At 65.6% G+C, this 60,948-nt stretch overlaps 4 protein-coding genes across 4 annotated transcripts in view; 2 read left to right on the plus strand and 2 right to left on the minus strand.

Moving 5' to 3' along the window:
- FAM110A (family with sequence similarity 110 member A) overlaps nucleotides 1-263 on the plus strand; it is a 1,020-nt gene extending 757 nt beyond the window's left edge. Inside the window, exon 1 of the mRNA XM_075721081.1 lies at nucleotides 1-263. This exon is cut by the window's left edge and continues 757 nt beyond it. Coding sequence (XP_075577196.1) covers nucleotides 1-263 — 263 coding nt within the window.
- Nucleotides 264-5,380: 5,117 nt separating this feature from the next.
- ANGPT4 (angiopoietin 4) lies at nucleotides 5,381-13,974 on the minus strand. The gene is made up of 9 exons (XM_075721080.1): nucleotides 13,663-13,974; nucleotides 8,840-8,995; nucleotides 8,473-8,594; nucleotides 7,926-8,158; nucleotides 7,430-7,545; nucleotides 6,874-6,975; nucleotides 6,629-6,795; nucleotides 5,629-5,759; nucleotides 5,381-5,541 (listed from the first exon to the last, which is right to left on the minus strand). Exons 1-9 carry the CDS (start codon nucleotides 13,972-13,974, stop codon nucleotides 5,381-5,383), a joined length of 1,500 nt encoding a protein of 499 aa, XP_075577195.1.
- A 3,024-nt stretch (nucleotides 13,975-16,998) lies between these two features.
- RSPO4 (R-spondin 4) lies at nucleotides 16,999-24,818 on the minus strand. The gene is made up of 5 exons (XM_075721295.1): nucleotides 24,740-24,818; nucleotides 21,089-21,277; nucleotides 20,615-20,758; nucleotides 20,335-20,520; nucleotides 16,999-17,072 (listed from the first exon to the last, which is right to left on the minus strand). The coding sequence occupies exons 1-5, from the start codon at nucleotides 24,816-24,818 to the stop codon at nucleotides 16,999-17,001; spliced, it is 672 nt and encodes a 223-aa protein (XP_075577410.1).
- A 20,239-nt stretch (nucleotides 24,819-45,057) lies between these two features.
- PSMF1 (proteasome inhibitor subunit 1) lies at nucleotides 45,058-53,100 on the plus strand. Its single transcript, XM_075721156.1, has 7 exons — nucleotides 45,058-45,186; nucleotides 46,223-46,375; nucleotides 46,963-47,045; nucleotides 47,761-47,946; nucleotides 49,953-50,006; nucleotides 51,987-52,145; nucleotides 52,276-53,100. The coding sequence occupies exons 1-7, from the start codon at nucleotides 45,058-45,060 to the stop codon at nucleotides 52,325-52,327; spliced, it is 816 nt and encodes a 271-aa protein (XP_075577271.1). The 3' UTR covers nucleotides 52,328-53,100.
- The last annotated feature ends 7,848 nt before the right edge of the window (nucleotides 53,101-60,948 follow it).

Genomic DNA, 60,948 nt, shown 5'->3' on the forward strand with positions numbered 1-60,948 from the left:
GCCTCGACCCCGAGGAGGTGCAGGACATGGGTGCCGAGCGCTTCGCCCGCGCCAGCTCCGACATCGTGTCCCTCAAGTTTCACAGCGTGAGCACGGCCAGCTCGGAGGCCGGCCGCTCGCCGCCCAGCGCCGCCACGCCGGAGGGGCGGCCGGCCGAACGCGTCCCCTACGGCATCTCCGTCATCGAGCGCAACGCCCGCGTCATCAAGTGGCTGTACGGGCTGCGCCAGGCCAGGGAGCCCCAGCAGGTCTCCGACGTGTAGCGGCGCCGCGGTGGCGGTGGACGCCGGGGCCGGGTTGCTGGCGATGCCGGGTGGGGAGGGAGCGCAGGCTGTGTCCCGGGAGGAGCCGGGACCCCTCGGCGGTGACAGGACCCTCAAGCTCAGTCCCCCGCCTTGCTTCCCTGCCCCCTGTGCCACGGCGGCGCTGGCAGAGCCCCGGGGTGCTGGCGGGGCACCCTTCCCGCTGGCTCTGGCTCTGGCGGACCCCTGCGCTGGCACTGGAGAGCCAGGTCCGTGGGGGGGCAGAGGACACGGGTGTGCGTGGCCGGACCCCAGCACCCTCTCCTCGCCCGCTCCCGTGGGAGCCTGCGTGCGGTCAGCCTGCCTGCGCTGCCAGAAGCTCCTGCCTGCCCTGCTGCTCACCAGCACCCATGGGTGGGGGGTAAGACGCTGGGCCCTCCCTGCAGGGAGCAGGGACACAGCCCTGGCGAAGGAGCTGCCCCCCCCTGCAGCCTCCACCCACAGGACCCCGCTGCCCGGGGTGGGGGGCCGTATCCTGGCAGCACCCCACTTAATGCTGGACGTCTGGGAGAAGCGGGGTGCTTCGCGGGGGTGGCAAACCCGGCCCCCCCGCTTCGAGCAGCCCCGGGCTGCGTGTGTGTGTGTGCATGCGAGCGCTCGTGTCCCCTCCCGGGTGCCAGCGGGTGCACAGCTCCGGGCACGCCGGGCCCTCTTATTTATGAAGACGACGGTTATGGTGGTCTCTTCCTCATTGCTACTGTTTTTTCCTGATGTTTGTTCTGTACAAAAATGAATAATTATAATAATAACGCAGCTGGTTTTATTAAATCTCTGTGCTTTGGAGGCCGCGTGCGTTGCTGTTCCTCGAGGCGGTGCAGGTCGGGACGGGGCAGGGACCCTCGGGGTGCCCATGGCTCAGCAGGGGCTGCGGTGCCAAGCGGCTGGGTGCCGGCGGGAGCGATGGGTGCCGTGCCACGGCCTGCCAGCGCGGGGCCCGGCAGGCACAGCGGGGGCGGTGGTCGGGTCCGGCAGGTCCCGGCAAAGCCCTGGCCGGCGGGATTCCCCTCTGTGCCGCAGCCAGCACCGTGCCAACCATGCAGCCCTCCCCTGCCTCCTCGCCCCGCTCCGGCAAAGCACCGCTGAGCTGGGCTGAGTCCCGGCTCCTCCGGGACTGTGAGATGGGGGCAGCGATAGCGGAGACCTCCCAGGTGGGCTGGGGAAGCGCAAGGATGAAAGCTGGCGCAGGGAGAGCTTTGAAGATGAAAAACACCCGTGTGTTATCCCTAGGCAGCCTCATGCAGCACCGCGGCCCGCGGCACCGTGGGTGCTGCCTGCGCCAGTGAGGTCCCCCTGCTCCTTGCGAAACTGGTGCTGCTGGGGAAGGTGGTACAAAAGCCACCGGTGCCTGCACCCAGGGAAACCCACCCGGACACCGGCCCTGCCGCTGCCTCCCGCCAGCTCCAGCCGCGGTGGTGGGGCCGTGGCTGCAAACGGCTCCGCACGTGCGGGGAGCCAGCCTGCCCGGCGCGGGCGCTGCTTGGCAAATGCCATGTGTGCGGTGGTGGTGACGGGTTGGGGACAAGGTCCGCCTGCCCGCCCCAGGGCTGCAGGTTTCATTTTTGAAGGGGCCAGAGATGCTGTCGCCCTGTCCCACCCCAGCCAATGCTTCTCCCCAGCACAGCTGGGGCTCAGCAGCAGCTGGCTGGGGCAACACCGGGGCTCCCCTCAACCGGGGCTTTCATTCGGCACTTGGGGTCCCCAAAAAAGCCCTCGTGGAGGTGAAGGATTTCCCACCCCAGCCTGGCTCCTGCACCATGCGTGGCCACCCAGAGCCACCGCCCAGGGTGCATCCAGCTCGCACAGGGGGACAGGCAGGTCCGGCTGCCTAGGGCGCAGCGCAGCGGGCAGGATGCAGGGATGGAATCTGGCCCGTGAGTCAGGCTGAAAAACTGGGCTGGGGAGGAAGCGCACACCCAGGGGATCCTTAATGACAGCACATGGGGTGCTGAGTGCCGCCCTGGGGAGCCGGAAACCAGGAGGTGATGGGGACCCCAGGCACCCCCTCAGGGCTGGGCTTTGCCCTCGGGGAAAGCTCTGCGGGAACTGGATCCCCGCCGGCGGCTGGGACCAGCTGTGCTGCCGGATTCCTCAGCCCGGTGTGTCCAGGGCTTGGTCTAAATTTGCTGCTATTGCCAAGGAGGGGGGGGCCCCGCCGGGGCGGGGGGAGCAGCCGGCGTGCCCCTCCAGGCGCTGCCGGCCCACGGCTCGCTTCTGGCATCCCGTGACCTGCGTGGCTGCGACCTGCCGCGGCTGCGTGGCCATCCAAACCCCTGTGTGCTCGTGTGTGACGGTGTGCATGCGTGTCCAAGGGTGCATGCACGTTGGTGTGCATGCGTGCTTGTCTGCACCCGTGTTTGTGTGCACATGTGCTTGTGTGCATGCACGTCGGTGTGCATGCGTGCTTGCCTGCACCCGTGTTTGTGTGCACATGTGCTTGTGTGCATGCACGTCGGTGTGCATGCGTGCTTGCCTGCACCCGTGTTTGTGTGCACATGTGCTTGTGTGCATGCACGTCGGTGTGCATGCGTGCTTGCCTGCACCCGTGTTTGTGTGCACATGTGTTTGTGTGCATGCACGTCGGTGTGCATGCGTGCTTGCCTGCACCCGTGTTTGTGTGCACATGTGCTTGTGTGCATGCACGTCGGTGTGCATGCATGCTTGTCTGTACCTATGTTTATGTGCACATGTGCTTGTGTGCACGCACGTACATGTGCGCACGCAGATGCACGGACAGGAGGAGCCGTGTTCCCGAGGCAGGAGCCTTCATCTGACCCTGCACCCATGGGACTGCACGGAACCCTGGCACAGCCGGGGCGAGGCGACACGTGCCCGCCCCCGCCAATGTCCCCCCGTTGTGTGTCCCTGCTGGGGACAGCCACGGGGCCCCAGCGCTCCCTCTCACTTTCCCTGGCAGCTGCTTCTCAGCGGCTCCGGTTTCGGTGGGGAACCGCAGCTGAGCCCGTCTGTTATTTCTAGGGAGGAGGGACGGCCGGGGAGGGTGTCCATCGCCCTTACTCCTACATGCCGGGGTCTCCCATGGGTGCCCCATGTGCAGGCAGGAGCTGCAGGCAGGCAGCTGGGAGAGAGCGAAAACCGGCAGCACCCCAGTCCGGGGAGCCAGGCCCAGCACCCTGGGGCGGGGGCCACCCCCCCAGCCTGGCACGCAGCCCCCGGCCCAGGTGCAGCCGTGCCGGGGATGGGTGCTGCCTGCAGTGCCGCTCGCTGGGAGCAGGGCGAGGCTCCCGGGTGGCCCCCGCCCCATATTTTCCATTTTTTAATTATTCCGCGCAGCCCCACGGATGAGCATCTTCTGGAAGTGCCAACTACGTCACGTGCTTTAATCAACCGTTAATTAGCGAATGCCTCGGGACGGCGCTGAGGGCAAGGCGACGGGAACCTCCTCGCTGCCGCGCGTGCAGCCGGTGCCGGCGCCAGCACCCTGCCAGCGGGTCCCCATGGGGAGGACAGGGTGTCCCCGCATCCCTCGCCCCACGCCGGGGCACTGGCCCTGTCCCCCGGGAGCCGTGGCAAGGGCTGGGGTTAGGTGGCAGCGAACCCCTTCCCGGGCCCGTTTTGGGGAGGGGGACACTGGCGTGCCTGGGTGTCACGGAGGCAGCAGGACGCTGGCAGCTGCCACCGCTGCTGGCGGTCCCCAGGGCTTCCCGGCACCCGGTGGGACAGGCGACCTGGGGACCCAATGGGGCACCCCTGTGCCCCAGGGGTGAGGGTGCTGCCGGGAGCAGTCACCGGGCTGCGGCGAACCTCTGGTGACAACGGGGCCGAGGGGAAGGGGGACAGGGACTGCAGGGGGACAAGGACGCCTGCAGAAGGGTGGCAGGCACAGGCTGTGACCGGGTGTCACCGAGGGGCTCATCCATGAAGCGAGCTGCTCGGGGCTCAGGGTATCCTGGGGGTGCCCGGGGTCCGTCTGTCCTGCCCTGTCCCGCAGCCCTTCTGCCCACCCTTTGGTCCCGGTTGCTGAAGCAGGGGGGGGACTGGCGCCTGCCGCAGGGTGCAGGGACCCTCCCCCCCGCCCGCTCCCGCCCTGCCGACTCTTGGAAAATAAATATCTCTTAGTACAAAAATAAAAGCGCCTCCAGCCCAAGCTGGGGCAGCTCGGAGGGGTGGGCACGGGGCCCTGGTGCTGCCGGCCGGAGCTCCGTGCCCCGCTCTTCCCAGGCTGCTCCCAAAAGTGCCCTCGGCGTGGGTTTGCCATCTCAATGCCACCGCGGACGGAGGGGCTGGGGGTGCAGAGGGGTCTTGGCCCCTTGCCCCACTCCTCCCCATGTGTCCCACCCCCCCCACGCACCCCCATTTCCCTCCCTCCTTCCCCTGCCCCAGCTCAGACCCCCACCAAAAGCCGCCCCCCCGGACCCTTCCCACCTCCTCCCATCCTCCCCAGCCCCACCTCAAACCACAGCCCCCTCCCCACCCGCGACCCCTCAGCCCCGTCCTGCCCATCCTGGGGCTCTGCCAGCCCCCTGCCAGTGCTGTCCCCCCTCCAGCATGGGGCCACTGGCCATCCCAGCCCGGGGATAGTCCCCTGGGGTCCCCAAAAACTCCCCCTGCCACCCGGGGGGACAGTGGCTTGGGCCATGCAGCCCATGTCCCCCTGCATGGCCGTGCCTGGGCAGGACGGGAAGGAGGGACGGCACCGGCCCCTCGCGCTCACAGGGACCCCCATGCCCTCCAGCTCCCCTAATCCCGCGGGGGAAGCGGGACGGTGGGGGCTTTGCAATGCCCTAAAACACACAGAAAAGGCAAAGCCCCCGCTGTGCCTCGGAGCTGGGCTGAGCGCGCGGGGGGTCCCGGGGAGGGGGGCTTCTTGGACCCCCATCCCTGGGTGCAGGAGGCGGCGTGGGGAGCTGGACGCCCAGCCCCTCTCCACGATGCGCAGGATCTCGGACGGTGGGATAAGAAAGAGTAAAAAAATAATAACTGGGAGAGGGGGAAAGCTTCCCTGCGGCGGCCGGGAGGGCTCAGTCTCCCCCAGCCGTCCCTTCTGCTGGCCCCCTCCCGGCCCCCTCCCTCTGTGCCAGGCTGGCACCGGTTGCGGTGCCGCGCCGGTGGCTGGCGCGCTAGAAGCCGGTGGGTCGTATCAGCATGCGGGTGCCCTTCAGCGAGTAGCTGGGCCCCTGGAAATGGTGCCAGCGGATGCCATTGAGCTTGCGGATGTTGTGCCGGGCCGGGTAGTAGATGCCGTTCAGGTTGGAGAGGCCACAGGCGTCGAACCACCAGCCTGCGAGGAGAGAGCGGGGTGGGAGGGTGGCATGCCGGCCGGGCACCCATGGGTGCTGCGTGGGTGCCCCCCACCCAGCTCGCTCACCTCCCGACAGCATCTGGGCGCACTTGCAGAGGCAGTTGTCGTTGTCGGCGTCGCGGGTGCTGAAGCGGGTGCCCTGCAGCGCCATGCCGCTCTGCTGCCCGGCTGTGCCGCTGTAGTCCTGCAGCGAGAGCCTGCCGCCCGGGCCAGCACGGCGTGGCCACGGCCACCATCAGCGCCGGCCGGCTGCTGTGCGGCGGGGTTCTCAAAGCCCCTCAGCCCTGCTCGGGGCAGGGACACGAAGGCCGTGGGATGCCACGAGCTGAGCAAGGACGGGCACCGAGGGATGCAGGCAGAGATCCTGCGGCTGCAGCTTGGCCTGGGTCTGCCGGCTTGGAGGGCCTGTCCTGGGGGTCCCCGAGGGTGGAGGTCATGCTGTGCTGGGGCAGAGGGGACCCCCCGGAGCCTCCTCTGGTCCTTTTTACCAGGGGTTGGCTCGGTGCATGCATGGGATGCATGGTGCAGGGGATCTCCGGGGTCCGGTCCCATCTCCAGCCCAGCACCAAAGCACCCAGCTGCCTGCCACCCCTCCTGCCCGTGGCCAGGCTGATGCTCCTGGGAGCACACGCCGCGCTCGCCAGCCTGGCAGCAGGAGCGCAGCCCCCTCCCCAGACACGGGTGTCGCAGCCTGAGGATGCCCGGCACCCCCAGCAATGCCCAGAGCCCACATTTGCCCAAGCATCGAGCCATGGTGCGAGCGCCCCGGCTGCCAGCTGGGATGGGAAATCCCGCTGCCTTGATGCAATTTCATGCATTAAAATCTACTTTTCCATGGAGAGAAGGAGTGGGTGGCACAGCAACATCCCGCAGCACCTGGGGAGTTCTGCCCAGCCATAATCCCGCCAGGGAAACCCCAGCGCAGCCCCGTGTGCTCCTGCACCCCCCAGGGCCATGCACCTCCCCGGGGCACTGCAGCCAGCCCTTGCCTGTGGCCACCGCTGCCCGTGGGGCTCGGGGACACCTGGAGATGGGGAGGGCACCCCCCCCAGTGCCTCTCTCCTACCTGTAAAGCTGCCGCTCGCTCCCCAGCTGGAATTTCCCGTAGTGGGCATAGACCTGGCCGCCCTCCCAGTCGCGCAGCTCGATGCGCAGGGCGTAGGGCGCTTGGCTCGTCAGGAGGTGCACGGCCTCGTTCCCCAGCCAGTACTCACCCGCCGCGTCCCCAAAGCCCTGGGAAAACCGCGGGACGGGTGAGTGTGGGGTGCCGGGGGTGCCCCTGGGGTGCCCCCTCCCCAGGTGGGTGCAGACCTGCTTGTACTCCCTCCAGCTCCTCTGGAAGCTGAGGCTGCCGTTGGCGCGGAGCTGGATGACGGTCCAGCCCCCCCGGTCTGTCTCCATGTCGCAGAACGCCTGCAGCGGAGAGAGCCGGGATGGGCTGCAGAGCTGGGCGAGGAGCGCTGGCTCGGGGTGGGCAGCTGGGTGTGTGTGTCCCCCCCCCAGCTTGGGCAGCTCAGCAGGGGTGCTGCATGGGTGCTAGAGCTCGCCGAGGGGCTGGCAAGCATGCGCCGTGCCTGGCTGCGGGGGGTCTCTCCTCCCTCTGTGGCCGTGGGCAGGGGCCGGGGCATGGTGCTCAGGGGTGGGCGGTGGGGGTGCCTTTAAAATCAATTTTATCCCACCCGCCTTCACCCCCTCTGCAGCCCCCAAGGCCAGACAGGGTGGGGGGCACTGCCCTGGCAGGAGGGGTTGGGATGTGCCCATCCGCAGGGCTACCCACTGTGGTACGGGGCTAGTGTGTGCTGGGTGGCACTGGGGTCAGCAGCACCCCAGGGTGCTGCGGTGGGAGCCCTCTCCAGGCAGCGCTCACCTTTTTGGGCTCGCTGAGGTTGGCAATGTGGAGGGTGTAGACCCCGCTGGCATGGATGCCCGCCCGGCGCACCTCGGCGCAGTCCTGGAAGAGCTGCTCCTGCCCGGGCAGCGGGGCTGCGGCAGAGGGGACGGTGAGATGGCAGAAACCCCGCTGGTGCCGCAGCCCCGCCTGGTTTTGTCGCTCTTCCCCGCTCCCTTTGGATGCTTTTGTGCCCATGGATTATTTTTCTTTCTTCCACATCATCTCCCTGCAGCTGGGCGAGGCGGCGGCTGCGAGGCACCGGGGCTGCCGCCAGCCTAAGCCTGAGGATTTGCCGGGGCTGGGGACAGAGTTGGGACACGGACCCTCCCCGGGGGGCTCGGAGCTGCTCCTCGGATGCAATCCAGGGCTCGTTTGTGACCCACGCCTGAGCTGAGCACAGGGACCCCCCACCTTCATGGTTGGGGACGAGGAGCTCTCCTGCTGCCTGCACCCTGCCTGCGCCCCGGCTCACCTCTGCCCTGGGCGACGAGGCGCACCAGGCTCTGCACCGACTCGAGGAGCTGGAGCTGCTGGCGCTGGAGCAGGCTGGTGTTGGCGCTGGTGGCCAGCAGCGACTTCTCCAGCTCCTCGATGGTGCCGCTTTGCCGGCTCACCAGGCGCTGCAGCTTCTCCTTCTCCGAGCGGGCTCCGGCCAGCTCTGCCTGGTGCTTCGTCTCCATCTCCAGCACCCGCACCTCCAGGATGCTGAAAGGGGGAGGCAGCGGTGACGGGGGGGCTGCGCCTGTGCTGGGCAGGGAGCGGGTGGCAGAGCAGACCCAGCCCCCAGCTGCGGTGCCCCAGCACATCTGCAGGCACCCAAAGCTGTCCCCGTCCCCTGCCGCACCTCTGGGATGCGCTTAGCCAAGGGGAATCAAAGCCCAAGGGGCTGTGCCGGGGCTGTGCAATCCCCCAGGGACCCCAACCAGCCCCTGGAGGGGTTCAAGCCCCCCCCAAAGTGCAGCTGCACTCCCCTCGGGGTCCAGGGGCTGGGGGGGTCCCCGGGTCGCCCCAGGCCCTACTTGTTCCTGTTCTGCAGCTTGTGGATCTCGTTCGTCTGCAGCAGCAGCTGCTTCTCCAGCTTGGTGGTGGACAGAGAGTTCTCCTGCAGCTGCATCTCGATGCGCGACGTCTGGTTCAGCACCTGCCCCGGGAGCGGAGGGGAGCGTTGGCGTGAGCAGCCAGGGCCACGCCACGTCCTCGGTGTCACCGGGCTTGCGGCTCCCCGGCACGCAACGCTCGTACCTCTGCACACAGGTGCATTAAACCATGCATCACCTCGGAGAATCGCCCCGCTTTTAGCAACAGAGAGATCACGTCGCCCACCACAGTCCCGGTGGTGACGGGGACATGGGGACACGCGTGCTGTGCGCCCCGGCCACCCCCTACCTGGGCCTCCACGTCGGTGAGCTTGCGGCTCTGCTCAGCGCTCTGGTTGAGGAGGGTGCTGCCGATCTCCAGCATGGTGGCTGTCTGGTTCTGCACCGCCGTCTGCCGCAGCTGCGCCATCTCCGGCTTCATGCTCGTCTGGATGTAGCTCTCCAGCTGCAGAGGGGAGCGGAGACGCGGCAGGTCATTCGGCGAGCTCGCCGGGTCCTGCCGCGGTGCGCCGGCTGAGCATGGCGGCACTCGGCACAGCCCCCCGGGCACAGCCCTGGGAGCGTTTTGGCATGGCACGACCCATCTCGGGGCCCTTTGAAGCTTATCGGGAGGACAGAGCAAGCTGTCCGCAGGCTGCACCGCCGCAGGCAAGCCCCTTCGGGCACCGGCTGCCAACGTTCCCGGGCTGCGGTGCCAGCCGGTTGCATCTCGCCGGGGACCTGGCACAGGCTTGCGTGCACCCAAGTCTGCCGGCAAGCTGCGGCTGCTGCCCGGCCGGAGTAGCCTGTGCCGAGCAGCCGGGCAGGGAGTAGCATCAACATCGGCATCAGCTGCCAGCCCCCAGCCATCGGTTTTCCCAGGGTTGGGGACATGGACACGGGGGCCACCGTCGGCCGGGGAAGGTGGGTGTCCGGCGTCCCCGCTGCTGCCCCGCCACGGGGAAGCGCTCAGGGCTGGGAAGAAGCCAGCTGCGGACACAACTGAGATGTCGCTTCCGCTTTCCCAGCCCGCGGGGAAGCCGCCTTTCCCAAAGGCTTTTCTATTTCTGGCGGCCCAGCCATGAGGTTCCCATTCGGCCCCTCCCCGGGGCGATGGCCTCGGCGGGGGCACGGTCCCTCGGCAGGGGCCGCGGGGAGCGGAACAGGCCATGCTGCCGCCCACGCTGGGAAAGCATCCCCGCACCGGGCAGCCCCGGAGAGCGAGAGGGGACGGGAGCTGCCCGGCTCCCTGCACCCCACAGATCCCGCTGTCCCCCTCGCTGCCCGGGGTCCTGCTCCCTGCCCGACCTCCCAGCCGGTGCAGGCAGAACCCCACATCCCCGTGCATCTCGTGATCGGGATCCATCTCGTGGTCGATCTCGGCACCGGCCGGGGTGGGATGCTGCTCTCCCGGCTGGCATGGCGGGCAGGCAGCGGTGCCGGGATGCATGGCACGGGAGCAGGGCCAGCAGCGGGCCAGGGCACAGGGCTCTGCTCTGCACTTGTTTGCGCATGACGAAATCTCGCTGGCAGCGGCAGGGCCCCGGTCCTTCCTCCCTAGACCCCGGCAGCAGCAAAACCGTCACCCCACCGCGAGCACCTATGGCGGGCAGGAGCGTCCCGGGGCTGAGCATCCCGGCCGGCATTGCTTGCAGCCCGCTTCCCTGGGGATTTTCCCTTGCGGGAACGTGCTTGTGGGGAGGAAGCAGGGAAAGGTCGGAGAGCCGCGTCTGGAAAACATTTCCCCGAGCTGAGTGATTGCTGGAGAGTTTCCCTTTAACCACGTCGTTAATCTTGTTGCTTCACAGGGCTCAGGGAGGCCTTTTCTCCCTCTCAATCTTGCTTTTTTTTTTTTTTTTTTAAATAAACATATCTCTGAGCCCGAGGGCAGTACATACCCGTGGAAAGGTCAGGCTGGCACGGGGAGGGCCGAGCACAGCCGGAGAAGCAGCCCCGGCTCCCGGGCCCCCAGCCCCGGCAGCTCCCTGGGTGCAGCTGGGGCTGGAGGGGGGCACAGGGGACCCGAGTGGGACAGGCTCTGTGCAGAGGGCAGGGAAACCAGGATCCTCCCCGCTTCGCCCCATGGGTGCTGAAGTGAGCCGGGCTCGCCTGGGCTTGCACCCCTCGTTCCTCACCAAGAAGGGCAGAGCAGCCGGGGGGATGATCGTGGTGCTGCAGGTCACCCCAAAACGCTGCCCTGGAGCAGGAGGAAACCCCAGCCACCCCACTGTCCCCGGGCTGGGGACCCGTTGCGCATGGCTGGATTGTCCCGTGCCACCTTCTTGCAGCCACATCCCTCCCCGTCCCCATCCCCGTCCTGCCCCGGCATCTCTAAGCACCCCACAAGCACCAAACCAGGGGGGTCCCAGGGCCAGAGGTGGGGGGGAAGCCCCCTGCACCCACGCCAGGGTGAGCAGCACCGGCCCCCGTGCCACGGGTGCCCCAGAACTGCCAACCTGCCGCTGCCCCGCTGGGGACCCCAACCCGCCCCGAGCCTCCCCCCAAGACCCGGTGGCTCCATCAAATGTTTGTGTTTGAAGGAAAACGAATTCCTCCTGAGATGGGAACGGCCGACGGGCCGGCGAGCAGCAGCCACGTGTCGCTGCGCACCGGGTCCTCGCCACGTCCCTGTCCCTCCCGGCCACCGCGGGGGCTGCACATGGGGACCAGCACCCCAGCGCTGCGGATGGGGTCCCTTGGGGAAGCTGGGTGCTGGGGGTAGCCAAGGGGGCCCAGGGAGCCCTGCCGGGTGCCGGGAGCTGGGGCGCCTGCTGGCAGAGCTCCCCGGGCCGGGGCAGAGCAGACGGGCAAGCAATGTTGTTTACAATCCGTCCCTGAACCCGATGCCTCCTTTGAGCCCCGGTTTGTTTGTTCAGGCCTGGAGTCCGACCAAAACAAGCGTCCCTGGGCAGCTCCGGTTAAATTAGGAAAGCCAAGGAACACAACAAAAAAAAAAAAAAAAGCGCTAAAATCTGCCTTTGCTGGAGGGGCCGTGCTGCAGGGACAGGATGGGATGGGATGGGATGGGATGGGATGGGATGGGATGGGATGGGATGGGATAGGATGGGGTGGGATGGGATGGGATGGGATGAGATGGGATGGGATGGTACCGGATGGGGTGGGATGGGATGGGATGGTAGGGTACCAGATGGGGTGGGATGGGATGGGATGGGATGGGATGGGATGGGATGGGATGGGATGGGATGGTACCGGATGGGGTAGGATGGTACCGGATGGGGTGGGATGGGATGGGATGGTAGGATACCAGATGGGATGGGATGGTATGGTACCGGATGGGGTGGGATGGGATGGGATGGGATGGGATGGTAGGGTACCGGATGGGGTGGGATGGGATGGGATGGGATGGGATGGGATGGGATGGGATGGGATGGGATGGTAGGGCATCGGATGGGGTGGGATGGGATGGTAGCGGATGGGGTGGGATGGGACAGGATGGGGTGCTGGCTGCCCAGTGCCTCACTGCCTCCTGCTCCTTAGGGCTGCGGTGTGGGGCATCGCTGCCCACAGCTGCCCAGATGTGCAGCTCCACTTTGTCCACAGCTGCCTGCTCCGGGGCAGGGCCATGTGTGCCTGCGGTGGGACCCCCAGTCCCCCGCCTTGCTCAGCCATGCCCAAAGGCTGCCCTTGCCCCTAGAGAAGCTCAGAGCTGGCCCGGGCACCCAGGGCACAGGCACCCCAGGGTGCAGGCACCCCAGGGCTGTGCATGCACCGCAGACCCAGCAGCTCCCGCAGCGCTGGACGTTCTCTGCCACCAGCCAGGTGGTGGCTGGCTCTGCCGGTCCCTCCGCGACACCCCGGCCTGGCTTTCAGTGGAGCCATGGCTCAGCGTGTTCCCAGCTTTTGAGGAATTTGTCATCTAGGATGGCTGAGGGGACAGGGACAGCCCTGCGCATCCCTGCCCTTGCCTGTTGCTGCCCCGCCATCCCCACAGCCAGCAGCCGGGAGAGGGTCCCCAAGCAGCGTGGCCGGTGCAGGCCACCCCCAGGACCCCCCATTTGGTGTGTTTGACCCCCGCCCCGAGGGCTGCGGGTGCTCCGCACGCACTGTCCCGCAGCACCGCTAGCCCTGCTCATCTGGGTGGATCTTCCAGCAAACTGGGGTGCAGAGTCACGCAGGTCTCTTTGCAGGACATGGCGAGGGCGTGGTGCTGGCGATGCCACTTGGCTCGAGGGCTGGTGGCAGCTGGGGACAAGCTGTTCGCCCTCTTATCAGCACCGGCATCTATGTCCCAGTGCCGCTGCCTCGCTGAGGCGTGGGGTTTACAGCACCCCGGGGAGGTGTCTCCCGGGACGAGCCAGCCGGGAGCTATTCCTGGCTCTGATGCAGGCGGCCGCGCTTGGCAGACGGGGCTCCAGTGGTGCCCGCGAGCCCTCGGGAAGGAAACGCCACTTCCTGCCGCGGGTGGTGGGGACGGGGCGAGCCGGGGTGGGGGGCACACCCCTGGGCATGCAGCCCCTCTAGTGCAGCACCCCACTACCCCCCACCCTGCACCCACCCACGCGCCGCGGGGCTGCGTGGGAGCCACGGCTCCCACTCAAAGTCTCACCAAACGCCAGGAGCTTTTGCAAAGCCCCTGAGTTGGAAAACGGTGAAGGTGGAGAGGTTTTGGTGGCCTCTGCCCTTACATCCTTCGCTCCACCACCTGCTAAAACCCTTCCCAAGAGCTTTCCAGCAGGGCCGCATCCTGACCGAGAACAGGGAGCACGGAGCCCCAAGGGATGCCCGGGACAGCCAGCCCCGCTGGGACCACGAGGAGCCATGGCAGGGATCGCAGTGGGATACAGCTGCGGCAGCACGCACCGGTGAGCTGCAGCACCCACGGGCTGCAGCACCCGCAGCACCCATCCCCTCCAAGGAGACGGTGCCTGGTGCAGATGGGGCAGGACCAGCCCCAAATTGCAAACCTGCAGCGGAGACACTGAGCTGGCCGCAGCGCTGCCGCTCGGGTGGGCACGAAACCCCCGTGCACCCGGCTCTGCCTCCGGCAGCCTGGAGCAGGCAGAGAGCCGGAGCGGGCAGCCGGTACGGGGATGCTGCGCGCTTGGGTGCTGGAGGCAGACCCCCGCCCGTGCCACCCCGCCACCCAACCCCCCCCGCCGCCCCGCACCCTACCTTCAGCAGCCACTGGGTGCTGTTCTCCAGGATCCTCTCGAGGTGCCGCAGGCGCTGGGCGGCCCCGTGGCCGGCGTGCGCGGTGCCAGCCGGCGAGTCCCGCTGCAGCAGCGCGTTGGCGGGGCCGGGGGCGGCGGGGCAAGGCGGCGGGTCGGCCTCGGGCAGCACGAAGGTGTAGCTGCAGTGGCCGTGCTGCACACGGTGGTAACGCCGGCGGCCGCCCCCCTCCAGCGCCCGGCGCTGGGCTCCGGCTGCGCACAGTGCCGTCGTGGCACAGGTCAGGGCCACCAGGCCAAGGCTGAGCACCCGCATGGCGCAGGGGTCCCCACGGCGCTGGGAGGGGGGCCAAAGTGGGGTGCCACGGCTGGGGATGTGCCGGCACTTCCCGGGCCACCGCGACGCCGCTTTTTACCGGGACGGGTCAGTGGGTGCTCACCGCCAAGGCGAAACGCTGCGATTTTGGCATTTCCTCCCTCTGAGCCGGCTCCGGCCGCCCCGGCCTTTTATCGCCAGGCAGCCGCAGCGCTCGCAGGGGGAGAGGGGAAAAAAAAAAAAAAAAAAAAAGAAAAACAAAGGAAAAAATCTGTTTAAAAACAATACTTCTATCTTTTTTCTCTCCTCCTAGCCCACTGCGGGCAGATCAAGTTTCACACGTGATCTATAAATGTCTCGCACACACTCGCACACGCAGCCCCCGTCCCTCCCCCGGCTCCACGCACCCCCCGGCCCCCCGGCCGTTCTCTGCGCAGCTCATTGCACCTCAGCAGCGCCGTGGCAGCACCGCCAGCACCGAGCCCTCCCACCCTCCGGCCCCGGCACCCAGCGAGTCCCCCCCGACTCAGCACCCGCTGGGACCCACCGCCCCCAGGACAGCCCCATCCCGCGGAGCAGAGCTCTCCCTCCCCGTGTCCCGGCTATTTATAACGCTGGAGGGAGCCAGGCCTGGATTTGGCTGCTCTGGCTGCGGGACAAGCCCATGGGGACCGGGACGGGGGCTGTTTCCCAGGCGGAGCTTGGCAAGACCCAGCCAGACCCTGCGCAGGGCTCGGGGTGCCCAGCTGCTGGGTGGGGGGTCCGCCGGGGGCTGGGATGGCTGCGTGTGATGGGCACCCACCAGAGCCGGGGGCCACGGCGGCTGCCAGCCTCCGTGCTGGGTTGGTTCTGGGCTGGTTCCCCTGCAAGGGGACAGGCACAGTGGTGGGGACAGGCTGGCACGGGAAAGCAGGCTTCCCTGGGCACGGGGATGCACCCGCGTCTCAGGAGAAGGTGCTTTTCTGCCAGCACGGGGGGCACGCGGCCGCACACCCCGGGCTGCTCGCACAGCCATGGGGCCAGGGAAGGGACCCCGCTGCCGTCCCGGTCCCGGTGGGATGGCCGGGGATGCTGTAGGCGCCGGTGCTGGAGCAGCTGGCGGGAGCAGTCTGTGGCACGGAGCAGCGCTGCCTAGCGAGCGGGGTGCTCCGTCCCCCCAAAGGAAAATGCTGGAGCTGCCGCAGGGCCGGTGTGCTCCGGTTGTGCCTTTGCAGTAACCGGATTACGCAGCTGGGCCTGGCCGTCGCTGTGCGGGGAGCCCCGTGGGACTTGGGGCTCTCGCTGCAATTAGCAACCGGCCGGATGAACCCCTCGGTGCTTCCCGGCGGCAGAGCGGAGCCCGGGATACCTGCGGTCCCAGTGCTGCTGCTTGCTCCAGCCACTGGCTCGGGCACTGAGCGATGCTGGCGATGCTTTAAATAAAACCGTTAAAATAAAATCTTTCCCCAGACTCCCCCGCGGTGCCCCCCGCCACTGGGAGCCATGCTGCGGGCTGCAGGCAGCTCCAGGTTATGGGATGGAGGGGTCCGATGCCGGTGGCTGCCTTTCCCCTCCGCTTCAAGGGTCTGGGGCTGGCCGTGTGCTGGAGAGGTTTGGGGGGCAAAGCTGCTCCCGCACCCCTGGCAGTGCCGCGAGCCGGCGCAGAGCCGGGCTGCCATGCCCAGCGCCTCTTCCCGCTGCCGGGGGATGCAGGGGCAACGCCATGGCCACAGCCAGCATCCCTGTCCCTCTCCGGCAGCGCCTCATGGAAATGAGGAAAACAGGGAGGCGAGAGGGATGCCAGAGGTTTAATACATTTATTTGACATTAAGCGAGCGGGGGAGCTGCTACGGCAGCTTCGTGCCAGCTCCTGGGGCCGGCTCGATGCTGACACCCAGCGCTTTCCCCCTGAAGGGTCTGTGCAGCCCTCGGGGCCCCCGCAGCCCCGACACCCCGCTGCCAGACCCGGCCCCCCTGCCCGCACTCGGAGCAGGGACGGGGGGCTCTGACCCCGGGAAACCCCCAAATACAGAGATGCCTGCGGCTGGGGCAGCAATTTGAGCAAAACACATTAAATATGCTGATACAGCCCCCTGTGCCTCATGGACGTCCACCGTTTATTTCTGCAGGCAATCGAGCGTGGCAGCCGGCTTGGTGGGATGGGCTGGCACGGCCGGCTCAGCACCCCCAGGTCGTGCTCCAGGTGATGGTTGGGAGGGGGCTGTGGTGGCTGCTCCCAGCGCATCCCGGCCGGGGGATGCAGGAGGCAGCAGCATCCCCTGCCCAGGCTCGCTGTTGCACGGTGTGGACCCCTGTCCTGGACCGAACGTGGCCACGGCCACCTCAAATTCCTGTGCCCACATCCAGCTGGGGACAGAAGCTCCTCCAGCCTTTCTGTGAGCCTGAGGACGGCAGGATTTGGCCCACGGTTGTGCCATTGGGGATGCTGAACACCAGGTCGGGCTGCCGTGAGCGATGGCATGGTCCCCAGCGGGGTCCCACCCCTGGGCATCCCGCTGCCCTCCGTGCCGGTGGCTGAGGATGGGGGACCCTCCCCGGCACCCAGAGCAGCTCGGTGGCACGCTGCGCACCCCCGTGCCATCAGGACCCCATGGGGACGGGGCACCTCGCAGCCCTGGGAGACGGTACCCAGGCAACCATCGTCTTCATCAGCGGGGTCCAAGCCCGGCACCAACCCCATCCCACCCGGCTGGAGCAAGGGAAGGGACGGAGCAGGCTGGGGGAGAGGGAAAAACAGAAAAAGAAAGGAGCCACCCCCTCCCCGAGCCCCAGGGCATTGCTTTGGACACTGCAAATTAGATTTTCTGAAAAGGAAATGTTTTACAGGCCATAAATTGTCTCAAAAGAAAATGGGGGGGGGGGGGGAGAAAATTGTGCAATTTTTTTGTGGATGGAAAAACAGGGGCGATGCGGCTGGGGCAGCACGGCGGGAGCTGGTTGGGAGCTCTCCGTGCCGCCGGCCGGCGGCACGGAGAGCTCCCGACCAGCTCCCGCCGTGCTACCCCAGTTCCCGTGCCGGTGCCGCTAGGTACCCGCGTGTGGTTCTGTCTTCGGCTTCTTCTGTCGCTTTTTGCCTTTATTTTTGGGTTCGGTTTTCTCTGGAACAGAAAAAGGAGGAGAAAAGGAGGCCTCGCTCGCTGGCCGGGGCAGCAGGATCCAGCCCGAGTCCCATCCATGGGATGCAGATCCCACAGCCTCCCCCGGGTGTTAGCACAGGACCCTCTTCCCAATTTGGGGGACCCCAGAGCCCCCCTCCAAGTCACCAAACAGCAGTGTGGGTCTGCAGAGGGTCCCGGTGTGCCGGCGGCATGGGCATAGGGACACCGATGCGTTGCCCTCCCGGCTCCCATGGCAGGACCCTAAATCCTGATACCCCCAAAATCTCCAGGAATGGGTTGGAGCCAGCTCAACCAAAGCAGGGGGGCTGCCCGGAGAGACCCCAGCTTCTCTCGGAGCAGGGACTGGGGATGTCGGAGCAGGACGGCGGCTGCACCAACGCCCCAAATTGATGCCGTGGCCATGCCCGGCTCTGCCGCAGTGCAGGGCTGTGCCTCCCCGCCGGAGAAGACAGTGCTGCCCACCACCGCGGGCTTGCACGGGACCCGGCCGAACCCCAGGAGGGTTTGGGCACGGTGGGAAGCGGGGTGGCCTCTGGGTGCATGCATGCATAGGTGCTAACGATCTCCCTGCGGATGCCCTCCCCGCGTAGATGCTCCCTGTCCGGGCGGCACAACCTACGCGCCGGCGGAGTCCGGCTGCGTCCCGGTAAGGCCAACCTGCCGACAGCTTGCCGGGGACTCGGCGCTGTGCGGTCAGGCGGTTGCGACCGAAATTTCTACGCACCCCGAGGGGCTGCCCCAAGTACCCTCCAGCTCCCGGCTCCGCCGGCCGAGGGGTCGGTGCCGGGACGCCAAACAGGGATGCAGGATAAGCCCCGCCGTGCCGCGGGCTCCAACGGGAAGGGGCAGCCATGCTGGGGAGCAGGACAGCTGCCCAAAAACCTGGCAGCTTCTCCTCCGCTCCTACTCCTGCGCCCACCCCGCACTCTCCTGACCCCAAGCCGGGCGACACAGGGGGGTCCGGCGCCGCTCTCCCCGCACAGCCCCTGCGCGAGGGGCACGGGGGCCGCGACCGGCCGGTGCTGCGTGCGCCAGGGCTGTTGTGGCCGATCCTTTCCGAGGGCTCCAGCTCTTTTCCTGCCCGGCTCTGTTTTTCGGCTCTGATCTCCCAGACAGTTGCCACCCACAAAGGAGAGGGCACAGCACGAACACCAAGCGTCTGGAGAACGCGGCAGACACACAAGGCAGATTTAAAGCAGCGTGAGGGGTTTTGTGCCTCGGCCAAGCGCAGATGCTTCTCCCTTCCAGCTGCCCCGGGATGGCTCAGAAGTGGTGGCACAAATCTCTCATCACACGGTCGGGTCCCGCTGCCTTTCCCTGCTCGCCCGGGCTGGGGATGTCTCGGCTGCATCAAGTGAACTCGCCGTCCTCCTCCGGCATCTGGATCCCATAACCCAGCACTTGGCCGGGCGGGCAGGAGCCTGGGAGCGAGGGCAGATGCGCGCTCCGCCACGGCCGGGACGCCGAGCAGCCTGCCCGGGAGCCGGCAGCCGGGCCGGGCTGCCAGACACGGAGGGGCTGCCCGCTCCTGCCTGCCCGGGCCAGGGCAGCAAGCAGCAGGGGCTGCTCGTGGGGCGCTGAAGGGATTTCCCTCTGCCTTCTCCGGGCCAGACTCAACTCCGGAGCTGATCCCAGCTAGCAGCCTCGAGCGAGGAGCCCTGCCATTCCCTGAGCCCATCCCCGTGGCCTCAGGGTTCCTGGCGTGCAGGAGTGGGTGCCCGGGCAGAGCCGGGGCACCGAGCGCTTCACCGGGGTGCCGTCGCCTTCCCAGTCACCCCATGGGATGGGGCATCTCGGAAGCGCCAGCACTGCGGTCCCCGCTGCCAGGACCCGCGGTGTGCCAGGCAGGGCTGGGCGCGGGCACGGTGCTGCAGGCACCCGCCCGGCACCGCACCGCGGGACACCGTGTTCTGGAGCAGCCTGTCCTCCCACGCCAAATTTGCCACATCAAACTGTCACCAGCTCTCCGGGTCCAGAGCCGGCACAGCCCGGCAGGGAGGGGAACGTCCCTGAAATCGATGCCACCTGGCACCCTGAAGCTGCGAGCTGGGGCCAGGGCTGGGATGCAAATGGGCTCTTCCGTGCTGTCAGCAGGAAAATGTTATTTATGACGGACGGTGCTGAGATGAAGCCGCTCTCCTGGCTCCGTGGCTCCAGCCCCAGCACACACGTCTTCTGTTATTGCCCCCCTTTCTCCATCCTTTTACTCTTCCTCCCCTCGCAGCCCTTTCCTCCGCTGCCCTCAGCTCCCAGCGCACTGGCGGTGCTGGCCGGCGCATCGCACAGCACACAGCGAGCCCACGGCTCCGAACTGCAAACCTCTGCACCGCTGGGGCCGGCAGCTCAGGCCCTACGGATCGGTATCTCATGCGATCTCCCTTTCTGCCAGTTAGTAAGCGGAGATTTATTAGAACAGCTTCGGTCCAGCCAGTTGCATCCAAAAATGACATCAGCCGCCTCCTGGTTCCCATGGCCGGCCATGCGCCTGTGCCTTCCGGCCAGACCCCGCGCCAGGTCTGGGTGCTGCGAGGCGTGGCGGGCAGCCCTGCGCCAGGGACCCCCCAGCTCGGGGGACGCGGTGCTGCCGCGGTGGGAGGAGGCGCAGGAGCAGGGGCAAACATCTGGCTGGGCGAGCCACAGCAGAGGACCCTGCCCGGGGGGTGTCTCCCAAAGCTTTGGCCATCAGCGATCCCCTGGGTGATGCCCCCCAGCTCCGCGAGCACTGACGGTATTTTGGGGGCTCGGATGTTTTTGCAGGAACCTCCCCTGTGAGTCTCAACCCTCGTTATTCACAACTGGGAGGCCGACAGCCGTGCCTTTTCCTTTGCAAGTGCAACAGGACGGGAGCTGGAGCTTGGCAGCCTCATCCCGCCGCGGCGGCTCACGCCAGCGCCTGTCCCAGCCCGGCAGTGGAAGGGACGCCGGCCAGTCCCAGGCGGTCTCGGGGGCTGCCGGGTGGGAGCAGCCAGCCTGGCACGCTGCCCGCGGGGGTCCCCGCCAGCCCCGCAGCCAGCACCAGCGCCAGCGCCGGAGCTGCTCAGCACATGTGCCTGAGACAGAGGTTTTCTCCAGAACTGCGCGATTACATCTCTCAAAATGCTTGAGAGATGACAGCCAGGCTCGCTGGCCGCTGCCGGACTGCCGCCACCGCCCCCCTCCCGCGGCGCGCCTTGGGGCTCGCTTCGCAGGGGCACGAAGCCACCCCCCGGGGCCGGGGGGCTGCAGGCGGTGCGATGCTCACCTCCCGGGCAGTGCTTCCTCATGCGGCACTTCCTCGTCTCCAGCAGCTCGGGGCAGGCAGCCCCCTCCTCCTGGGCGGCCCCCAGCACCTCCCGGACCCGCGTCTCCACACCCCACTTGCAGCCGCAGGTCCGGCCCTCGTGGGTGCAGGCGCTCCATGTGCTCCAGGGCCCCAGCTCGCACGTCTCTGCGGGGGACAGGGGCGCGGGGTGGGGATGGTGACCTTGCAGCACCAGGCACGTCCCCGGGGACCACGGGCACGGGGTGCAGGCGCTGCTTACCTTGGCACTCGCGGGTGCCGGGCTGCGCCATGGTGCTGGGGGGGCACTGCCGAAAGCACTGGCCTTTGTGCAAGTAAAACTTGTCTTTGCACTTCATGCAGAAGTCTCTGCTGAAGCAGCTCTCGCAGCTGGGCGACCTGCACTCTGCCGGGAAGGAGGGCTGGTCAGCCGGGCGAGCCCGAGGGCCGGCGCGTGGCGAGCCAGGAGCCAGCAGCCCCGGTAACCCACCGGGGACCCAAAAGCCCTTTGCAAACCTGCGGGGTCCGGGCTGCAGCTCTGGGCAGGGCAAAAGGGGAGGAAGCCCCGTGGCCCAGCCGCCCCCCAGCTCTTGCTGCTGCCACTGGCTCCGTGCCGCCGGCAACGCTGCGGGAAACGCAGCCGTCGCCCTTCCCGCGGAGCTGGCACCCGCAGGGCGGCGAGGGGAGGCGGGGGCACCGGGAGGAGCCGGGGGGCTCCGGCTGGCGCGGGACGTACTTGTGCATCTGTTGACCTCCAGACCCCGCACGCCGAAGTAGCCGGGGGGGCAGGTATGGACGCACATCCCGTACTGGCGGATGCCGTCCCTCCAGATGAGCAGGAAGAGCCGGTGGTGGCAGGTGATGCAGCCGTTGTCCTCCGAGCACAGGACGCAGCCCGTGCAGTTCTCCAGCAGGCCGGCGCTCGCTGCGGGGACAAACGATGGAGAGGGGCTGCGGCAACGGCTGCGGCACACGCGGGGAGGGTCCCGGCCCCGTGGCAGCCCCTCTCCGACCCGTGGGGGTGACAGCACTGTCCTGTCTCCCTGCAGACGCCTCCCCGCCTCCCTCCGCTCCCCAAATCTCCCCCCCTTCCCCAGGCTGGCAGCTCGGGGACGTGCAGAGCCATCGCTCCCCGCTCAGGCATCGCTGCCTCCGTCACCCCAAGGTCCCGGGCTGAGGGTTCGCCCCATGCCCAGCTCTGCCCGAGGGTGCCAGCCTGAGCCCTGTCCCTACACCAGCTGTGCACATCCCATGGGAAGCATCCTAACGCGAGCTAAACAACGGCTTGGTCAGCGGGTACAAATATGCTCTGACCCGGACTAATTAGTTGATGCCTGTTAAGTGTCAGGGCGCAAAGAGCATTTTGGAAATGCTCGAGAGAAGCCGAGACAAGGATCTGTCTGGTTGCTCAAGAGCCTCCGCCGCCTCCCTGCCTGCCTTTGCAGTGCTCCCAACCTGGGTGACGGCGGCCGGCCCCGAGGTGGGCTCTGCTCCCAGGGGCAAGGACAGGGAGCCAGCCCCCCGCAGCAGCCCTCAGCGGGGCCCATGGAGACCCTGCCGACCGCTGCTCCCACCCGAGCCGGCTCCCAGTGCCCGGAGAAATGCAGCCTGGAGAGACGCTGCTGGCGCGGGGGCATTTCGGGAGCTGGGTAGCTGAGCCCTGAGTACTGGGGGCTACCCATGCCCAGTGTCTTTTTGCACTCACAGGCCAGCTGGGCAACTCCATAAGGGGCCACCAGGCTCCTGCACGCTGGCAGCCGATGCTTTTGCTGCACCCAGCTGTGTTGGGAAGCGTTTGCTCGGCTCTGGCACCACGGGCTCCCCCGGGTGCTCCTCAGCAAGGGCTCGTGTTGTGCAGCGGTGACAGTGCCAGCAGCGCCGGCGCTGCACGCTCGGGCCCCGGGCTCCATCTGCCAGCAGATCTTAGAGCATTAAGGTGTTTTTTTGCGCGTAGCGAAGGCCTCGGGAGGTGGCTGCCCTGGACAGAGCAGAGCCCAGCACCTGCGGTTGGGACAGGCGGGGGCTGATGCGGACCCCCAGATCCAAGCCCTGGCAGGCACCGGGAGGGACCTGCCCCAGAGCAGCTCTGGTCCCCGCAGAGCCGAGCGGGCGAGGGCGAGCCAAACGAGCCGCCGCGCTGGGTGCCGCCTGGCACAGACACTGGTTTCAGCCCCGGGAGCGATCCCTGGCACTGATCCTCTCTGACCCCCGGGAGCTGACAGCAGAAGGGCCCCACAGCTGCGGTGGCCGGTGGAAAGCAGAGGCTGGTGCTGGGGAAGCCGGGGGAGATGCCGGCAGGCGATGCCTCGCAGCCCCGTGCGCCGGTCCCTGGCACAACTTCCCCTGGTGCAAGCCTGTCCCTGGTGCCGCGGTGCCATGGAGCTGTCCCCACGCTGGCTCGTCCTGGTCCCCTCGCCGGGGCACAGGGGTTTGGATGGCGGCGCGGTGCGGGGCGGCCGGGAGGCTTTGTTAGGGCTGCATCTGCTGGGAGCGCGCTAACGAAGCACCTTGGATCCATTAAGTTGTTATGGTCTCCGTTACATATTTACCAAACACTGACAACATTTGTGTTCCTGGCTGCAGCTGGAGCGGCTTCCCTGGAGACCCAGGGATTTACAAGCCTCTTTCCCTTCCCTAATTCTTTTTGATGACTTTTTTTTTTTTGCCGCTCTCCCTCCAACCCCCAACTGGGGCAGGGAAGGTGGGGAGCCCTGCGCAAGCTCTGGGGCCTTGTTCCCGTCACCAGGTTTAAAAATAGCCCCGTGGTGCGGACCCAGGGGAAGGCTCGGCTGGCCGGATCCCGCTTCTCCACCCCACGAGCCCCAGGGTTGCCGGCACGGCAGGGCTGCCGGCACGCGCCTCTGCCACTGGGAGCAACGCCGGGGAGCTGCTGCAGAGCCGGCGGAGGGCTGCGCCGCGCAACGGGACGTGGCGCGCACCGAAACTGTGGGAGCGGGGAAATTAGGGATACCTGGTGGGTTCGCCTCCTCCCAGCCGGCAGCGATTGCATCCCCGGGGCGCGGGGCTGAGCTGAGACGGGGGGCACACGGGATACCAGGGTGCCCAGGTGGGCGCTCCCCGCCTGGGCTGTGCCCGACATCAACGCGGCATCACCCATCGCTGCCCACCCCGAGCCCAGCTCTGCTGCCGTGGGCTCTGCGGGCACCGGGAGGCTCCCGGGCACTGGGCTGCCCAGACCGTCCCTCCACGGCAGCAGGGCATGGCTGTAGGCAGCTCCCGGCGGCAGTGGGGCGGCTGTGGGGTGCTGCAGCATCCCTCTCGGCCCCCGGAGACCTCACCAGCCCTTCTGCACTGGTTATACAGGGAGACAACACGTGTTCAAGGCAGGGAGCTGAGACCGGACCCCCGGGTGCTGCCAGGACCTGAGGCCCCCACGCATCCCATAGCATCAGGCTGCTCGGCACCAAGCGCCGGCAGCCGGCATGCTGGCTCTGCGGCAGCCCGAGCCCCTCTCGGTACCAGGCCGTTTCCAGCCAGCGGCATTTCGGCTGCCAGCCTGGCCACCCGCACAACCGCGTGCGCCCGCTGACTCCGCGTGGCTTTAACATGCAACAGCTGCAGGGAAAGCTGTCCGGGCTCCAGCCCCGGCCCCCAACGGCCCCAGTCCTGCCGGGTCCTGTCCCTACCCCGGCACACGCCGGTTCCAAAACCGACCTGCTCCTGGTGCAGAGCTGAGCGACAGCCCTGGCCCCGCTCCCCATGGCTGGTGGCACTGCCCGGCACTGCCTGGCATGGGGACACGAGCCGGTGCCTGATGGAGGGGTGCCCGTACCTCGGCACAGCCCTGTGCCCTGGCACCAAGCAGCGCTGGGCCGGTGCCTCTGCTCAGGGGAAGGACAGGGGGACAGGCAGTGCCTGCAGTGGCTCTGAGCATCCTTGCAGGAGGTTTTACACCCCGTGCACTTAATGCATTAAGCAGAGAAGGGAAATACTGGAAAATCAGCCCGTTCTGCACTATCCCCACTGTGCCCGGCTCTCCTGGGGTTTGCAAAGCTGGTCCCCTTGCCAGCCAGCGTCCCCCTGTCCCCTGCCAGCCCCGAGGGCAGGGCTGGCATCGAGCAGGCAACGCCATGGGGCTGGGCATTGCCTCCTCCACGCATCTACCCTGAGCCAGCCCCGTGCCGTGCGCCGAGAGGGGAATGCAGCCAGTCTCCGTCGGGGCCCGAGGGACCGGGTCGGGAGGATGCTGGCTCCCAGCTCCTTCCAGCCCTGCTCATAGATGAGCCCCATTTCACACCTTCTGCCCGCTCCGCGCAGGCAGCGCCAGCGGCTCCGGTGCTGGCAGGGGAGGCAGAGGCTGGCAGCCCCGCGTCCCAGAGCCGCCCCGCGGTACCTGAGCGGGACGAGCCGGCCGCGCGCACTGTACCTTGCTTCTTCCATCGGTTCTGCGTGAGCATTTCCATGGAGCTGATGAATAGCAGCAACATGAATATTATCCACAGCATCTGGGCAGGAGTAATTTCGGGCAGGGAAGAAATCAAATCATCCAAGCGGCTGGTGGGCTCGTCTCCTGCCAGAGCCAGCCGAGGGGTGGTGAGAGGGAGGAGAGCGGCTCTGGGCTCACAACATCCTACTCCGGCGCTGCCGCAGGCACGCAGCCGTGCTTTAAGGTGGCATGAGCCGTCGAGCGCCGGGAAGGCAGGGGCTGTCAGGCCAGGGGAGCACTCATGGTGGCGGGGAAGTGCTGGCAGCTCCGGGGAGCTCTGCCTTTATAGCCGGTGCCAGCCCCCTCTCCTCACCCCCGCCTTCAAAATAATAATAATAAAAAAAAAAAAAAAAATCCCCCAGCAGCAACAAAGCGACTCGCAAACAAATTGGCTGGAGTCCCCCCCGCCGGAGCGCTCCAGCCGCCACCTCGGCTGGGAACCGTCCCGCTGTCCCGCCGCGGTCCGACTGTCCCGCTGCCATCCCAGCGCCGGGGTCACGGCGAAGCCCCCTGTGATTTGGGGGGGGGTGGAGCCAGGCGGGTGACGCTGCCTGCGCCAGCCCCCCCCCCCCCGGGTTCAGCCCCCCGCTCCCGGCCCTGGCAGCCCCGGCAGGCCTGGGGGGGCCGGCGGCAGCCCCCGGGCAGGGCTGAGTCCCCGGCAGGCCGGCCGGCTGGGAGCCGTGGTGGGTCTCCGGCAGCTCCGGTGGCAGCTGCGGATCTGCCCTTGCTGTCCCCAGGATTGCAGCTGGCTCTGATTTTCCGAGCGCCTCGTAACTCACCTCCCTCCGAGCTGTGGGAGCTGCGCTGAGCCGAGCCCAGCCGAGCCGAGCCGCGCTGAGCCGAGCCGAGCCCAGCTGAGCTGTGCCGAGCCGAGGCGAGCTACGCTGAGCCGAGCCGTGCCACGCTAAGCCGAGCTGCGCTGAGCCAAGCTCAGCTGAGCTGAGCCGCACTGAGCTGTTCCCGGCTCCCACGCGGCCGCCCACGCCCCTTGCCCCGTGCAATGCTCCCCAAAATGCACCCCGGGGGGCTCTCGGTGTGCCCCGAGGGGGGTGCAGGACAGGAGGGGGAAGGGGCTCGGCTGCGAAACCTCGCTCGCCAGGTAGCCGCAGGTGAGCCACGGGTGCCGGCGCTGTGGGTCCCCATCCTGGGAGCTCCATGGGCTCACCCCATCGTACTGGCACGTGCCGGCCCCGTGCCAGGAGCCGTGCCCTGGAGCAGCCTGGTGACCGCCCCAACCAGAGCTCCGGGGCCACTGCTGACCACCCCGACCAGGGCTCCAGGGCCACTGGCCACCGCTGACCACCCTGACAGGGGCTCCAGGGTCACTGGCCACTACTGACCAGGGCTCCAGGGTCACTGGCCACTGCTGACCACCCCGACCAGGGCTCCGGGGCCACTGGCCACCGCTGACCACCCCGACCAGGGCTCTGGGGCCACTGGCCACCGCTGACCACCCCGACCAGGGCTCCGGGGCCACCGGCCACTGCTGACCACCCCGACCAGGGCTCCGGGGCCACTGGCCACTGCTGACCACCCTGACCAGGGCTCCGGGGTCACTGGCCACTGCTGACCACCCTGACCAGGGCTCCAGGGCCACTGGCCACCGCTGACCACCCTGACCAGGGCTCTGGGGCCACTGGCCACTGCTGACCACCCCGACCAGGGCTCCGGGGCCACTGGCCACTGCTGACCACCATGACCAGGGCTCCAGGGTCACTGGCCACTGCTGACCACCCTGACCAGGGCTCCAGGGCCACTGGCCACCGCTGACCACCCTGACCAGGGCTCTGGGGCCACTGACCACTGCTGACCACCCCGACCAGGGCTCCGGGGCCACTGGCCACCGCTGACCACCCCGACCAGGGCTCCGGGGCCACTGGCCACCAGTGACAGCCCCAACCAGTGCTCCGGGGTCACTCGCCACCAGTGACAGCCCCGACCAGTGCTCCAGGGTCACTGGCCACCAGTGACAGCCCCGACCAGGGCTCCAGGGCCACTGGCCACGGCTGACCGCCCCGACAACCGCCCTCAGCAGCACACCCACCCCCGGCATCAGCAAGTGCAAACCAGCACGTTGTGCCCCTCTCCTCCCCCCCGAGAGCACGCAGAGGGGGCTTCTGGGGCACACAGGACGCTGGCCCACCTGCCCGCCCCACACCCCAGCTGGCTGTGGGGCACAGGGAGATAAAAGGGCCAAGAATTGGCTCCCATCTTTTGGGGGAGACCCCAGCGTTTCTTGAGCTGTGCTGGCACGCTGCATCCCCGCTCGCTCCACGGAGAGGTTTGGGTTTGGACCCGCGTGGACCTCGGTCCTGATGGCTTCCAGTCGACCAAGGGGGAGTTTCTCTCTGCTTCACTCTCGCAGGGTGCACCGGTTTTACTGGGATTTGCTCCTGCAGGCAAGGCTGAGCCCAGCCAGAGCGGGCGCCTTCCCACCTGGGATGCTCTGGGTCTGCTTCACCTGGGAGGGGCACGTGGGCTGGGGCACCGCTGAGCACCAGCAAACTCATTGTACTGGGAGGGCCGCCCGCGGGGCTGCGGTCGCTGCGTCCAGCAGCGTCCTGGGGCATCCGACCTTGCCGAGGGAAAGCACATCGCTCTTCCTCTCCTCTACCCCCACGAAATTATTCCTCCTGCTCCTCTCCTCCCCCCAGCTCCTCTTCTCCCCCCAGCCTCCCTGACCGCCTCTCCCCACCGCTCCCATCCAGCACCACGGCGTTTCATTCCCAAAGAGTTAACGATTCAGACAACAAAGGAGCCATTTCAGACCCCTTGGGCCTCGCCGTAAGAAACCAGGAGTAATAACAGTTGGGATCGCTTTAGCATTTTTTTTTTTCCTAATGCCAATATGAAATAAATTGAAAAATTACCCATAAAATGCAGGTTTTCAGCATCTGGCTCAGCCTTACTTTCCATAAACAACCAAGCCTGCAACATGGCATCCCCATCACGGATCTGCATGGGCTGGGAGGGGCCGTGCGGGCATGGGCAGGGCATGGCGGCACCATCTCGGCACAGGAGCTGAGAAAAATATGGATATGGGAATGACGGTGCGGATACCTGAGTATCTCCGCTCGCAGGTGCTGCCGGCGATGGATGGCTGCGGCTACGGGTGCCTGGCTGCGCCGGCACCCTGGCAAGGCTCACGGCAGCTCCTTGCCCCGTGGCGGGGCCAGCCCAGCTCCCCAGGAGCTGATTGGGAATTTTCATTGTCTGGGCCTGGAAGGAAAACGCTGTGCAAGGGCCAGGGAAGCGCCTCATCCCCGGTCATGCTCTCCGGCTGCTGGCGCGAGCGAGCGGATGGCGGAGTGAGCGCTGCCAGGGTGAGCCCCCTCGCAGGAGGAGCGCGCTAATTAGGTGGCTCTCATTAGCACCAGGTCCTCAGAGACGGCAGGCAGCGATTTGCTCAGCTCATCGCCGGGCTGCGCAACAGCGCGGAGGCTTTGCCAAGGCCAGCAGAGCTGCGGGTGCTGGGTCCCCTCCAGTGGGTGCCGGGTGTCCCCAGGGGAGCAGAGAAATCCTCTCATTTGCCTCAATTTGCCTATTTATGACTACTCCTCTGAAAATTGCAGTGGGAAGGGATGATGTGCTGTCCACTGATTAATCAAGCGCCTGTTACCCCTCTGACGGCGTTTCGGGGGGCTGCGGGGGGCGGGGAGCCCGGCTGGCAGCGCCGGGGCGGCAACCACGGTGACTCACGGGCGATGCCGGGGAGCAGGGCTGATCCTGCGGGCGCCGCTGGCAGCTCCCGGCTCCCTCACGCAGCCCCGCTCCACGCCAGCGCAGAGGGAATGAAATGTTCCTCCTCTGTCTTCCAAAGGGAGAAAGTGTCCAGGAAGATAATTTGGAAAGTTTGTTTGACACTTGAGCACGCTTTCATCTTTGGAAAAATCTTGGTGACCCTCCAAGGCAGCACCGCCTGCTTTCCGGCACGTCCAGCAGCCCGGGGCATGCGCCCATTGGCACCACCCCAGGGGCCGTTTTTGGGGTGCCCAGGGCTCCGGAGGGGATAGCGTGGTCCCGCCGGGGCTGCGGGTCAGCCAGGAATGCTGGCACAAAGGATGCTGGCACCGGGATGCAGGCACCAGGGATGCTGGCACCAGGATGCAGGCACCAGGGATGCTGGCACCAGGGATGCTCCTGGCCAAGGCAGCAAAGTGAAAATGAAACGGTCGGAGCTGGCTGGCAGTGGGGGGGAGAAGACATCAAGGGGCAGCGGGACGGAGGGAGCCCCCGGACGAAGGCAGGGTTTTCTCCCCAGGTGCAACGAGCTTCCCGCAGCCGGAGCGCTGGCGCGGCCGCCGGGAGGGATAGCTTCTCCAGAGCAGGGGCCCTCGTGCATCCCAGGCGATGAATGTGGGTTTGATCAGGGGAGGGTTTGAGCGGATGGTAGTGGATAAGGAAGAAAAATATTTGGCATTCCTCTCCCATCATAACAAGCCCAGATGCTTGGACGGTGGCAGCCCACTTCCCACAGGAATGGAAAGTCACAGCCGCTCCCCGCGCCAGCTCGGCAGAGGCCCTTTCCCCCGCGCTTACGAAATGCCGGCTCCACCTAACGCCGCGGCCCTCGCCAGGCATCCCGTGGCACAGCTGCCTCCGTCACCTGGGTCCCCGGCGGTGGCACCGCCCGCGACTGAGACAGAGCTCGGGGCTCAGCAGATGCACAGGGAAATGCGCTGGGAAAGGCCGAACTGCGGATTTACTGCCCGTCCGGGAGCCTGGTGCGGCTGGGCACTCCTCCCCGTGCCGGCGTATTGGGAACACCTGGGCCAGCACAGCCCCAGGAGGGAGGAGAGCTCCGGCGAGGCCAGCGCCGCAGGGAGCCGTAATGGGAAGCAGCTCCTGCTTGGCCGGAGCTGGTGGGAGCAGCTGGGCTCTGCGCAGCGGGAGGCAGCTCCAGCCTGCCCGGTAGCTCCTCTCGCCGCCTCCAGCGCCGGCACACAGAGCCGGTGAGGCCGCTTGGTGCCGGGATGCCGTCGGCTCTCCCAGGCAGGGAGGATGGTGTGAAGGCGGCTGACTTCAGCTCTGGCATCAGCCGAGCGCGCCAAGCAGCTCGCGGCACGCTCGCACTCCTCCCCCTCCTCCTGCCGCGCTCCGGCTGGTCCTGGGTCTGTGCCACCCGCCAGTCCCGCTGCTCTCGGGGGGACGCAGCACCCCGAGAGGTTTAAGGTTTGCCTTAAATCAAATCTTTCATCCCGGAGAGAGCACGGGAGCTCCCGCTCCCCTCCCGCTAGCACGGCTCCTCCGGCTCAGCTCTGGCCCCAGCCACCGGTGCGGCTGCGCAGCCTCCGAGCGCTCCGGCTGCCAAAACAGAAGCAAATCCCAAAGTCGGAATTGGTGTTGAGCAGCGCCGAAGGCCGAGGGGCAGCAGAAAGAGGAGAGGGAGCCGGGAGGAGGAAAGGGAAGGCAAGCGGCGAGGTGGGAGGGAAGGTTTGGTGTCGAAACCAAATTCCTCGTCCGTGCCAGCAGAGCAGATTTCCAGTGTTTATTTTATCTCTTTATTTGAGCCCCTTTGAGGCAGAATATATTAAATGGCTTGACTTTATATAATGGAAATAATTGAAACAATACTCCTGCTTCCCAGCCGCAATTTGTCGTGATTTCAGCCAAGAGTGGCCAGCCTCCTCTAGGTGGTGGGGACAGCCACCGCCGTCGGCGCTTGTTCGCTGGTTATTGTTGACACATGTCAGCGTCGCCTTCCAATTTCCGTACAGCTGTCAGAGCGGGAAAAACACCACGGCGGCTCGTGCGGGATGGGCTTGGCGCCGGCTGGCACCAACGGGCTCACCGACAGGCTGCGGGAAGGGCATCGCCCCGGCACTGGGGCTCGTCTGCTGTAACGGGGCCGGTGGTTGTGGCTGAGCCGGGATTTCTCGGGGAGAGGTGGCGTTTGGGCAGCGCTCGCAGGTAGCCGGGAGATGGGGATGGTGGAACGAGGCGAGCCCTGGGAGGAAGGAGGATGCGCTCGCTCGCTGCGTGAACCATCGCACTTAGACCTCGGTATTCACCAGAGAAGGTGAAAGAAAGAGATGGACGTGAAGGTTGGGGGTTCTTGAAGGTTCTATTCAACTCCTCCCCAGCAGCGGGCAGGCGTCAGGGCAGGGTGTCTGCAGAAAGCCCCCCCCCAGCGCCAGCATCCCCGTGGGCAAGGGCTGGCACCGAGCGCCATCCTCGCAGCTGACGTCAATCCCCATCCCACGCGTGCCACGGAAACTGCCATCTCTACGTGTCAGCTGAGGAGCAGCCGAGCTGGGCGGACAAAATAAGAGCAAACACGATGGCGAGAAGTCCCCCATGTTGAGCCGGGCCATAAATCCAACTACCCGCTGCGCAGCACCCGTGGGTGTCCCGGGGAGAGCTGATGGGAGGTGAAACTAAAAGCAAAAGGCAGGAGTAGTCTTCGGGGCATGGAGACACGGCGTAAAAATTGCTCAGAAATCTCCTTCTGCCACTGCAGTGATTCCACCTGCCCCCGGCTTTGGGTAGTGGGGGCTTGTGGAAGCTTTTTCTGAGAAAAGGCAGGGAGGTGGGCTGCACGGTGCAGGGTTGGGAACCTGGGGCTTGGACTAGTGGGACCGGGCTTTTGGAGAGCCTGGAAACCTGAGATTGTGGCATTTCTGCAGATTATTTTGCTACCAGAGAGCCAGGATTCCCCAGGGGAGATGGGTGCTGCCGCCACACCTACTGTGCCCCTCGCCCCGGCACGGCCGGCACCACTCTCCCGGCAAAGCCAAAGTGTCAGCGACCACGGGACATCCTCCTCTCCGCCGGGCACAGCTATCAGCTGCCTCTGGCTTTCCTAGCAGTGAAAATCATGTGTTTGTTACTGGAAGAGAGCAAGCCAGTGGTATTTTAGTAGCTGGCCCTCTTCTATTCTCCTAAGAATAATTTACGCCAAATTCCAATTGAATCTCTTTTAATATTTGTGCTATTTAAGGAAACTATTGAGAAAGACAGATGGAAGCATCAGTCAGATGGATGTTCCTAGCTCCACGTGAGACAGCACTCAGAAGTCCTGTCCTTTTTCAAATAATTTTAATGTGACTACTTGGTTCCCTCTTGCACATAATTCCCCAGGACGGTAAATCCTTTGACTCCAGTGGATGACTCTCACCAGCTGGAATTCAGCAGAAGACAAAGGCTTTAGGCAGGCTCCTGGTCCTGGATGGGGAAATTCCCCCTGGCAGCCGCAGAGCCCAGGAAGGGCTACGGAGGGAAGCGCCACGCTTGTGGCTCCGGCACCCACGGCCATCGCTCGCCTTCACCGGGCCAGCCCGGCATGTTCCCCGCTGCAGCCATGGCTCCCGGTGCATGTGCTGCCGGCGAGGGGATGCGGTGCAGAGGCTGGCGGTGCCCCGGGGCAGCCGGGGGCAAGCGAGGTGCCTGTCCAGGTGCCCACAGGGAAGGCAAATGCCGGGTGTGTGGCTATACCAGCACATGCCAGGGCTGAGAGCCCGGTGTCGGTGTTAGCATCGCCCGGCCCGCCCGGCTGGGACTCAGCTGCCGAAGGCTATGATGCTGTGTCTCCATGTCAGAGCTTAGTTTTAAGCCATTTTTCTTAAAATCCAACCTCCCCGTGTCAGCTCTGGTCACCGCCGCGGGTTCTGCTGGCTGCAGCTGAAGTTGGACCCTTAGCAGCACATCTGACCCTCATGGACCCGCTGGCAGCAGGATCCGATTTGTACCGTGACCGAAGCCGACGGCTCCTCGGCTCCTGCCTGCCCCGGCCAAAACCGCACAGATGTGCTCGTGCTTTGGACAGCAAGCCAGAAGGAAATAGCACGTCCTAAGGGCTGTCTATGAGTTAGTCCTATGATGGGCCCTGCTGCATGGGCATGGGGACGGGAAACACCCGGGCAAATGTCCCCAGGTGCAGAAAGCCGCGGGGCGGCCGGGTGGGCTGAGGGCTGGGAGCTGCCCCTGCCCTCAGCCGCGCTCGGGGTCTGGGAAAGGTTTGATTTCACGCAGCCGAGTGAAGAAGCGGCCACACACCTGCTCTGCCATCGCCGTGAACGCAGCCCCAGCCCTTGGCATCGACATCGTCGGTAGAGCCGCCCTGCACGTCCCTGGTCCCCGGCGCATCCTGCCCCATCCACGGGAACCGGGGCTTTGGGTGTCCCACGGGGACATGGGTCCCTCCTCGCCTTCCCAGCCTTGGGCTCCATCCTCACCCCGCTGACATCCCCGGGTCCCCGTGCCCGCCGGGCACTGCCTCCCACCCTCTCCCTCCGGCACAGCCTGGGGACGCGGCACAGCCGGGGCCAGCCCGGACCACGGTCACCGGCCCTGCAGCGGCTGTCAGCACCCCAGGGACACAGGGACGGGAGCCCGTCACCACCGAGGGGCCGGCGGCCTTGTGTCACGGTGGCTTACAAAGGCTTTTCTCAGAATTAATAACAGGAGGGACACAAATTTTAATATTTCTGAAGTGAAAATAGGGTGATAATTGTATTTAGCCGACATTCAGGAAAATTATTACCACCTGGCGGCCCCGTTTGCGGCTGACGTCAAAGAGCACCATAAACCAACGTGGATTTTGGAGAACACCATGAAAAAAAAAAAAAGAAGGAAAGAGCAGAAATTGCAAAGGGCAGCCCTTTGTGTTAACCAAACCCCAAGGGTCAGGAGCCATCCCGGGACGCTGGACAGAGCCGGTCCCCGGGGTCTGTCTGCCATTAGGAGAGGAATTTTACTAACGCACAGGAGTGCCTGGGGATGTGGTGCCCACAGGTCGCTTCCTCCATTGCAGGCAAAGCCGTGGAGAAAAATATTCCATTCTCTTTTGTCTTTTTTTTTTCAGCCTTTTATATCCTGTTTATGCCACTAACAAATTCAATTTTCAGGAGCTGGAATAAAGACAAAGTCTGAGCCGTTTAAATCGCTGTTGGGTTGTGGGCAGCTCCCCTCCAGAAGCACACAGAGGAAGTTCGCCTTTGCCATCATCCCGAAAAGCGCCGAACCGCAGGAGCAGGAGGAAAAGGGGCTCGGGGTGGGCGAGTGGAGCCGAAGCACTGCCAGGGAGGGTGCCAGCGGGGCCCAGCCTGCCCCGACCCTCGCGCCGGCCCCCGAGCATCCGCGTTGCTGCAGCTGGAGGAGGGATGCAGGGGCACGGTCCCCGGCCGGTCCCCAGTGCCCACGGCCGGGCACAGAGCGGCTGCGGCAGGCTCTGGCTGACGGAAAGAATTCTTCACTTGGGAATTCGAGCAAAAAAGATCAAATGAAGGAAAAATGTATGCCGTGCTGTGAAAGCAGGAAAAGTACGTTTCCAAACATCCTGAGTCTCCTCCCTGCCCCGCACGCACTCCGGGTGCTCTCAGCGTGCCGTCTCTCCTCCCCACGGCTCAGGGAAGAGTGTAAGATACTCCAAGCATACAGCGACAGTTTTCGATCATATTTTCTCCTACGGTTTTCAGCTCAGGGATTTCCTCAGGCATAGCTGGTGTCTTTGTTTCAAGACAATCTCCATTCCCTGCACCGTCACTGCAGCTCCAGTGCCACCAGGTATTTACGGCTCCCCAGCCCGGGGCAGCAGCTCTGTCCCGGCTCAGAGGGGACCGCGGCAGGGAGGGACGCCGTGACCCAGCACCCTCGTCTCGACCGCTCTGTCCATCCCCGCTCTTCCCTGGCTGTTTGTCCGGCAGCACCGAGCCAGCCGCCCGTCGCGGCGGTGAAGCTCCAGCACCTTCCTGCAGGCAGAGGGGCCCTCCTGCCGTGCCCCCAGCCCTGGCCCAGGGATGCTCCGGGATGCAGAGGGTGAACCCGGTCCCAAGGGAGCCGATGCTGCTCCGAGCAGGCACAGCCCCTCAGGGACGGGGACTGAACCCATGTCACCTCTTTGCAGGAGGAGGGATGCTTCCATGCCGGGCTGTGCCCAGGACTCTGCTTTGCTTTGGCTTTTCAGACATCCCCAAGAACAGGGGTCCCCGGGGGCAGGGGTCTCCGGGGTCCCGGCACAGCGGTGCTCACCCGCCAAGGGCCAGGAGCAGGGCTGCGCTGCGGGAGCTCGGCTGGTTCCAATCATCGGCGTTGGGGGAAAATACCATAATATTGCGATAAAAGTGATGTGTGGCACTGCCTCCCCCGGGTGCAAAATGCCTCCTCCCATGGGGAAAGGGGGTAATTAGAGGTTACTGATGTTTTAGGCTCTTTAACAATGCTGGTTTGCTAAGTTGAGCCCCCCCTGGAAGACCACACAGCAAACCCTGTGCTCCCAGCAGATGCCCACCGCACCTCCCGCCTCGCCCCGAGCCTCTCCCAGCCAGCCCAGCCGGAGCGGGGCCAGCAGCCCTTCCGTGAGCCGAACCTGCTCCAGCTTCGCTTGCTCCCAGTTTCATGGGGACGTCCGTCTGTCCCCGCGTGGGGACGAGCCCCGGCTCGTGCAGCTGATTGCAGGGCTGGGTGCACCCAGGTTTGCAGGGGGTTCGGGGTGCGCGCGGTCCGTGGCCATCTCGGCAGCATCGCATTGAGTTCCAGACTCAACCAAACAGCTGGAGACCACTGAGACCTCAAACAAGTAGGATCTGATTTAATTTTTTTTTTTTCTTTACATAATTTTTTTTCCTGAAAAAAAAGAACACAACTCATATTTCCTGTTCATGAGAAAGGAATTTGCCAGCGCGCGGCGGGGAGAGCGATGCAGGGGGTCCCTCGGCTCGGAGGAGCCACCTCCCTGAGTCTCCAGTGACAAAGAGGGGCCGGGAGGTGCCTGGCAGGGGCAGCTCCACATCTGGACACCTGCAGAGGTGCACGGGACGGGGAGGCCGAGCCACGGCAAAGGCTCCAGCTCCCTAAACCGGGATGCTGGGAAGCGACAAGACAGCACGGCCGGGCCGGGGCTCGAGCCCCAGCGCTGCCAGGGTCTAAATGCCTCGGCAAAGAGGCAGCGGCTCTCAGCCAAGGCTTCGTGAAGGAATTTCAGAAAGTTCTTGGTGTGGCCTCTCTTTCCCTAGAACAGATCAAGAGCTGGGCTCCGCTCTGCTCGGCAATCCTCTCCCTTCCCTTTGCCAAGTTCCCCAGCAGGGCCAGAGGAGCAGAGATGAGCTGAGCTGAGCTGAGATGAAATGAGCTGAGCTGAGCTGAGCTGAGCTGAGCTGAAATGAGCTGAGCTGAGCTGAGCTGAGCTGAGCTGAAATGAGCTGAGCTGAAATGAAATGAGCTGAGCTGAGCTGAGCTGAGCTGAGATGAAATGAGCTGAGCTGAGCTGAGCTGAGCTGAGGAGGCCTCAGCACCCTGAGGCTGGGGAGAGGGTCTGCACGGGCAGAGGAATGGGGTGCTCAGAGGGACCATCAGGTCAGGACTTGCATCCCTGCATCCCAACGTCCTTGCATCCCCACATCCCTGCATCCCCGCATCCCCGCAGCTCCGCATCCCCACAGCCCTGCATCCCCATATCCCTGCATCCCTGTATCCCTGCATCCCCACATCCCCGCATCCCCACATCCCCGTGCCCTCGCGTCCCTGCCTCTCCACATCCCTGCCTCCCCGCAGCCCTGGGAGGCCGTGCTGTTGCGCTGTTCCCAGCTTATTCAAACACCCTCAGTCATTCTTCCCAGTTGGCCGGTGCTGCTGGTTCTCCGGTAGCATCCTACTGCACTGGACAACTTTGCCGTGCGCAACCCTGGCATCTTCTCGCTCTCGATCGAAGTGACGCATTCACTGAATTCTTCCTTTTCCTTGTTATTAATGGAGAAATCCTGTCGCGTAATTATTTTCCACATCAGCCGCCCGTTTGCTCCCATAGGGCTGGGAGGAGCCCAGCCGCTCCCTCCCCTCTGCCACGCTGTGCCGGAGAGGCACAAACCAGCCGCTCCTGCCGACCCCGGCGCGGGGAACGGAATGGCTGCATCCGGACCAAGGCCCCTCGCCCGGGGACGGGCACCCGGGCACTGCGGGGACTGCAGAATACGGAAAGGGAGTCCTTGTCCCCGGTCCCCCAAGCCCGGGGATGATGCTGCCACGTTTTTGGGTTTCCCGCTGCCTCCAGTCCCTGTCGCCAGTGCTGCCAAGCCCCCGGAGACCCTCGGGAACACCGAGGGGTCCTGCAATTGCACCAAGACCTCCACTACCCCCTGCCCCTGGCCGGCAGCAATGCTCCCGCTGCGGCTCTCTCCCAGACCGTCGCCGGACACTGGCACAGCCCCGGCACGCTCCGTGCCAGCGCCGCAGCCGGGGCACCTTCCTCCTGCCCCCGGCCGAGCCGCCGGCCCCCCCGGGCAGGCTGCGGAGGGGAAGCCGTGCCGGAGAGGGGCGGGAGGCGGCGTGCCGGGGGTCCCGTGCCGGGCGCTGCCATGGACCTGGGTGCAAAAGCCCCTGGGGGAGCGGCGGCAGGAGGCCGGTGCCATCGGGGTCCCCGTCCCCATCCCCGTAGCGGGGTCCCCCTGCGCGTCCGGGGGGCGAGGGCGGCTGCCGGGTGGAGCGGAGCAGCAGCGTCAGTGCACGGCCGGTTCCCAATTTGCACCAGCCTGAAACAATGACGATGACAGTGGTAGAAATAAAGAGATGAAAAATGTGTCTGCGATTTTAATGAGCTGGAAACACCCGACGCAGGGGACGGAGGGGTGGGAGGGCGGCTCCCGGCCGGCCATCGCTGCAACGCTGCGCGCCCCAGCAGCGAAAGGGGTCCCTAATGCTTCCAAGATGTGGAGCCCTTCGCAGGGGGCAGCTTGGCTTTCTGCAGCACTCGCAGCTTGGGGGAATAATTGGGGAGATTATCGTGTTGGAAATCGTTCGCAGGGGAGGGCGGCTTCATATAGCTCGGCTGCAGGCTTTCATGTCTGCACCAAACAATTGCTCCGGGTTGGAAACGCAGGCGGAGGGTCGGCGGAGCCCCACGGCCTCGTGCGAGGCATCCCCGCTCCGATCCGGCACCGGGAGCAAAGGAAAGGGAAAGGCCGGGTTGTGCGACTGGTGGGAACAGCCTCGGCAGCCGGCCCCGTGGGGCGGCAGGTCCCGTTCCAGCACCGGCTTCGGGGCAGCCGGCTGAATGTCTCCCAGCCCCGGCTCCCGGTGCGTGGCAGGGCCAGGACGGAGGGGGAGCAGGAGGGGGGCATCCGTGCCAGACCCTCCCCGGCACCTGCGGTAACAGAGGCGGCGGCGGCTGGTCCCAGCGCCAGCCCGCGGCTGGTCACCTTTTTGGGCTCTTCTCCTTTCCTCCCTGGGATTTTGTCCTACTTTTTTTATTTAAAATTTTTCATAGTCTTTTAAACCCTGTAAAAATTTAATACAAAGGAAATTAAAAAACCCAGAGGAACTATTCTCAAAATAATTTCACAATCCGCACATATCCCTCAGCAAATTTAATTTGTAGGAAATAAAGAACAAAATATGACAATAAAGGGCTTCTAAACAAATCCTAATGCTTTACATGTGTAAGAGCAAATGCCGCGCCTGTGTGCAGGCACCCGGCGGAGGTGGGTGGCGCGGGGGCCGGGGGCCGCGGCTCCGCCACCCCCAGCCTGGCCAGCCGGTGCTGCCGGGGTCCCTGCTTCCCGGGGGGTGGGGGGGGATTTGCAGGAGCTGGGGGGTGGTTTTGCTGCCCCAAGCATCGCATCAAACCATGGCCCCTGGCCGAGCGCGTCTTCCTCGTGCGCTGGCAGCGGTGCTGCGAACGCGTCCCACGTCGGCAGCCCGGATCCTGCCCGGTTTGGGGCAGTTTCCTACCAGTTGACGCGGAAACCTTCGACGGACGTGGATCAGGCCCTGCCAGGGTCTCAGCCCCACCGGAGGATGCTCCGGGCACACGGGGTGAGCTGGGGACCTCCTGCCTCACAGCAGCGCCCGGTGCACGGCTTCCCGGGGGCCGCCCAGCACCCTGGGGGCTTGGCGACGCGGGGGCACGGGTGCTCGCTGCAGGCCCCGTCCGCGCCGCTCCCCCGCGCGCACCCGACATTGCCCGACCCTGCAAAGCCATCTCCTTCCCCGGATGTTCTTTGTCCAGCTTGTGGCCCTGCCTCTCCCCCTTGGTTTTTTTCCCCCTTCTTTTAATAAACCTGGCACCTGGAGGAGAATTTTCCCTTTAAACACCCAGCCTCCTGTTTTAGTGACTTTGATTCTGTGCCTTAATTAGCAAACTGGAAAAAATGTCAATCGTTACCTACCGCGGGCACACGTGTGCCGCCGGCTGCAATGGCAGGGGGTGCTCCCCCAGCGCTGCGCACACAGCCCTGCGCCCTCGGGAAGGGCGAATGCCGGCGGCGGGGGCTGCGACACCCCCCACCCTCAGCCCAGCGGATAAAACCCACCCTGCGATGGGATTTTGCTGCCTCCACTCCCTCCCCAGCAGTGCTCGGGGTCTCACTGGCAGGTCGCTGCTGTCCTGGCGCCCCGATGGCTCTTTCCTGGCTGCATCCAGGATGCTGCGGCATCGGCGGCCTCGTACGAGCAGCGGAGCGGGGCTGGAGCGGGGCGCAGACCTGTTTTGGCAGGGGGCTGTGCATGGCGGGGCCGGTCGACGCAGGCGTTGCAGCTCAGCCTGGCTCCCTGCACACGGAGACGCGGTCCTCCCCGCTCCGTGCCGTGCTGAGGGTCGCGGGGCAGAGTCACCCCGACCCTTTTGCTAGCAGGGAAATAGGGGATATTTGGGGGTTTTCACCCAAATTGCTGTTGCACTGCTGCACCCACGCATGGGCGCTGCTCTGGGGGGGATCTGGGTGCTCTCCCTTGCCCTGACCCCCCCGTCCCGTACGGCTAACCTCGCCAACTCACCATGGGCCAGCCCAGCCCACCGTGACCGGACCCCCTTCTCCCCCCTCGCCATCCCCAGCCCCACCGGGCAGCACGTTGGGCTGGTTTTGTCGGGGAATATTCACCACCAGCTCCTCAGAAGAAAGGCAAGCGCTTACCCAACAGCACTGCGCCGGGAAGCTGATACTCCCCGAGAACATTGCTTCATACCATCCGTGCGTGCCTGGGATGGGGAGAAACGCTGGGGAGCTGCAAACGACATCCAAAAATGAATGTACTGTCTGCAGCAGCGCCGGGGCAGCAGCCTGGGGGAAGCGACCGCCATGTGTCATGGAAGGAACTGCAAAGGAAAGGGTCTTGTGAGGATAGCGGGAGCTGCACCGCGGGAGCAGGCTGTGCCATCCCGGCGGCTCCGTGGGCTTCGCACAGCCTCTGAAGTGCTCCAGGACGAGCTCGGGATGGGACCAGCTCTTCCTCCGCGTGCGGTGCCTCCTCCTCCTCCTTGCCCCCGTGGAGGGAAGGCGCTGCTGGCCCCAGGATGCTGCGGTGGAGTCCCAGCCCCGGGGCAGCATCCACGCGTCCCCGCCTTTGATGCTCTCCACAGCCGACGCGGCCTCAAGGCATCCCCCGCTGTACCCCAAGCAGGGAGCAGTTTTGCATCCCGGCTTTGCCGCCTGGCCCCGGGCAGCGAGTGGAGGCAGCGCCCGCGCAGGCAGCGCAGACAGGCAGCTCGTGGGCAGGGCGCTGCCCGTCTGGGCGCTGGGGCGGCCCGGCAGCCAGCTTGGTCCCCGCTTTGATGTGGAGTCCCTCCGGCTCCGCACAATGCAACCCGGCTCAGCCTGCAGATTGGGGTGGGAGTGAAGCAAGGGTGATTGATTGTCTTGTTTTGTTCCTCCAAGGCTGTCCCAGGCCGTTTGGATTCACGTCTGAGGTCCCTTGAGATTTGGGGGGGGGGGGGGGACAGCAGCATCCACCCAGGCTGCAGGGATGGGGCTGGTGGGGTGCAGGCTGCGGCCGGGGGCAGCGGGTCGGGGGACTGAGGTTGCTGCTGCCCTCCGGGCTGCTGGCTCAGGTGGTTTGAGCGCTCCGTGCCTCAGTTTCCCCATCACCACCACCCCTTAGGAAGGTCTTGGCGTCTCTGGATGACACACGTCCCGCAAAACCATCCCCGTTACTCTCAGGCGTGATGGGCGTCCCCTGAATTAAGGCAGGCAAAGGGAGTGCAGGAGCCCGGCCGAGGGTAAAGCTCATTAGGACTCGAGCATGTTGACCTCTGAAAAATTGAGTTTAGCTCCATCCAGTTGATGAGTCACGACTGTGTTTGTGCGTCGCGCTCCCTGCAAGCAAGGTTTCCACCACAGAGCTAACAGGCTTTTCTGGGAAGCACTGGGACTCTGGGGCTTCCTAATTATTTTCAAACCCTATTGGCAGCCTCCCTCCGATGGGGATTATGCCTGCTCGAAGCACAGCACTCAAGCATGTTCCGAGTCCTGAAAGTGCTAATTGACTTTACGTTTGGCCTCGCTGCTGAGAGCCTGCTCTCTCGCAGCCCCGGTCCCTCCTCCTGCTACTGCAGCGAGCCTGCCCGCATGTGGTTTGAATTTCTTCCCTGGAGAAAAACCCCCTTTCTCCTGCCTCGGTGTCATCTTCCCCTGGCATTGAGTTTGGGGGAAATGAAGGAGGCCAAATTTTCATGGAGTGACTACCTCCCCTCTCAAGGCAATGACAGGAGCCCCATGAAAGCGAGGGGCGAAGCCTGTTCCAGGAGCCACCGTCGCCCTGTCCCACCCGACATCCCTTGGCACAGCGATTTCGGCCACCTTCACACGGCTCCTTACGTGCCAGTAGCCCCTGGGTGGTGGAGCAGAGCATGGAGGAGGCTGCTGCGGTGCCACCGGCTCTCCCTGCTCTGCAGGGATGTTAAAGATCCCAAGGGGGTCCCTTCCTTCCCTCCAGCTGTGTGCTGGGAAGCGCTGCCCGCACAGAGCAGCCGGGAGGAAGCACGGCGGTGCCGGCCCCCGGTGCCAACCCTGCCAGCCCTGGGCGAGGCGATGCGCGCGGGCTTTCCCATCAACGGGAAAGGAGCAACAGCGAGCCGACCCCAAGGGAGGGACGATGCTCGCGAACAGCGGCAGCCTGCGACGCCTGAACATCAGCCAGGGATTATCCACGGCCCCTCTCTGCCTTCTCCTGCCGGGCCCCAGGTCATAGCCGGTGCACGCGGCGCGGCACGGCACGGGGGTGAGCCAGTCGCCCTCGCCGTGCCGGCTGCCGTTCCCAGCATGGAAGGCTCGCGGGCTGCCAGCGGGGCGGGCGATTGGGAAATCTGTTTCCTCTTCTGCTCGTTACGACACCGCAGTGGGCGCATCCACCGGGAGCAGTGAGGCAGCGGGAAAGTATGAAGGTCAGGGGAGGCTGCGGTTTGTGTGACGGAGGTGACCCCGGCTGATGCATCCCTCTACCTGCTCCGAGCACCGCCGCCTTGCCAGCGCGGCTCCAGCCACCGCTTCCTCTGGGACATCACCCCCGGCCCCGCTCCTGCGGGGAGCAGCTCTCCACGCGATGCGTGGCCCCCACGGATCCTGTTCCTGGGTAAAAAAGGGAGGAAAACGGCCACGTGCAGCTTCCCCCGCATCGCCGCAGGCAGGAGGGTTGGCGCAAGAGCTGAGCGCAAATCTTCACGAACACGTGCAAGGCGTCCGGGGTGCTGGCTGCTCCGGGGGCTTCGCTGTGCTCTCGCAGCATTGCTCCCGCTCCCGGCTTTGCTCCGGCAGCGCACAAAGAGAACGCAGCTGCTCCGACGACGGCACCGGCGTGCCCAGCAGCCAATGTGACGCACTTGCCTTGCAGCACTAATGAGCCGGCTCTGCAATCCTCATCACCTCGTTAATGACTTGGCCACTGCGTCCCAGCCGGGGCTTTGCTGTCTGCTACCTCCCACGTAGCTTGCAGGCCCCTAAGTCGCATTAGGGGAGCTGCTTTCATGTGGCCAGTGGTTTTCATCATCAATGAGCCACAGAGCGAGCAAGACGCTGGAGCAGAGGAAGGAGCCAACGGGGAGCCGGGCATCGCGGGCCGGCATGGCGAGGCACCGCGGGTGCTGGAAAGGCAGCTTTGATGTAGCTGCAGCCAGCCCCGGGGCCACGGGCTCAGGTACGGCGAGGTCCCGGCGCCAAGGAGGGTCCCAGGGTGAGGGGATGCATGGAGACATCCCGCTTTCCCCCATGCCGTGCCCACGGGCTCAGGTACGGCGAGGTCCCGGTGCCAAGGAGGGTCCCACGGGGAGGGGACGCATGGAGGCATCCCGCTTTCCCCCATGCTGCGCCCACGGAGGGGCTGCTCGGGCCAGGGATTGGCACCAAAAGTCACCCCTCATGTGTGGTCTGGGGCAGCTGGCACGACATGGGGAAGGGAAAATAAATTAAGGATGGACACGGAGGTGAGGCCACGGGAGTTCGAGCCAGCGGCTGGCTGGGAGCACGCAGTGATGGGTGAGAGGGTGGAGAGGAGATGGTGGGTGAACGGGGACGGCAGCGAGTTGGATGGAAAAACAACAGCTTGGTCAGCACTCGGCATAGCTCGTGTGCGATTCCTGCCGCCTCTCGCCCCACCAAGGCACCACCGGCTCCCGCAGTCGCCGATCCCAAACACCCACGCGCTCCAGCACCTGCACCGGGTCCGCAGGCAGGCGGGGGAAGCCCGTTAGCGGCACTGGGATACAGGATTTAGGATCAGATTTCTGGAAGGACACCCACGGTTTCAAATTCTGCCTCAGGAGGGAGCATTCGAACGAAGCTACGGGTACCCCCATCGCCCACCCAGGGCCTGGCTGTGCCGGGAAAGTGAAATGTGGATGCCGTCAAAGCTTGCAACCGCGGCTGCTGCCCGCCAGGAGCGAGCCATGGGGTGGAAACGCTGCCTGCTGCTGTGAATCACAAGCCCAGCGCTGGAAAAGCTCCGGCTGAGGCATTTCCTGCTGTTCCCATCGCATCCCCATCCGATGCCTCCCTTGCGAAGCTCCCGCACTGACATCCCGGCCCCGTGGAAAATCAGCGGTAGCTTTGCTGCTGAGTCCGGCACGGCCAGCGCAGGTCACTCGGCTTTCACGCCGTGGGTGTTTTCCACGGAGCAGGGGCTGGCTCCTGGGAATTGCAGGAGGTGCGGCAGCTGCCCGGGCAGCGCGGCGATGATTCGTGCGAACGGGCAGTGCCGAGCCACGGGGGCTGCCGGGCAGGCAGGCCTGCCGGTCTGCGGTCGATTGTTCAGCCTCAGTGACTTTTTGAGGGGGAAATGGAAAGAGCGAACAGTGCGAGTTAATTAATTGACGCATAATGAAGTCAAGATGAGCATCCCCAAGGAGCCGGAGCTCCGATTGGGAAAGCAGCAGATGATGGCGTTCCCCGGCATGGGGCTGCTTCATCCCCAGCCCCAGCCTCCTGCCAGCCACGCTGAGGACACCGGCTCTGGCCCAGGGGCAGGAAGAAAAAAAGCCCTTGAATACCGTTCAGTGGCAACTTTAACAGAACTGAGGTGTTACAAATCCTGCAGCCCAGAGGAAGGAGCCGTGGAAGGAATTAAATAAACCCATTGATGGCCGTTCGGTGCTTCTGTCCCTTCGGTCCTGGGGGAAAGGCACGCTACGCGCGGAGCCCGCCACAGGCTGTAACGCGTTTCTAACTGCCGAGGAAGAGCCAGGGCAGGGGCAGGAGCAGGGGCACGGGCAGAGCCAGGGGCAGGAGCAGGGGCAGGGCAGGGGCAAGCGCAGGGGCAAGTGCAGGGCAGGAGCAAGTGCAGGGGCAGGAGAAGGGGCAGGGGCAGGAGAAGGGGCAGGGGCAGGGGCAGGGGCAGGGGCAGGAGAAGGGGCAGGGGCAGGGGCAGAGCCAGGAGCAGGGGCAGGGGCAGGGGCAGGAGAAGGGGCAGGAGAAGGGGCAGGGGCAGGAGCAGGGGAAGGGGCAGGAGCAGGGGCAGGGGCAGGGGCAAGCGCAGAACAGGAACAGGTTCAGCGGCAGGGGCAGGGGCAGAGCCAGGGGCAGGGGCAGAGCCAGGGGCAGAAGCAGGAGAAGGGGCAGGGGCAGGAGAAGGGGCAGGGGCAGAGCCAGGGGCAGGGGCAGGAGAAGGGGCAGGGGCAGGAGAAGGGGCAGGGGCAGGAGAAGGGGCAGGGGAAAGCGCAGAACAGGAACAGGGGCAGGGGCAGAGCCAGGGGCAGGGACGGAGGCAGAGGCAGGGGCAGGGGCAGCGCCAGGGCCAGGGCAGACCCCAACCCTCCGGCTGCTGGACGGTGCCGGGTGTCCGCCCCCGCACGGGGGGTACCGGCGGGCGGAGACCCCTCGGCGAGGCCCGTCCCGGGACGGGACATTACATTTCCCCGGGGAGAAAGGCCTCCGCTCGCCCCCGGCCCAGCCCGGCCCCCGGGGGAGGCGGGCCCGGGCCTTGCGCAGGAGACGGGGGCCCTCTAGTGAGGGGCGGCCCGGCCCCGGCTTCCCCGCAGCGGCCGCGGCCCGGCCTTTGGGGCCTTGCCCGGGCGGTTCCCCCGCGGGCCCGGCCCGGCCGCGCCTGCTCGGTGCGGCGCGGCCATGGCGGGGCTGGAGCCGCTCTACGCCTGGGCGCGGGCCGCCGTCTCCTGCCCGCAGGACGCGCTCATCTGCGGCGTCCACTGGGAGCTGGTCCGGCACGGCTACCGCTGCCTCGGCGCTGGCGACCAGGTACGGGCCGGCCCGGGCCCCGCCGGGCTCCTCCGCCGCGGAGGCCGCGTAGGCCGCGGCCGAGCCCCGGCCTTTCCTAGCGCCGCTCGCCGGCGCCGCTCGGCCGAGCCCGGCGCCCGCTGCCGGGGCGGGGCGGGGGGAGCCGAGCGGCGCCGGGGGTGTCGGGGGCAGCCGGGGCGGTGCGGGGTCTGAGGGGCATCAGTGCTGCCGGGGCAGCGGTGCTGGGGGCTGCGGGGGTCCCGGTGCTGGGGCGGGGGTTCAGCGCTGGAGGAGTCAGGGCGGTATCAGGAAGGGGGCCAGTGTGGTGCTGGGGGAATCTTGGTGCTGGAGGGGGGACACCCCTACCAAAAGCTGGGTGTCCAGTGCAGCGTTGGGGGGAAATGTGGTGCCAGGGGAGTCCCAGTGCTGGGGGGGCTGGTGTGATTCCAGGGAGGGGGGACAGTGTGGTGCTGGCCCCAGTACTCAGGGTGGGGGGTCTGGTGGGTTGGGAGCCTGGTGGGGTGCTGGGGGGTGTTGGGAGGGTGCCTGGTGAGGTGCTGGGGGGCAAAGGTGGGGGTGCAGGGTGCTGTCTTGGCAGAGAAACCCCCCGGTACCAGGGGAGGGGGCAGTGCCCGCCGGCAGCACCGCTGTGGGACAGGGACAAACAGGACGACAGCCTTCCCCCCGCCTGCCCCAGACAGCTCTGTCCTGTGCTGGGGAGCCAAGAGGTGCCAGGCAGGGAAAAGCATCATCCCCCAGTCGGAGTCTTTGTTGCTTCTTCCTGCTCAGCACAGGGTGGTTGTGTCCCTCCTGTTCCAGTGCAGGGACCCTGTGGGAGGCCGGCAAGCAGGCAGGGCCAGCCCATGGGAAATAAAGCCCTGCTCCTGCAGTCAGAACCTAGAAGGCACTGAGAGATCCCCTCCCAGAGACCTAGATACACTCCCAGAGACCTGGATCCCCTCCTGGATCTCCCTGTGCAGCCAAGGCAGGTCCCCCCAGCCCTGCAGCATGCTGGGCTCGTGGGCAGGCTCTCAGCAGCACCTCTGTCCTGTTGCAGCCAGGTCCTGATGAAAGGAAGTCGGAGCTGCTGCCCGCCGGCTGGGAGGCCAACAAGGAGGTGTATACACTGCGCTACAAGTCCACGGACGATGCCCACGAGCTGCTGCTGAAAGCCATCATGGTGGAAGACAGTATGATCCTCAACGTCATGGTAAGCACCCAGGCTGGTCCCTGTGGCTTTATGGTCCTTCAGGTGCAGCGGCTGCTGCCGCCCAAAACATCCAAGGAACAGCAGGGCCCCTTTCTTAAATTTTTGCCGTTACTTGTTCTACCTTGCAGCGATGTTTGTCCCTCAGGATGGGGCAGACCCGGGGGGGTGTTAGGGGCTGCAGACCCGCCTGTGCAGCAGCAGTTGTGGCCCAGTGTGAAGCTGGTTGAGCACCAGCTGCATCGGGGCAGCGATGCGGTTTGCCTTGCCCACTCTGGCCCAGGCATTGCCCCTTTTGTGTCCCCTTCCCAGCTCAGGATTTTTCTGCAGATCTTTTCTCCTGTCCCACACAAGCACCTCCCCGGGATGTTTTTGCTTTCACCCTTTGTAGCCCTGGCTGGGGAGCGAGCAGGGAGAGCCTTGCTGTACGCTGGAGTTTGTTTGCTCCTGGGGATTCGGGCACAGCACAGGGATGTGGCAGGAAGCATGCAAGCCCATTCCATGTTTCCCAAGCCTCCAGCTGTGGTTGTACCAGCTCCTTCCCTCATTCCCAGCTCTGCTGACTCTGTGTTCCACCTGTCTTTTGCCAGGATCGCAGTTCTCAGAAGGTGGCAGATGTGACCTTGGCAGTGGCCGACTACGTCAACCCGGAGCACCTGGACGATTTCCACAAGTAATCTCAGTTCCCTGGCATTTTCTGCAGGAGAAAATGTCCCACAGGCATGGGGAGGGGGGCAGAGACCAGGTTAGGAGGAGCCTGGAGGACTCTCCCCCACAGATACAAACCCCAGGGGCAGTCCAGCCAGCCCTGAAACACAGCCAGAGCTCCCTCCTCTGCCCGCTCTGCACTGCTGGCATGCAGGCGGGATTTAGGGCATGGTGGGACCCTGGGTCGGAGCCCAGGGGAGAGCCACCCCACCTGGGAACGGGCTGGGCCAGCCCAGCACTTTTATTTCCAGAGCCCTGCCTGTCTGTCTGTGCTGGGTGGCCACTGCCCAGCGGTGCTACAGCTTCAACTGCGGCCTGGACGCCTTCAGCCGTGGCCCAGACACCCTGTGGCCTTGCTGAAGGCCAGTGCTACGTGCTGTGGTTTCCTCCAGTGCAGAACTGGTTGGGTGATAGCCACAGCATGAGGGAGTCCCCCAGGCTGGGTGGCATCTCTGCCCTCTGAAATAGGGTCAGGGCTTTGGTGCCACTGTGTGCTGTTACCCCTTCCCAGCCCCTCCGTGCTGCCAGCTGGGGACACATTTTGTGCCAGGGACACGTTTTGTGCCAGGGACGCTTTGGGCATGTCTGTCCCCTCAGCATCCCTCTCGCAGCCTGCCCAGCACCTTGCACCTGGGTGCCATGGCCTCCCCAGCCCACCTCCTCACCTCTCCTCCCTGCAGGGTGTACAAGAACACCGAGGAGCTGAGGACAAGGATCGCTTCGGGCATCATTGCTCCCCTCAAGACCCCTGCAGAAAAGGCCAAAAAGGAGCCTGAGGTTGAGAAGAAGGATCCTGGCTTGCCCCGGGATTACGACCCCCTCAGGGTCCCTCCCCGGCAGCCGGCAGGCATGAGAGCACCATCCTGGTGAGTAAAGAGCAAGTGGCTGCTGACGCTCCCCCGTTAGATGGGACGTGGTCCTGGCACAGCTCTCCAAACTTCACCTCTGGTCCCCGTCTCGCACACGTGGGTTGGGGAGCAAAGGGGATCCAAGCCCTCCCCAGCCAGTCTCAGCCTCCTTGGCCCCGTGCTTGGGTTTGATTTAAGTTGCCCACTGAGGGATGGCGTGTTCTGGAGCTGTGTGTTGGTTTGACCCTCCTTTGGCATAGCCTGGGGGTGTAGCTGGAGACCTACAGACCCAGGAGGGAGAGGGCAGTGTGCAGGGCTGGGGGGAAGGTGAGGGGTGGAAGGAGGGAGACCCTGCTCGGTGCTGGCTCAGGGACCATCAGGGCTCCAGGGCTGGCAGAGCAGGGACAGCAGTGGGAAGGACAATGCTGTCGTGGGGCCAAGCAGCCCCCGGGAGGGACCCCGGAGGGCTGGGTGTCAGAGCGAGCCGTGGGCTCTGGAGCTCCAGCTCTGGGCCCTCAGCACAAGAAGGACATGGAGCTGTTGGAGCGGGTCCAGAGGAGGCCACAAAAATGATCTGAGGGCTGGAGCCCCTCTGCTACGAGGCCAGGCTGAGAGAGCTGGGGGTGTTCAGCCTGGAGAAGAGAAGGCTGCGGGGAGACCTTAGTGCAGCCTTGCAGTGCTTAAAGGGGGCCTATAGGAAGGATGGGGGCAAGCTTTTTAGCAAGGCCTGTTGTGACAGGACAAGGAGTAATGGTTTTAAACTAAAGGAGGATAGATTTAGACTGGATATAAGGAAGAAATTTTTTACAATGAGGGTGGTGAGGCACTGGCACAGGTTGCCCAGAGAGGTGGGAGATGCCCCATCCCTTGCAACATCCCAGGCCAGGTTGGACGGGGCTCTGGGCACCCTGCTCTGGTTAAAGCTGTCCCTGCTCGCTGCAGGGGTTGGGCTGGGTGGCCTCTAAAGGTCCCTTCCCACCCAAAGCGTTCTGTGATTCTCTGTGGGGTCTGTGCTCATGGCGTGCAGCGGGTGCAGAGCTCTGCCTTTGCTCGGCACAAAGCCGGGGCTGTCTCTAAGCCTCCTGCCTGCTGCGGCCAGTGGAGCTGCCCTCCCAGGACGCTGCACCCAGCCAAGCTTGGGGCCAGGCCTGGGAGGTGCAGGCTTGGTGGAGGGGAACAGAGATGTCTTCTCCTTGCTCTCCTACCCTGCTTTCCCTTTGAAACCCTTTGCTGGCAAAGCTGGGAAGAGGGAACACGTGGCACCCTCTTCACCATCCCTCCCTGCCCCCTTTGTGCCCAGCCATCCCTCGTACGTGGCAGGCACGCTCCCCCCTCTCCTGCCCCACAAGCTGTAATCCCCTTGGGATGGAAGTCAGACAGCGTGGTGGCTCTGCCATCTCTTGGGGACCAACCGTGGCTTCTGTCTTGCGTGTCACCTCTTGCTTCCTTAACCCCAGCGCTGTCTGCTGGTGCTCAGGGCTGCTCAGGGTGCGAGATGCTCCTCAGGGAGGCCAGGGCAGACAGGCTGGACCTGGGCACAGCTCTGAAACCGTGTTATTGGCACATACTGTTGGCAAGGAGATGCTAACAGCTGGCTGCAGGCTCACCGCCCTACTGTCCTCGCACTCCCGGAAGCGGGACTGTCATTGTGTCTCCGACTGGGACACGCTGGAGAGCCTGGCCTAGCCCAGCACCGCTTGGGGAGCCCCTGGCATGGAAACTCCCAGCGTCCACAGACAGCTCCAGCCTCGAGCAGTGGGCACAGCAGGGCTCCCTTCATCTCGGCAAGCTTCCCGCAAGCCTGCCGTGCACACCGGTGTCTGCACCCAGCTGCACCCTGGAGCAGGGTTGGGTCCTGCAGGTCCCAGGGCCCTTTGGGTGCTGCAGTGCTTGCCGTGGGAGAGCACCCACACGCACAGCACCGGCAACCACACTGTCTGCGGCTGCCCTGCCTGCTCGCTCCTGCTCGCTCCGCACGGCCGGTCTCCCCTTTGCTGAACGTCTTGCTGTGCTCTGTGTTTCAGGCCTTCCCCCTTGAACCCCTTTGCTGTTGGTGGGGAAGACCTGGACCCTTTTGGGTGAGTACAGCTGGGAGAGGTTGTGCTTCGCGTGCCGGGGGAGCATCCCCTGCTCTGCCCTTGGGATGTGTGGGGGTGGCTGGGGATCTTCTCTGGAACAGCTGGAGTCCACCTGGCTCAGGCGTCCAGCAAAGTGTCTCTAAGATGGGACAGTTGCAAATTGCAAGGGACCAATTGACAGTTGCTAAACCTCAATATGGTTCTAATATCATAATAAGATCCCGTCTCTTGCGTAGATGATAGGTTGCAATCTGCGTCTGTTTAATAATCAGCTTGTATTCATTTAACATGCAGTAATTCCTTCAGTAAATCAAAGCTGAATATGTCGTTAAGTGAATGTAAGCCTCTAATTTAAAATGTTACCAGCTGCTGCGTCTACAGCCCAGCAGTCTGGAGAAGGGGAGGCTTAAAGCCGAGTCCACGGATTCTTGAGTCCTGGTTGTGAGCCTCCCAGCTGTCTGAGGCACTCGAGAGAAAGCCTGGGCAGAAGGAGGGCTGTCTGGGGGACTGATCTTCACAGATAGGTCTCTGTCTTTGGTTTGGTTGGGCAAGGAGAACCTGTCATCTTCCATTCCAGTTAAAAGCACATAGTCAGACAAAAAACAGCTCTTGGAGTCGTTGCAGAGCATCCTGCGGCCCAGGGGAGTCCTCTTTGGAACGACTCTCCTGTGGGGATTGCATTTTTTCCCCTCTTGCAAGACTTGGTTCTCCGTGGGTTTGGCTAGAAAAGGGCCAGCTGAAAACGTCCTGCCTGGCTGGAAGGAGAGGCCTGGAGCCTGGGTGGCTGGAAGGAAACCTGATAGCACAAGGAGAGGGGGTTCAGCTGTGGGGGAGACCCTGCTTCTCTCACTGCCTCCAGCCCTTCATCAGAAGTTTCTCTGTAAAAGACAAAAAAGATTGTAAATGGAAGCAGATTTGTGCGCTGACACCTGCCAGCGCTCGGGCTGGAGACCCAGACTCCCAGGCATATGCTCGTGGGGCCTGGCTATCCCGGGGCGCTTTGGGCAGCCGGCCTGGCGTAATGGAACTCATTAGCGTGGTTGTTAATGACTTGTATGATGGCAGCGGTGTCCAGAGGCTCCAGCCGAGTTTGCACAAAGCTGACCATGAGGAATGGCACTCGCAGCGTGGGGCAGCTCTGAGGAGCCGCCGTGGTCAGCAAATAACTTCCAGGCAGCTCTTTGGAAAGGCTGGCGGGAGCCCCGGTCGGGTCCGCGAGCTCTTGCAACACCGCGCAGGGCAGGACGTGCTGCTCAGCCGCGAGAGCGGAGGGCAGGGACGGGAGTACGAGCTGGCGGCGAGGGCCAGCGGGTCCGGCACTGCCCCAGGGGACGGTCAGCAGCCCACCGGCACTCACCAGTTGCTGCTGCCCTAAATGGCTCCTTGCAGGAACCGGGGCGGGAGGGAAGCTGCTCTCCGCTGCTCCGAGTGTTTTGGCCGTCGGCTCTGCGGAAGGCAGGTGGGCAAGGGCTGTTGCTTCCCTGTGTGCATCTGCAGGGGTTTGGTGGCACGGTGGTGCCGCGGACCGGGGTGTTTGCTGGCCCTGGCTTGGCCGTACGCGCTGCAGCTGTAAGGCTCCCGCCTCGGTGTGACGGTGAGCTGCAATTCCCATCCTGCCCCCGACCTTGCGGCAGGTTTGCAGGGCTGTGATGACCCCGGGTTGGAGCAGGGTGCGATGCATTTGGGTTCCCTCCTCTGGCAGGCAGCAGCCTCCATGGGACAAGGATCTGCTGCACCCCAGCTCTCTTACGCACGCGCACGTATGCACATCAGGCGCTCTCTGTCTTGCTGCCGTGCGCCCGCCTCGCTGGCTTGCCCTGGCCTGCGCTGCAGTGGGTTAGGGGTGCTTTCCTTTCCACATGCCGTGCGTCAGCTCAACCCCACGTCCCCACGCTCGGCATTCCTGCAGCACAGGGACGCACTTCGCTCCTCGGTCACAGGTGCCAATCTCATCTCCTTCTCTGCCTTTCCTCTCTCCAGAGGTCGGAGTGGGGGAATGATCGTGGATCCTCTCCGGTCTGGCTGCCCGCAGCCCAGCATTGACCCATCGTCGGGCATTCCAGGCCGGCTTCCCCCAGGAGCAGTTCCACCGGGCGCCAGATTTGACCCCTTTGGCCCATTGGGAGCTGGTAGATCTGGGTAGGTGCTCGGCTGTGCCTGGGGCTCCCAGCCTGCTCTCTGGGCTGCCCCTGCAGCTCCGGGCTCGTCCCTGTTGCTGCGGGACTGAGCTCTCGCTCCTGGTTTGACTCTGCTCTGAATTTCTTTGCAGGCCAGATCCCGACCACCTTCCCCCTCCAGGCTATGATGACATGTTCATGTGAGGAGTCACCACACAGCTTCTCGTGGCTGCGGCCAGAGCGGGCTCCTGGGAAGCAGGAGCACTTTCCCCTCTTCGCTCCCCGTTGGGTGGACTTTAATCTTTTCAGCAGCATTTTTCTTCTCCCCATTCGGGGACACGTTCACGTGTGTCAGACCAGCTATAAAGGTTTCCCTGCGTGCAGGACAGAAGAGGAGGCAGTAGGTTCGTTTCCTTCCGTGCTCCTCTCGGGGTGCCCGGCCGTTTGCACCCTGAAGTGCTCCTGCCCCGCACGAGGTGACAGCGTGGGGTGCGGCGAGAACGGCCTGCGTGCTGTGGGGTTTTCTCCTCAGCTTCTCTGGGGCAGCAGCGCTTTTGCTGCTGGGGTCTCGCAAGCGGTCGGTGCCGAGGAGGGAGCCAGCTTCTTGCTGCTCCCGTGCTGGGGAGCTGCAGTGGCCTCGCTGAAGGCGATAGCCGCAGTGGGCTCCGCATGCAGAGATTGTTTCTCTCTTGCTTTTTATCCGAGCAAGGGGCTGATCCGTGTGAAGGGCTAGAAAGCCCAACCCACGGGCTCTCCATGGGCAGACCCCCAGCAGCAGCTGAGATAGCTTCCACGTGGCCGTGCCCACTGGCTTTGAAGAGCACCACCGGCAAAGCTGTTAATGCGCATGAGAAGAGACACATACCGAATTCCTGGCCCCACCGTGTCCCCTCTCTCCCCTGTAGCCGTGGTGTTTTTCATTCCCGGGCTGCCCGCCGGGCACGGCGCAGGGCTGGGGTAGGAGGGAGGGTGCTCGGTGCCCGCACGGCCGGCCGGGCCCAGCGTTGGCTCTGCAGGCACGGCGGAGCTGAGCCCAGCACCGAGCTGGGGTCCTTCCGGGGCTGCGCACGGGGGGCTCGCTCGGCTGCGGGATTTGCTTTGCAGAAGAGGTTTATAGAGCGCCTTTCCCTACCGTCAGTCCCGTTGCGTGAGGCTGGCACGGCTCTGCCTGGCTGAACTCTGCCAAACAGCTCCGGGAGAGTGGGTGAGATCTGTGTGGCTCAGGCTCCTGAGCTCTTTCTGGAAACCTCCTCCCTTCCCTGCAGCTTCCCCCCCAGGTCAGTTAATTCTGGGGCTGCAGCTCATCTGTCCCATCAGGGGTTCATACTATGTTTTTCTTCTCATGGTTTGATTTCTTGGAAGGATGTTCATGAGATTGAAATAAAAACCTGACAACAGTGTTGTGTTGGTGCTTGCTGGCGGTGGTCCCCCCCAGCCGCAGCCCCCTGCTCCCCGCCACGAAAAGGGACGCTCCTAAAGCTCTGCCCAGGCTGCGCCCGTCCTCCCCGAGGCGGAGGATTCACGCTGGGAACCCGCTTTGTACCTTCCCCTGAGCAGCAGTGCTTTTCCGAGACGATGTGACTGTATTAAGAAAATTAAGTGGAGAACAGCCCAGACTTGGCTCTGGCTGCGCTCCTTGCGGTAATTGGCTCTCCGGGGTATTGAGTGCCGTCGGTATGCTGCATGCGGCCGTGTTGGCATAAATAAAAAGGGGGAAGCGATCCCCCTGTCTATCTCTTTTCCCCAAAGGCTTTTTCCTTTTAAAACCCCTTTGCCTACAAACGCAGCTAATACAGCCGAGTTAACGGCGCGTGCAACCCCGGGCTGCACGCAGGCGGGAGCGGGGAGGACTGGACGTTGAAATTTAGCGTTGGGGGCAGCTGGAGCATCCCCTGCATCCCCCCAGGGCTCATGCGTGGACCCCCGTGTTTGCAAGAGCTGGTTTTCGAGCCCAGACCATTGCATCATCCCCACGGCACGTCCCTGGGGCTTTTGGTGGACGGTCCCACTTGTGGATCCATGGACGGGCAGCGGGCGATGCCTGTGACCGGAGCAGACGGCGGCTGCGCTCGCGGCATGGGTGGGATGGAGAGCGAGACCCGGGGCTTGGCGATCCCCTGCTCCTGCTCGTCCCCTCCGGTTCTTGGGGCAGCCTGAGCCCATCCACAGCTTTGCCCCCGACCTCGCTGCGTGGGGTTGAGGAACGCGGGCTGCGCGGAGAGAGGAAAGGGCTGTGGCCTTATCAGAGGGGCCCCTCTCTGCGGGAGGCGGCTGCTGCTTTCTGCGCCTGAATTAATCATGTTCTGCAACCTTTCAGGAGGGAGTGACGCAGCCGGCTTTGATGGGGCTAATTAAAGCGAGCCAGCGCCAGGAGAGGCTGTGGCAGGGCCTGATAAACAACCTTTTGTCTGCAGCGCTCAGCCCCAGCGGGTTCGTGGTGCTGTGCAGCTGGGGGAGCAGGTGGGAAAGGACAGGGGTTTCAAAGAGGGTGAGCACCCAGCGTTGAGCCGTGCCTGCTGCGGACCCGGACCTGAGCCTCGGGGCTCCCGGCGCTGTGCCGTCCGCTCTCCGGAGAGGATGGGTAAAAGGAGGTGAGGATCCTCCTCTCCGGGTCAGAGACGGTGGGGACAGGAGGCCATCCCTGCGGCTGGCTCGGCTTATGCCGAAGGGTGGCTGCGGAGCTGCCCGGAGCCCGGCAGAGGTGGCTCCCGGGGACCAGCGATCCCGAGCGCCTTCCTCGCTCCGTCCGCAGGGCCGGCGGCCGGGCACGGACCCCGTTCCCCGAGCACGGTTGGGGAGCAGCCGTCCCTGCTGCAGGCTCGTACCGCACCGAGCACGGCGGCTGCAAGGGCCGGGTCTGCCGCCAGCCAGAGGGACGGTCCAGGCCACCGGCTGCGTGTCCCCATCCCCGGCGCGGCTGCTGCTAACAGCGATGGAAAGCATTAACATGCAAGGGAGCACGTTGAGCCACGCACCTCCGGTTAATTTTATGGGGAGGCCGTGCAGAGCGGCTGGGGCTGGCGCGTGCGGTCTTGGCACCGGCACAGCCCTCCCTCCTCCCGCGGCACCGGCGAGGCGCTTCCACGTCACGTTTGAAGAAAGAAGCTGCCTTACTGGTAATGGCTTGAGATCCCCCGAGAGTCCTTCAGGCCATCTGCCAGCCCGCCCAGCCCCGCGGCACCTGCCCCGCGCGCTCCCAAAGGCAGAGCCCCCGGCGCTGCTAATTACCCCGCAGACGACGCTCCGTCCCTGGGATCCTGTGTGTCCCGTGCACGGTGCAAGGGAGGAACTGGTGCGTATTGCACGGATGGGAAAACAAAGCAGCCTCCATTAAATGGGACTGGGAAAGGCGCGCTGGGCCCTTCCCTCTTTGCTCACCCCTGGCACGAGGGGAGACACCCGCAAAGCCCCACAGCTGGGGGACCGGACACCTCTGTGCCGAGCGAGGGGACAGGGACGCGCCGCCCGCCACCCGCCCGGCGCTTGCACCATGCTCCGTGGCCCGGTGCGGTGGCATTGCCAGGGAGCAGCCAGCCGTGCGCCCTGCCCAGCGCCTCGCACCGTGGCCGTGCTGCCCATCCCCGTGGCATCGGGGCCGCCCGCCCGCGGTGCGGCCATGCAAAGCACGAGCCGGCTGCCGTTGTCGCCGGCTTCACAGGAAGGCAGCAGGGCTGGGGCCGGTGTCTGCCGCCCGCCGTGCTGCCCTCGGTGCTCCCGTCAGCGCTGGGCACGGTGCCACCCGCTCCTCCCCAGTGCCCATCCCGCGCCTCCCGCCCTCTCCGGCAAAACCGGCTTCTCCCATGGAAAATGGAGAGGATCCAGAAACCGCACGTAGAGGGTGAAACGCTCTCCCAGCGGGCTGTTTTCGCTGCACCTCCAAGGAATGGCAGGGCAAATTCTGGGGTGTCTCAAAGCTGCCTCCGACCCACCCACCAGCACCTAATTCCCGTGGGTGGGCGAAGCCCCCGGACCCGCCCTGTGCTGAGGGGCCAGCGACCCTCGTCCCCCCCAGGCTGCACAGCACCAGCCCGCCTTTCCCAGCCAGATTTTTCTCACCCCCCTGGAATATTTTTCATTACTTCCTAAATCCACCCCTGCACGTTAGCCATCGCAGCTCAGCGCCTCCAGCTGCCTGTGCCGCTCTTCCCCAGCACCCGCCGGGAGCGACGAAGGGACGGCCAGGCCAGCGCCGGGGGGAAGAGCGGGGCAGCTGGCTGCGCCGCGGGGCAGAGCAGCTCTGGGGCCGCCGGCAGCTCTGTGTCCCCCCGCCCCAGCCACCCTCCGCCCCAGCCCGGGGGTCTCTGTACAAAATCACTTCCCGGTCCTGGAGCTCGTGATGGGGGAGCTTCTTTAATGGCACTCCTTCCTTCGACGCACTCCGTTCACCTTTAAATATACATCTCTCAGTTGAGCGGCTTTCCCCCCGGTCCTGCAGGTCCTCGAGGGACAGCCCAGCAGCGACGGCCCCTTCCCGTAGAATCTCTTGAGCAGCCTCACGCTCTAATCCGCGCGAGTATTTCTCACCCCCACATAAAGCAGGTGCGCAGCAGATGCACCCTCCAAACAGGCTCAGCCTGTCCACCTAGAAAGATCCCTTCCATCTTATTTAAGGTGACAAAAATTGACGAGGATGATTTCTCCCTCTAAATGGGTTTATTTTCTCATCCAGGCTCGCAGGGCCAGCGCTGAGAGTTGCGGGAGGGTTTTCTGCCTTCCCCGGGGGAGCCTCCTTGCGAACACCCACGGCTCCCCCGGCAGACCCCGCGCGAGAGCCTTCCTCCCCTTCCTCCCCTTCCTTCCTCCCCTGGCGTGTCCCCCCTGCCCCGGGGTCAGCCCCTCCGTGACAGCCGCAGTGGCATTTGCCCCCCTGCCCTGCTTGGGCCCTCCGTTTGCGGGCTGTGCTCGCGGCCGTTCGCCCCAGGGATGCGGGGAGAGGCGATGCCCGTTCGGGAGCACGGCGGAGCACAGCCACCCCTTTCGCCCCAGGCATGGTTTAATCCCAGGGAAAGGTGCCAGGGTGCTGGAACTGCGGGCGTGAGGCCATTTGAGGTTGTTTCCCAGGACCCTACAATAAACACGGAGTGTGGACGGGTGACGCGGTGACGGGGAGAGGGACGCACGGCCCTTGGCAGCAACCGGAGGAATCGGCTGCAAAGGGTTAGAAATGAAAACCTCGGGTGGAGGATGCTGTCCCCAGCATCCGAGGGGGGACACTGGAAGCCCTGAAATAAAACCTGAGCCAGGCAATCACACCGCGTGGAAAAACGACTTTCCTCTGGTGTCCGGTTGTCTGGAGAGGTTTGTCTCCGCCTGGAAACATTTGAAGCGAGTAATTTATGGGATGGATTAAAACCCGGTGGCAGTTCATGACAAACACCACCCTTTGTGGGTCTGCATTTTCCTATGGGATAATTATTTCCCTTTCTCAGCACCCTGCTCGTACCGATTTTTCTTTCCACAGAACATTGTGCTTTAATGACGCTTCATGTTTAATTCCCGAGATGCGATTTTACCTTCCCGACGCAGACAATGGCTCTTGCCATCAGCACAAAGGCTCGCGCGCAGGCACCCCGGGGGACAGAGCTGCCTGCCTAACACAGGAACAGAAGAACCACATCGTTTCCAGGCGTTGGGAATTGTCCTCGCTCCTCCCGACAGAGCACCATGATTTTTGAGGAGGCCGTTCCGGGATTGCTGGTTGGCAGCGGGATGCTCGGCACGGTGCGGGCGCGTGTCCCGGCCTTCATCCCGCTCTCCGGAGTGGGGCTGGTGGGGTGCAAGGGCTGGGGGGTGGCGGGGGGCCGGACCCCGCCGCACAGCTGGTGGTCACGCTTGCTGTCTCCTTCTCTTCTGCCCAGAGCGGTGCAAGCACCAACTCTACGCCACAGAGTTTTACAAGAAACTATTGCTAAAAAAGGTCACCGATGGCAGAAAATGAGAAGCTCCGTCCTGAAGAGGAGCAGCCGGCCCCAGGCCCTGGCTGCCGGCAAGGAGCCGGCTGTGGCTGCGGCAGGGAGCTCGGCCGCGCGCCCAGCCCCGGCTGCAACCGGCCACGGCACGGAAATCCCACAGGCATCTCGAAGGTGCCGTTCCCCCGATGCTGGCAGGCAGGACCCCCTCCAGGAAGGTGCCGGGGAGGCGAGCGGGGTGTCCGAAGGTCACGCTGCCCCGTGCCGGCGGTGGGGAACAGCCTGGGCAGGGGCTGTGCAGTCCAGCGGGGCATCCCAAACCCGCATCGCCCCGGTGCTGCCGGGTGGGAGCCCCGAACCCGCATCGCTCCGGTGCTGCCGGGTGGGAGCCCCGAACCCGCGTCGCTCCGGTGCTGCCGGGTGGTCGCTCCGGTGCTGCCGGGTGGGAGCCCCAAACCTGTGTCGCTCCGGTGCTGCTGGGTGGGAGCCCCAAACCTGCGTCGCTCCGGTGCTGCTGGGTGGGAGCCCCAATCCCGCAACGCCCCGATGCTGCTGGGTGGGAGCGCTGAAGCCACGTCGCTCCGGTGCTGCTGGGTGGGAGCCCCATCCGAGGAGGGTCCGGGGAGGTGAGGAAGGTGGCCGAAGGCTGCCGGGCGGGTGCGGGCGAAGCCTCACCGGATGGCATCGTCGTCGGGGCGCAGCGAGGGGACCCCCGCTTCTGCCGGCGGCGCGGGGTCCCCGGGGCATGCGGGGTCCCCCGGGGAAGCGGGGCTAGGAGCCGGGCCCCTCGGGGGGCTGGGGCGGGGGGCTGAGCTGGCTCTCCAGCAGCGCCCGCGTCCCCTCGGCCGACACCCTCCGCATCCGCAGCCGCACCGAGCCGTAGGTGCCCCCGGTGCGGCGGGCGGCCCGGGCGCGGCGGCGGGCGGCGGCGGCGGCCAGCAGCAGGGCGGCGAGCAGTAGCCCGCCCAGGGCCAGCAGCGCCAGCCCGGCCACGGTGCAGCGATCGAGGCGGGCGCGGAGCCGCGCTGCCCGCGCCTCCAGCCGCTCCATCTGCCGCGCCGGTACCGCCGGGTCGGGCCGGGCTGCCCGGGGCACGGCCCCCGCCAGCACCACCAGCGCCGCGCCGCTCAGCGCGCAGCCCAGCGCCAGCGCCAGCCCCGGGCCCGCACCGGGCCCCGCCGCGCCCGCCCCGCCCGCCGCCGCCGCCGCCGCCTCGCCCGGGCTCCGCAGCTCCGCCGCCCGCGGGGACGCCATGGAGCCGCCGCCGGCCTGCGCGGCCAGAGGTGAGCGGCGGGCCCGCACCGGGATGCTCCCCCCCGAACCGGAGCCGGTCCCCGCACCGGGATGCTCCCCCCCCCGAACCGGAGGACCCCCCGCACCGGGCTGTCCCCGCTCCCCGGAGCCGCTTCCCCGCACCGGGATGCTCCCCCCGAACCGGAGCCGGTCCCCGCACCGGGATGCTCCCCCCCGAACCGGAGCCGCTTCCCTGGACCGGGATGCTCCCCCCTCCCTGTAGCCGACCCCAAAGACAGGGATGCTCCCCCCGAACCCGAGGACCCCCCGCACCGGGCTGTCACCCCTCCCCGGAGCCGCTTCCCCGCACCGGGATGCTCCCCCCGAACCGGAGCCGGCTCCTCGAACCAGGATGCTCCCCCCTCCCTGTAGCCGACCCCAAGGACCGGGATGTTGCCCCGAACCGGAGCCGGCTCCTCGAACCGGGATGCTCCCCCCTCCCTGGAGCCGACCCCAAGGACTGGGATGCTCCCCCCGAACCGGAGCCGGTCCCCGGACCGGGATGCTCCCCCCCCCCGAACAGGAGGACCGCCCGCACCGGGCTGTCGCCCCTCCCCAGAGCCGACCCCCCGGACCGGGATGCTCCCCGAACCAGAGCCGGGTCCCCGAACCGGGTTGTCCCCGTTCCCCGGAGCCCCCGGACCAGGCTGTCCCCGCTCCCCGGAGCCGGGTCCCCGAACCGGCCTGCCCCCCCCGCACCCCCCGCACCCCCCAGGTCCCCGCACCGGGTTGCTCCTCCGCCCGGGATCCCGTTTACCCGAACCGGGCCGCCTCCCGGGGCCCCGCACCGGGCTCTCCCCCCTCCCCGGAGCCGACCCCCAGAACCGGGATGCTCCCCCTCCCCGGAGCCCACCCCCCGCACCGGGCTGCTCCCCTTCCCCGGACCCGGCACCTGCCTCCCCGAACCGGGTCCCCCCACACCCCGAACCGGGCTGACCCCCCCCGGGGTGTCCCTGTGGCCCCCCCCGGGCTGCCCCCCTCCGGTCCCGCTTCCCCCGCCCGCCTCTCCCCCCCGACCCCCGGAGTGCTCCCCGCTCCCCGCACCGGGCTCTGCTCCCGCTTCTCCGGTCCCACCTTGGTCTGCCCGCCCCCCCGGTTCCCGCACCGGGCTGCCCCCCCCCCTCCCGGTTCCCGCACCGGGCTGCCTACCCCCGCCGTGTCCCTGGTCCCCGGTCCCCGGTCCGGTGCCGGTGCCCGCAGCCGCCGCACGCACACGCACACACGCGCGTACAGCGGGCTGCCCCGGGGGGCACACACATGCACACACGCCCGGTTGCACACCGGCACCTTCCGTGCACGCCCCGCTTGCAGCAAGGGCCCCCTCCGTGCACCCCCCCGACAGCGCCGGGACCCTCTGTGGGCACCCCGGGGGGGCTGCGCGGGGAGAGGCGCGGGTGGAGAGGGCAGAGCAGCGCGGCGGGGTGGGCACGGGGGGAGAGCGTGGGTCACGCCCGGGGGATGTGCCCGTGGGGTGCTGGCTGGGCACCCCGCAACCCGGGGCAGAGCTGGGCTGGGGACACTGGGACTGCGTCCCGGGACCCCGCAGCCCCCAGCGCTGAGCGCAGCAGGGAGGGCAGCCGGGAGCCCCGGCAAGGGCCAAACCTGCTCCCAAATCCCTGGGGA

Source organism: Pelecanus crispus, chromosome 14 (genome assembly GCF_030463565.1).
Source record: "Pelecanus crispus isolate bPelCri1 chromosome 14, bPelCri1.pri, whole genome shotgun sequence".
Classification (NCBI taxonomy): Eukaryota; Metazoa; Chordata; class Aves; order Pelecaniformes; family Pelecanidae; genus Pelecanus; species Pelecanus crispus.

Bases quoted from the DNA above. Each gene is read 5' to 3' on its own strand.
- PSMF1 (XM_075721156.1), top strand. From the start codon at position 45,058: ATGGCGGGGCTGGAGCCGCTCTACGCCTGGGCGCGGGCCGCCGTCTCC. The intron at 45,187-46,222 runs GTACGGGCCGGC...GTCCTGTTGCAG, and splicing joins GCCTCGGCGCTGGCGACCAG to CCAGGTCCTGATGAAAGGAA. The intron at 47,947-49,952 runs GTGAGTAAAGAG...TCTGTGTTTCAG, and splicing joins GGCATGAGAGCACCATCCTG to GCCTTCCCCCTTGAACCCCT.
- ANGPT4 (XM_075721080.1), bottom strand. From the start codon at position 13,974: ATGCGGGTGCTCAGCCTTGGCCTGGTGGCCCTGACCTGTGCCACGACG. The intron at 8,996-13,662 runs GTAGGGTGCGGG...TCCCCTCTGCAG, and splicing joins GCACCCAGTGGCTGCTGAAG to CTGGAGAGCTACATCCAGAC. The intron at 8,159-8,472 runs GTAGGGCCTGGG...TCCCCCTTTCAG, and splicing joins AAGCTGCAGAACAGGAACAA to CATCCTGGAGGTGCGGGTGC.
- RSPO4 (XM_075721295.1), bottom strand. From the start codon at position 24,818: ATGCTGTGGATAATATTCATGTTGCTGCTATTCATCAGCTCCATGGAA. The intron at 20,521-20,614 runs GTAAGCAGCGCC...TGTCCCCCGCAG, and splicing joins CGGCACCCGCGAGTGCCAAG to AGACGTGCGAGCTGGGGCCC. The intron at 17,073-20,334 runs GTGAGCATCGCA...TTTCTGTTCCAG, and splicing joins GAGGAAGCACTGCCCGGGAG to AGAAAACCGAACCCAAAAAT.